Source organism: Pinus tabuliformis, chromosome 8 (assembly GCF_031772625.1).
Source record: "Pinus tabuliformis cultivar Carrire ecotype Pingquan chromosome 8, CPIR1, whole genome shotgun sequence".
In the NCBI taxonomy this organism is placed as follows: Eukaryota; Viridiplantae; Streptophyta; class Pinopsida; order Pinales; family Pinaceae; genus Pinus; species Pinus tabuliformis.
In genome coordinates, this window is record NC_142294.1 from 773,727,985 (window position 1) to 773,800,073 (window position 72,089).

Below are 72,089 nucleotides of genomic sequence, written 5' to 3' on the forward strand. Positions count from 1 at the left end.
AAATGGGCTAGCGAGCTAAGTGGGCTTGATTGTGGGGAAAACTCCATAGTTAAGCACGCTTGAGCCAGAGGCGATTTGGGATGGGTGACCTCCTAGGAATTCCTGGTTACCGGGTGCAAGCCCTAGAAGTGATGATTAATGCTATGTGATTTATTTCACTAGTTTCAATCCCACTTCTTCACCCCTGTGAGCATCACTCAATCCAATGACTGCTAAGTGAACTATTCAAAAATCATTGATTAATTAGGGCATTGATTAAAACAAATTAATTAACTAATTTTACAAATTAATTAATTAATTAAACAATTAATTAATTAATTTAAACAAGTATTAATTAATTAAACAATGAATTGATTAATTAAACAAATTAATTAATTAAACATATAAATCAAATAATGGGTTATCTCATAACTAACCATTTGCTTATATTAAAATAAATTAAAATCATAACTTATGAATTATAATAGCATGGTAACACGTGTATTAAAATAAACAATTAGTCCTTATAACTCATAGTAAGCAGTTAGAAATAAACAATAGGAATCATATATAAAATTATAGGGAATTAATTAAACAAGTTAGTAAATTAATTAAACAAATTAATTAATTAGTTAAACAAATTGATTGGTTATTTTGTTTAATTAATTAATTACTGAAACAAATTAATTAATTAATTTTAGAAATTAATTAATTAATTAATTTTAAAAATTGATTAATTAAACAAATTATTTAATTAAGTAAACAAATTAATTTAAAAATAAATAAATAAATAAATCTGAATATTAACAAACTAAGTGGAGGTTGGCAGACCTAATTTCTTAGATTAACTCCTTCATAACCTATATATATAACTTAAAATATAGCTTATGGATACATCATGAATATCTCTAGAATATATATTGTCACATCCCCTGATGATGGACTCACTTTGTAGTCTGAAACATTGGGTTCATAAAACTCTATAACAGGTCATTCCTCCTCTAATTAAAACTACCATCACTTGTATGGATTCATTATTTAACAACATGATAAATTAGTCAGTTATGACTACCTCTCATGGAAATAGTCCTACGTGAATGACTTACTTAACGCAGTTCAATCCCAAAATGATATCTAATATAATGCACTATGTAAACCCCCTATTCTTAAATTCAAAAAGAGTGAAGGGATTTCTACCTGAATGGTTCATAAGGCACAATACTTGCTAAGGTTTTTCAAATGAGGTAGCAAGCTAAGTGGGCTTGATTGTGGGAAAAACTCCACAGTTAAGCGCGCTTGAGCCAGAGACGATCTGGGATGGGTGACCTCCTGGAAATTCCAGGTTACCAGGTGCAAGCCCCGAAAGTGATGATTGATACTATGTGATTCATTTCACTAGTTTCGATCCCACTTCTTCACCCCTGTGAGCATCACCCGATGCAATGAGTGCTAGGTGAACTATTCAAAAATCATGAGAAATTAGTCAGTTATGACTACCTCTCATGGAAATGGTCATATGTGAATGACTTACTTAATGCAGTTGAATCCCAAAATGATATCTAATTGTAATCTACATTTGATAATGGAGAAAAAGAAATTTTTAAAGTACAAATATGATCTAATACTAATGAAAACAACTTTGCAAATATGAACCGAAAGCAACTTGAAAATGGTATCCTGATCATAGTAAAACTCTTAAATGGATACAATCAATCTGACAAATACAAGCCAAGTGATGAGTGAAGGGTGAATTAGACCTAGAAACCCTAAAAGACAACCTAAATTCAATCACACAGCAACAGAATAAAAGAGACGAATACAACCCTGAAAGGGCAACAATTAAGGAAATCACAACAAGATCACACTGGAAAAACACTCACAGAGGTTGAGACACACTGAAATTGAGAGGAAACCCTAATTTTCTCTACCTCCTAGGATTAGCAGGCCTGTGAAAGGAAAAATGGCACTCAAAGGCAAAGCATCATGATTGTTAATAAAAAATCAGTGTTGATAGCACTTATGTAAGACCAAAAAACACTCTGAGCAAGGAAAGGAAGGAAAAAATCAAAAGTTTCAAAAATCAGGGCACACTCAACACTCTCAAGAAAAACCTAGTGATTGTATAAACCTACAGTTATGCATTGAAGCTAAGAAATTGAGAGTTGGTCAAACTAATCAAAGGATCTGATTAAAGAAAGTGATAGAAAGGTTACGTCTTCCCTAGTGGATTCGCCATTTTGTTGTCTAGGTAAATCTTCTCTGCGGATGGAGACGATCCCTCTAGCACAATGAGAGGGCCTAGCAACAAACGAGGTAATATATAAGACACTTTCCTAGATTACAATCGAAATGAGAGAAGAGGAAGGAGACCTACCTCGCTCTGATGCTATCATGCACTCCTTTGTTGAAGATATTGATCACTTTCTCCTAAGGCTCAGTCCTTGTTGCTCATAGCATTTAAATACCTCCACAAGAGGCCACAGACACAACAAAGCATAAAATTGCAACAAGAATAATCGAATGTAATCCACTTAACAAATCAAGGAGCATTAATATAAATGAAGCATTGGGATAAGTATTTATGGAAAGTGAACCAACAATTGTATATATTAATAAAGAAAAGAGGAATCATACATCCCAAGCCTTGATGTTAGTAGCCCTCCTTAACTGAATGTCCAAGTCCAAGCTCAAGCTCTCCAAGCACTCCTTCTCCATACCAAAATGAATAGCATGTAGAAACTATCTCAGCGTAACGGTGCAAATAATTAGAGACCAAATGTTGGGTAATAGAAGAGGATGAATATATAGGCAAGGAGAGGAAGTTAAGATCTGACCAAAGATAGGGGAATGTTCTCATCTTAAGGAGGAATCTCATAGGGATAAGATCAAAGGGTAATATTGGGAGAAATCGGCCACATCCACAACAAACATCATCTAGCTCTTGCTATGTTAGCCTCTAAATAATGAAGCTTCTCATCCTCTTTAGGAAAACTTAATTTTATGGATAAGCATGAGTATCCAGGTCAAATATGTGCTGGCAGTGCAAGGGTCATAGGTGCAACCTGCCATCAGGATGAGTGGGTTGTGTCATAGTCACGTCGATCCATAAATTATGGCTTTGAGCTCATTTTATTAGGAAAGGCTCAAGGAAACTTCTCATTAGTTCTTTAGGGAGGATCTGGACTACATATTAGGATGGGTACACTACATAGTTGTTAAGTTTTTGACACTTCAGGGTATGACACAAGGAAGTGCAGGAGGTGTGACAAAATACTCTGTAATAGTCTTGCACCTAGAGAAAATGTTTATAGAAATTTAGTACCCTCAAATTGATAATATCCTTTACAAACCAATATTCCTTGATTCCTTACTACTTTTCCATCCTAATTCAACTTGTTTTTGATGCCCTAGTTGGTGACAATCACATTATTTTTATTTTTTCTAGTCACAATTTCTCATGTCTCATTCTTCTCAAAATGATTTAGATAATATTCCATAGCACTAACCCAATGCTTACCTTCAAGGATTGTTTAAATATATCTTTATTATATTTTGGATAGCAAAGCAAAGTTTTCTTGCTTTGGCATACTTTATTTTCTTCGATTCTAAATTCCTCAATATGTGTTACCAAAGATTTGATTTTCTAGATGCTCCTTTTAGACGTATGTAGGGATTCTTGCAATTTTGATGTTATATTTCTTTTTCCCCTTATTCTTGTTCTTTTCATTCATCCTCTTCCTCTTGTTATTCCCTTTTTCGCTATTTTTTATTTTATCCTCTCAATATCCACTTGTTTGTGAATTTTCCTTTTGAGGTATTACTTTATCCACTACTACATCAATACTTTCTACCACCTTACATATTGTTTCTTCGTAACATATGTAAGCCTTGATTTGAATAGCATACCCAAGGATGATACATTCATTTTTTCTACAATCAAATTTTCCAAAATTTTCTTCATTTATATTTTTATAGCACTTTCTTCCAAATAATTTGAAGTATTTGATTGTAGCTAGCATTCCTTCCATCACTCGTAAGGTGTCTTTTTATTATTCTGTTTAATTTTTGCTTGATTCGAAATGTACAATATTGTGCTAACTACTTCTCCCCAAAAGGTGTTGGGAAGTTTAACCTCATTTATAATTGTTTTATACATTTCATGTACTATTATTTCTTCATTTCTACAACATCATTTTTCTATGGATTCCTTCCAAATGAAAAATGTCCTTCGATCCCATGAATTCCACGAAACTCATTCAATTCATTAGAGGTAAAATCACCTTCTTTGTCTAATCTTAAGCACTTGAATTTTATACCAGTTTCACATTAAACCAATGATTTCAAAGCTCTAAACTTCCCAAATTATTCATAGTTATCTTTAGGAAATGTAGCCTATGTCATTCATTTATAATCATTTATAAGTAGCATAGAATAAATCTCTTCTTCTAATGCTTGTGTTCTTTCTCGCCCACAAAGGCTTGTATCAACATGCTAAAATGGTTTCCATGATGAGTATTCCTTTGTCTTTAACATAAATATGGTCTACTTCTCGTGCTGACATGGTTTTGATAGGTTTCGAGCACATTGGAACATCTTTTATTGCTTGTGTCTTGTTGATTTTTACTAGATTTTCAAAGCTCGTATGACCCATACTACTATGACATAACTAAATTTCATCCAATTATACCATACAACATTTTTTCCTTTAATTTCATCAAGGACAATTACATTACATGAGGTCTCATTCGCATTTTCCACTAATATTCCATATCTTTCTTTCCTTGTCTCACATCCTTTAGAATGAAATGCAATATCATTTCCTTGATCAAACATTTGATTAAAACTTAGGATATTGTGTTTTAAACCTTTGACAAACAAGATATTTTGTGTTCTATTCTTTCCATTATCAATACTAACTACAAATTTTCCAACTATCCTTGATGATGTATTATCCCCAAAAGTAACACTTCCTCCTTTTTATTCTTTTATAGAGACAAATTTTCTTTAATCCCCTATCATGAATTTTTAGCATCGACTACCATTTTATGATTAAATTCCTTTGTTTTGATCATATAGCGCAAGCCCACATTCTTCCTTCTCTTTCTTTTATTTCTTCCTTTTGCATATCTTTGTGTATTCTTATCGATGACCTACACAACATCTTTTTCCTCACTTTCTTAAAAACTTTATTGTGTTGCTTCTATAGTCACGTGTTTTATTCCTATAGTTACTAAACTCATATTATATTAGCATGATTAAGAAGAAGAGAAATTGAATTATAAACTCATGAAGGATACTACGATTTTTTCTTGCATAACTATTCATATAATATCATTTATTTTTATCTATCACATAATATCTTCTTGACATAAGCTCTCCAATTTGTTGTTTTAAGACCAAAACTATTACAACGAAAATAGTATCCATGGATGAGAATTTGTTATTGAGTAGTAAAAGGCTTCCTTGGAGGAATAAATCATAGGAATCCATACTTGTTTTTCTTGTAAGAACAACTAGGTCTGTATTGGTCCTCAACTCCTTTCTTAGTGCTTCTTTCATTGTTAATATATCCTTTCAGAATATTTTCATAACTTTTGTTTCTCGTCTTCATTTTTCTTTTTTTATCACTTTATGGTTGCTACTCCAAGGTTTGGAGATATTATGATTTTTTATGTAGCCAAGACCATTCTTGATAAAAGGGGTATTTGAAAACTAAAAATATCATTTACTATTTCAATTTTCTTTCCAAACTTCAATCTTTGATTCAACTAAATATTCGCTCATCTAGATCCTTTCTTAAGGAAATAATGTATGCTTCTAGAAAAATATTAGTCATTAGAAGGCTAGTGAGTATCCAACAACAAACTACATTCAAGTCCATAGGAACACACGCATTGACATGAGAAGAATAACTTCGAAGGAATTCCAATCATTTTTGTATTAAGTCTTCATCTGCATTTATATATTAGGGAAATGGTTGGAGTGATTGGACCTAATTCGACTAACCATTCGTTTGCATTGTTATTCTTTATTACATACATATTCATGTATTCACTTATTATTTAGTATATAATATACGAAGAATTTTACAGTCCTAAGAGGCCCTTGAACATCTCCCTCAACTTCAAATCTTTCTTGGTCTTGGAGCAACTTTGCAGAAAGAATATTATAACCTCTTTCTATTTACATTTTCCTTAAAAATTGTTGGTGCCCGTGTCATCAATTTTTCTCCAACACACTTTTTCTAACTCCCCTAAGAAGGGCCTCCTGTTCTCATACTATGACTTCATGTATTAATAGTGGTTCTAATCTCATCTTGTGCTCACCTCACCCTTGTGTACACCATATGGTGGATCTCACTCCTCAAACAACCTACCATTTCTCCACTTTCTAGCTTTTGAGGTCATAAGCTAAAGAAAGGTTTTGCAACTTTTATACAAAGGTCACAATCAATTCAAGTGTTTGATTATCATCATCTTATCCATTCATTTATTTGCATTTTTTGATCTTATTGAATTCCTCATTCTTGACTACTTTCTCCGGTACAAATGTTTCTATCAAGGAGTTCCTATTATTCTTCTTAGATGTTGCTAGAAATTATTCTTGATATACTTCACCAATGATGGATGAATCATTGCTACTCGCTGAATACTTTGTCTCTTTACTTTACTACTTCTATTGATGCTCACTTATGTTGTTCGTACTTTACTTTTGTTGATAATAAACATAGTTGTGTTATTTGTCAATTTGTCACTTCTTCTACTACTCTTTCTATTTTCTGAAGATATGTATAGTCTATATTTTATATACCATGAATGAAAAATGTTGACTAACTTGACTAAGATAGATTAAGTATTTTCCATTATCAAGATTTTTCTATCATTTTTTGACTCAATATTTGACTGGAGTCAGAAAATAGTTGATCTCATAAACTAGAAATTGACGTTGTTACAAAGATTGAAAGGATCACTTGCCTTTGTAGGCTCATATTTTACCCCCTTCCAAATTTAACTCAACTTGACATAGCATGATTGAATGAGTTAGTCAACAACTACTTTATTCTTTACATCCTTCATGTGACTCTCTTGTTATACAAGATTTCATTACATAGTGATCCATTTATAAAACATTAATTACAAAATCAACTAATATTGTTGAAAAAATAATAACAAGTATGATGCATTTAGACTGAAAAGGTCATTGTTAATTGGAAGTAAACTCTATCAACTTTCTTGTTTGATCAAAGTTGATTAGAAATTCATAGATGAATTTGTGATAGAAAATAGTCAATTCCTCTTTCTTCTCCATCAATGTTTCATTAATCAAGTAGAAGTCAACTCCACAAATTAGTGGATGTTTACCTGACTAGATTCCATCCAAGTTTATTAAATTATCCATCCCATTCATGCATGACTAACAATGTTTTTTTATTTTTCTTCTTGTTGTGTGCATATTAAATTAGTGAAGTTTCCCATTCTACTAAGGAAAAATTTCGTGTTCATCATGAGGACAAGAAATATCATTAATTGGCCAATCATCCCCATAAAAACTTGCACTTTTCTAAAGTTATCTTCTTGTCGATCCAATTGATTATCTTGGCATTAATTTTGTTGCTACTAATTTTTCAATACTCATGGAGGAGAAATATGCATTATATTCAAGGGAATTCTTTCATCCTTAGAGCTCTCATTCTCAGGTTGCTAGTATCCATTAACTACAATAGAGTACCTTGTTAATTATATTTTCAGTTAGACTAAAACAAGTGAAAAACATATGAAGCATGTAGTTATCCCTAGCTAATGTGCCATGAAATCCCACATAGCTATTGACTTCACACCATCTAGCAAAATCTTTCTAATGATGATCTTCTTTGGCATTACTGGTAAGAAACCACATATGGTTGACTTACCATCTCATTAGTTGAAAAATCACATTGTATTATTTGATATAGTCCTTGTTATGTTTTTATAGTTAGCCATTGAGGCTTGGTTGATGAGCCCATATTGTACTACCATATATAAGGAAAATTAAATAAATGAACAACTCATTCAAATGGGTCCATTTTATTCGAATAGGAGGACTAGTTGAGAAGGTTGACCACAGGTCCATGTGACCAACCAACAAGTTAGTATATTCAACTAACTTGTAAATCAATCGATATTTTTTTCTTTCACAAATCACCACATCTATCACAAATCCATAAAGTAGCTTTGTTATGGTAATGGTTGTGGTGCATCATATTTTTCATTAAAACATTTCGCAAAAGACATCCAACTTCCTTCGTGACAAGTATTTTTTGCAACATTGTGTGTCCATTTCCTTAATATTTTTGCTTATGGACATTAATGTCAACATGCCAATCTATTATTTTGTGGGATAAAGAGGCTTCTCACTCACAAAGATGCATGTTCAATGTGCAAATTATATTACATTCCAAAGGAGGACTCGCTCATTAGGGGAATTTTGAGGTCTAAACTAGGTGTCCTAAGGAAAATAATAAATAATAATTAAAATATTAAAATAAGAATACATTTTTTAAAATAAAAAGAAAAGAAACTACAGTTTTTTTAATTGTATATGTGTCTCATCTCCTTATAGATTTACTCAAATGTAAAGCATAGACACTCATTAAATGCAAAACTAAATTTCACACTTAATGATTATCCACTCTCCATAATTTCGACCATAACATCTATAAATCATGAAAATACATGAAAAACACATGTCTAGGCAATTCCCAAAAAAACAATTTTTACTCTATTCCCTATTAGTTTAAGTATTCTTAAATATTTGACTATTAGTTTAAGTATTCTTAAACATTTGACATGAGAATATCTTACACTTTACTTTTACTTTTTTCTATTCTAAAGTAAAATTGAAAAGAAAATTCCTTATTTTGTCCGAGATACATTTCAATACATTAACCATAAATAACCAAGAGATAAAATGCTTTATGGTACTCATTTTTTCAAGCTAATACATGAAACCTGCGATTGTAATTTTGTATTAAATTTTGTTAATTAATCGAACCTTATAGTCATTATTCTTTAAGAGGAAACATGAATACCATAACTCTTTTCTCAAAAACTGTTAAGCCTGACGATGTCCTTAATGCTGTTATTCACTCACTGGGCTCTAAACTAATAAAATATTGTGAAATGTATATTATTTTTAAATAATCTTAGTAATTTCAAATTTAAAAAGTATAATAAAAATCTTTAATTTTGGGAAGAGAAGATCTCTTTTATCCCATACTTTCAGAAATTTAAATATCTAAAAACGAATAGATCAATGTAAACGTTGGCCTTCTAAGTATGCACTTATATATGAAAAGTGAGGCTCTTATGGATTTATATATATAAGGATTGAGAAAACAACCTAAATTAAAACTTAAATAAAAATAATCATTCGAATAGGCGTGGTGAATAATGTGAATAATATTCCATAGGACTTTTTAATGATATAATTTATAAAAGATAACATTAATTCATAAAAATAGATTAAAAATAATTATAAATCACAAAAATATATTAAAAAACATTAATAATATAAATACTAAATACTTCATGGTATGTCGTAATAATAAAAAAGTTTAAAAATGAAAATATATTTCCAAAGAAATATATGACTCAAAATTCAAATAAATATAAAATAACTATGGCCAATTGATTTTTTTAATGAGTTGTTTTAATGGAGTAATTGATTTATCAAAATTTAAAAATTATAAAATATGTAAATTTATTTATAATTTTTTTAATAAAATTAATAAAGATTCATAATTTTGGTGATCTATAAAGTTTGAAAAGTTAATAATTTTTTTAATAATATTTTTATTTATGTATTTTAGAAAATTTTAACAAAAGTGTGTTTAGTTTTAATTTGTTTTAGGTTGTGATGACCCCGGAAAATGTAAATGTGGAATTTTACTATGGTAAAAGATAGTGTGGTAGTTGTTGTTTTTATTTTACAAAAAAAACAAAACTCTAATATATTATTTTATTGAGAAATTTAAATATATTTCTTGGAATGCTGGCAGCCTCTTAAAGGAGGATTTTAAAGAAAGAAAGTCAGTTATGATAACTGATTGAAACCACCCTCCCAAGGGAAAAGTCCTGGGAGTGGGGGGGGGGGAATTCTGTGCTGTTGGGACAGACAGAAGATTTTTCTAGGAAAAAGGAAAAGAAAAAAAAAACTCAAGAAACTGGTTAAGTCTGGTGAGGACCAAATAACCAGGCACAAGGTGCATATATCTTGTTGAGGGTTGTAGGCCTGCAAGATAGCTCGGGGGGAGAATCCAGTCTTATAGATGGATCTCAAGGTTGGGTGGTAAGAGCGAATTCGGAATGCAGGTGAACTTACTGAAGTGCCTATTTACAACACTGGCGAACCAGGTACGAGTTCATATTGCAGAGAAATTAATTAAGTAGTGAATGCTGACTACACAGTGGGTTTACAGTAGTTGAGAAATAAACTTTGTGACCCATATCTTTCATTGCTGTCATGCTGTTTAATATAGTTAAAACAGGCGGGTAGATCTACTTTAAATGACAGATTATTTATTGATAGACATTACAAAGGAATAACCAGAGTGACAGGGGTAGCCCCAGGTAAAGAAAACACATAATAAGATAAACGGTCCAGAAAACCGTAGTATGTAACCAGCTGTTAATGTGCCGAGAACAAGCGACAGAGACATTTCAAGTCCCTGTGCAAGGAATGCCGGACTGTAAATCTTCCCATTGAACTCCGACAGAAAGGTGATAAGCGAATCTTAAAAACACAAGAGACTGTTGAATCTCAGAATTCAGCACATTATTTAAAAAATACAAACTCTGTGATTGCAAGAAATGGTGAAACCATACGATAGACCAGATACAAACTGTCGCCGTTAAGAATAATGCTCAAGCTTATAACCAACGGAGAAATCAAACAAATGCAGATCATCGAAACACAGCATCAATAAGTAATCATGTTAGGGTTAATACAAACTCGTAAGGTATGCAACCGTGACTGTAAACATGACTGTGTGGGAACCCTCCGGAGTAACCCATAACAACAACAATGTGCATGAGCATGCCTCAAAGTAAAACTTCCTACAATAGTTATAATTCAACTCTACGACTGAAAAAGAAACATTGCGCTACTGCATGTCGGGAACTAACCATGGCATAGTTAAACAGAGCCGATAACCTCATTTAAGCAATATCTATTCTATGGCATAGTTAAACCGTGCCGATAACATCATTTAAACAGAACTGTTAACATAAATATAAGTGAACTCGAAAAGAACCGTGCCGTCACAGATACGGACAAGCCTTAACCATATTTGGAGGGCGAGTAATAACATTAACGAGCAATGACATTAGCGAACAATAACATTAATGTACAATACGCAATTGACCCAGAAGGGGCTCAGATAGAACAACAAAACAGAATGCAAAGATTGGAATGAAGTTCTGAATATATAAACTTTAAACATTTTTATATAATCGAAAACAAAATATGTAGACTTGTCCAGATTGGGGAAACGTTAACCAACAGGTTCGGCATAACGGCCAGCCTATTTTCAGTCGGCACATATATATATACACAGAGGCATTAAAGCCCAAAAATCCCGAAAGGGCAAGATTGCCCGAACCAAATCAACAGCCGAACGAAACTTAAACACAGAAGATCTGCCGTATCTCATATCTCACCAGAGCAGGTCGAGGATATAAACCCTGAGATTAAGAAATACATACAAGCCATGAGGATCCCCTCAGGAAACACCTCAACAGGACCGTAACGAGAGGAAAACAAACATTAGAAAATAGACTGCAATAATCACAAGTTATTGATACATTATGGTCGGAGGAGCCTTAGAGCCCTCGCACCCGGTAACAAGGGTCGACCTCTTACCTGGAAGGTGCCGAGAGAGCCGAGGCGCCAGTGCTAACATTTCGCCGTCGGTAAAGGGGCTCGTAGCAAGCTCCATCTGCATACACTTCCACAGCAAAAGAAAACCCCAATCAGTATGAGCATTCAGACAAGTGAACATCCATAACTCTGAGCGCGAACAACAGAGATAAAAAGCGGAAGAACATACAAGCAAGTGGAAATGCATTACCTGTGCAAGCTCTCGATGGGCAAACCCACGGCCTCGGTGCTGCCAACAGGATTCAAGGCGGTGCTGGTGGAATCGAACCCGTGCCTGAGTAACCAGAGAGAGAGTCGAGCGGCCCTCATGGAACAAATGAACCCCAGGCTCGTTCCCACGGGCTTAAGTATAAACCCAAAACCCTTGAACTTACCCCAGCCCTCTGATCTGAAGAGTAAATCACCGCCGTTGATGCAGCGCGGGAAGCCGGAGCGGGAAGGTCGAGAGGGCGGAACCCGATGTGTCACATGGCCAAGCGGGTGAGCCTTGCCACCTGTCGAAATGTGGACGAAGGACATAAATGCAGCTAATGACTCGACGCCGGCAGAGGCTGCGGGTCAGACCAAAAAATCACCGTTGCCAATTTAATACACGTCATGTACAGACAAGTCGATGAGCCATAGGGTCGAATATCATTATCATAAGTCCAAAACCATAATCAACATATTACTGTGCAGCATATAAATTAACTTGTAGTAAGGTATAAGGGGGGGGTCGTATGTTATTATATAGTTACCGTTTATATCATTTTAATTTTTTTTTAATTTATGTATGTATATATATGTTGGGTGTGACAAATTGGTATCAGAGCCCAGTTTCAACACTGTGGCCTCAGGAACGACATGTTCCACTGTGCAGAAAATTATTCCATACATATGTAAAGAGAGATGATAAACCAACTAACTGCTGTTTCTGCCTATTTTAGGGGTGAGATACAGGAACACAACAGCTGATAACCAACTGAAAAAAAAAAACAGTGAAATGCAGGGAGCCGGCAGTGCCCCTCGAGAAAACCCAAAGCTATGGGTACAGCTTGGAGAGGAAACACGTAGTACAAATATCGCAATACTGGAAACTGTTTAGGAGTTGAAGAATGAGATGGCATGGTTACGAGAGGACAACGCACGTTTGACGGTGGAACAAGAGAGAATTCTGAAGAGTTTGTCGGATAGGTAGAACCCACCCTTAGCTAATCCCAGTGCGGAACAGCAGAGGATGACAGAAGAACAAAACTATCAAACTGGACCTGAAAATTCAGAGGGTAAGGAGGACCATTCTGATAATGTACTGGAACAGCAAACTTCAAAACGTCAGAGGATGGAGCTGCAGGGAGAATTTCGGAAAATTAAACCCCCACATTTCGATGGGGAACAGGAAGAAGCGGTTGAAGCATGGTCAATTAACATGAACAAATATTTCCAGTTGTACGAGTATGACCATAACTTGAAGGCGCGACTGGCTATTTTCCAGTTACAGGGTAAAGCAACCCTGTGGTGGGAGGAAATCAAGATTGTCAAGGGGGTAAGTGAACGGACCATCACATGGGAGAAGTTTCAGAAATACTTCAAAGAGAGATATCTGACCGAGCGCTTTTACGATGAAAAAGCAAGAGAATTCCATGATTTACGGCTGGGACAGCAGACTATGGACGAATTTATTAACCGTTTTACTTCTCTGCTTCGTTATGTACCTTATATTAAGGAGGAAAAAGCCAAGGTGCAAAGGTTTGTGAGCAGCTTACCTCTATATATAAGAGAAAGGATCGAGTTTGACAATCCTAGGACAATGGATGAAGCTATCCGCAAAGCTAGAATCTGTTACCAGCAGAATAAACAGAAGGGTGATGCTCCAAATAAAAGATGGAATGAAAGAAGGGGTAGTCGGATTGTCGGAAATAGTAAAGGAAGTCGCAGCAATGGTGGTAAGGGAGCTGGCAAAGGATTGAACAGCAGAACTGTAGCAAGAGGTGCACCCCGGGCTAGGCCAACAAGTGAGACCAGAGTAAGCGAACAGCCTGTTAGGCCGGAGGGTGAAGGAATGGCCAGACCTCTAGTTCAATGCTGGGGCTGTGGAGGACCCCACTATGTCAAGAACTGCCCACAATGGAAGGGTACGGACCAGATATCCCAGATTCACGAAGCATCGACCGTTGGGGATGTGGCACGTAGTGTACCAAGGATTAACGCAGCCCTGGATGATCGTCAAGTGGAATACCAGCCGACTATGGTGGAATTTGAAGGTAAAATTTCAAATCTTTCTATAGCTGTTCTCATTGATCCAGGAGCTACTTTAAGTTATATTAGCCCAAAGATAGTAGAACAGTGTAAGTTACAATCTGAAAAATTCAGAAATCCATGGCTGGTACAATTAGCTACGGGAGCCAAGAGACGGGTCTTGGCAAAAATAAATAATTGCTCTTTAACCGTAGCAGGACAGCCAATAGTAGTAGATCTGAATGTACTACCGTTGGGTTCATATGACATCCTGATTGGGATGGATTGGCTAGAGAAACACTGGTCATTAGTAAACTGCAAGACTAAAACCATCTACTATAAGGATGACTTTGGGGAGCAGCAAGAACTGCAAGGGATCAAGCACCCCGTGCAGATCCGACCCATTACAGCATCCCAGCTAGCTAAATGCATCAAAAAGAAATGTCAGATTTATGCCATTCAGGTGGGCTACGCCAATCAGAAGGATAAAACAGCTACGCTGGACAACATTCCAGTGGTACAAGAATTCGCAGATGTTTTTCCAGAGGAGATACCGGGGTTGCCACCTAAAAGAGATGTAGACTTTACCATCGAATTGACCCCGGGGGCAGCACCAGTGTCGCGGGCACCTTACCGAATGAGCGTACCGGAATTAACAGAATTAAAAATGCAACTGCAAGAGCTGCTAGACAAAAATTACATTCACCCCAGCGTATCACCATGGGGAGCCCCAGTGTTATTTGTCAAAAAGAAAGATGGAACTCTTCGGATGTGTATCGACTATCGTCAGCTGAATAAGCTCACGATCAAAAATAAATATCCTTTGCCTCGGATTGATGAACTTTTCGATCAAGTGAAGGGGGCAACGGTGTTCTCTAAGATCGATTTGCGATCTGGTTATCACCAGATTAGAATCAAAGAGGAAGATATCGCTAAGACAGCTTTCAGAACACGGTATGGAAATTACGAGTTTGTGGTGCTACCTTTTGGTTTGACCAATGCACCTGCTACCTTTATGTGTTTGATGAACAGTGTGTTTCACAGGTTCTTGGATAAATTTGTGTTGATATTTATTGACGATATTCTGATCTATTCCCGATCGAGGGAGGAGCATGAGGAACATCTTAGAGTGGTACTACAAACTCTGCGGGAGCATCAGTTGTATGCTAAGTTTAGTAAGTGTGATTTCTTCCGGGAAGAGATACAATACTTAGGCCATATAATCACCAAGGACGGGATTGCAGTAGACCCTGAAAAAATAAGGACTATAATGGAATGGCCCATACCAAAGGATGTGGTAGATATTAGGTCCTTTATGGGGCTAGCTGGCTATTATAAAAGGTTCGTGGAGGGTTTTTCAAGGGTAGCATACCCTATCACCTCCTTACAAAAGAAAGGGAAGGTATTCAAATGGACCCCGGAGTGTCAGCGGAGCTTTGAGCAGCTTAAACATTTACTCACCACCGCACCCATTTTGAGTATAGCCGATCCTAATAAGGATTACGTGGTATGTACTGACGCAAGTAAGGAGGGTGTGGGCGGAGTATTGATGCAGGAAGGAAGAGTAATTGCATACGAATCAAGAAAACTAAAGGAACATGAGCAGAAATACTCTGCCTACGACTTGGAGTTGGCAGTCGTTATTCACGCACTGAAGATGTGGCGACATTACCTCTTGGGAAGGAAATTTCTGTTGTTAACAGACCATCATAGCCTAACAAACTATTTCAGCCAACCCACCTTAAACACGAGGCAAGCCTGTTGGGCGGATTTTCTAAGTGGTTTCGACTTTGAAATTAAACACTTAAAAGGGAAGGAGAACCGTGTAGCTGATGCGTTGAGTCGAAAGGTGCAGTGCTTGTGCAAAATTTCGGTCAGTAAATGGCAGAATACCTTATTTGAAAAGATAAAAATAGCAGCTGATCAAGATGCTGATTATCAGCAAATTAAACAGCAGGTACAGCAACTTTCTGGTAGGGAAACACAGCAGGGATATGAATTAGATGATGTCGGAATGTTGTACTTTAATAAGAGGTTGTATGTACCTAACAAAGATGGTCTTAGAAATCTAATTCTGGATGAATTTCACATCAGCCACTATACCGGGCACCCAGGATACCAAAAAATGGTCACTGCACTTCGAAAGGAATACTATTGGCCAGGAATGAAAAATAATGTAGCTGAATACCTGGCACAGTGCTTGGAGTGTCAACAGATTAAGGCAGAGCATTTACATCCAGCCGGGCTGCTACAACCCCTACCCATTCCAGAATGGAAATGGGAAACTATTTCCATGGATTTTATAACCGGGTTACCTCGGACAAAGAAAAACAATGATTCTATTATGGTAGTGGTAGATAAGCTGAGTAAGGCAGCACACTTCATACCTGTGCAGTCCACGTATAAGGCTGTACAAATTGCTCATATTTTCATGCAAAATGTGTTCAAACTGCATGGACTTCCGAAGATAATAATATATGATCGTGATGTTAAGTTCACATCAACTTTTTGGAGAACATTGTTTGCTGAACTGGGAACACAGCTGAACTTCAGCACAGCCTATCATCCCCAGACCGATGGCCAAACGGAACGAGTGAACCAGGTGGTGGAGGACATGTTGAGAGCATGTGTAATGCTGAAACCAACTCAATGGGAGGAATATCTCCACCTGGTTGAATTCGCATATAATAATGGGTATCACACGTCAACACAGCTGAGTCCCTTTGAGGTCTTGTATGGGCGGAAATGCCGCACACCCTCAAGCTGGGGTGGACCTGAGGATAGATTAAGATTTGGCCTAGAAATGCTCAAGGAAATGGAAGACATGCTGAAAAAGGTGAGTACCAATTTAAAGGCTGCCTAGGACAGACAAAAAAGTTTTGCAGACCGGAAGAGAAGATTCAAAGAATTTCAGGTCGGAGACCATGTTTTTGTAAGAATTCAAGCCAGAAGGAGTACCTTGCAGTGGAGTGGGTGTGCCAAACTTGCTCCTCGCTATTTTGGACCTTTTCAAATCTTGGCAAGAGTGGGGCCAGTAGCTTACCAACTCGCCCTGCCAAGTCATATTAAGATCCACAATGTTTTCCACGTTTCTGTACTAAAAAAATATGTCTACGATCCTAAACATGTGATCAAATAGTAGGATGTTCGGGTAAGAATTAATCTGGTTGTTATAGCTAAGCTTTGACCTCAGACAGAAAAGTAACTAGAATTGTTGTTGGTTGTAGGTCGAGCCGGAAGGCGAGGTTCTGGTCGAACCACTGAACATCCTCGACTGGAGAGAAGTGCGGCTGCGGAAGCGGGTTATTACCCAAGCTAAAGTGCAGTGGCAGCACTATGGGCCTGATGAGGCCACTTGGGAGGATGAGGAACTCCTTAAAGAAGCTTACCCGAACTTGTTTAGGGGAAACAGACATCGGGACGATGTCCAATCACAGGGGGGGGAGATGTGATGACCCCGGAAAATGTAAATGTGGAATTTTACTATGGTAAAAGATAGTGTGGTAGTTGTTGTTTTTATTTTACAAAAAAAAAACAAAACTCTAATATATTACTTTATTGAGAAATTTAAATATATTTCTTGGAATGCTGGCAGCCTCTTAAAGGAGGATTTTAAAGAAAGAAAGTCAGTTATGATAACTGATTGAAACCACCCTCCCAAACAGGGAAAAGTCCTGGGAGTGGGGGGGGAATTCTGTGCTGTTGGGACAGACAGAAGATTTTTCCAGGAAAAAGGAAAAGAAGAAAAAACACAAGAAACTGGTTAAGTCTGGTGAGGACCAGATAACCAGGCACAAGGTGCATATATCTTGTTGAGGGTTGTAGGCCTGCAAGATAGCTCGGGGGGAGAATCCAGTCTTATAGATGGATCTCAAGGTTGGGTGGTAAGAGCGAATTCGGAATGCAGGTGAACTTACTGAAGTGCCTATTTACAACACTGGCGAACCAGGTACGAGTTCATATTGCAGAGAAATTAATTAAGTAGTGAATGCTGACTACACAGTGGGTTTACAGTAGTTGAGAAATAAACTTTGTGACCCATATCTTTCATTGCTGTCATGCTGTTTAATATAGTTAAAACAGGCGGGTAGATCTACTTTAAATGATAGATTATTTATTGATAGACATTACAAAGGAATAACCAGAGTGACAGGGGTAGCCCCAGGTAAAGAAAACACATAATAAGATAAACGGTCCAGAATACCGTAGTATGTAACCAGCTGTTAATGTGCCGAGAACAAGCAACAGAGACATTTCAAGTCCCTATGCAAGGAATGCCGGACTGTAAATCTTCCCATTGAACTCCGACAGAAAGGTGATAAGCGAATCTTAAAAACACAAGAGACTGTTGAATCTCAGAATTCAGCACATTATTGTAAAAAAAACAAACTCTGTGATTGCAAGAAATGGTGAAACCATACGATAGACCAGATACAAACTGCCGCCGTTAAGAATAATGCTCAAGCTTATAACCAACGGAGAAATCAAACAAATGCAGATCACCGAAACACAGCATCAATAAGTAATCATGTTAGGGTTAATACAAACTCGGAAGGTATGCAACCGTGACTGTAAACACGGCTGTGTGGGAACCCTCCGGAGTAACCCATAACAACAACAATGTGCATGAGCATGCCTCAAAGTAAAACTTCCTAAAATAGTTATAATTCAACTCTACGACTGAAAAAGAAACATTGCGCTACTGCATGTCGGGAACTAACCATGGCATAGTTAAACAGAGCCGATAACATCATTTAAGCAATATCTGTTCTATGGCATAGTTAAACAGAGCCGATAACATCATTTAAACAAAACTGTTAACATAAATATAAGTGAACTCGAAAAGAACCGTGCCGTCACAGAGACGGACAAGCCTTAACCATATTCGGAGGGCGAGTAATAACATTAACGAGCAATGACATTAGCGAACAATAACATTAATGTACAAAACGCAATCGACCCAGAAGGGGCTCAGATAGAACAACAAAACAGAATGCAAAGATTAGAATGAAGTTCTGATAATATAAACTTTAAACATTTTTATATAATCGAAAACAAAATATGTAGACTTGTCCAGATTGGGGAAACGTTAACCAACAAGTTTGGCATAACGGCCAGCCTATTTACAGTCTGCACATATATATATACACAGAGGCATTAAAGCCCAAAATCCCGAAAGGGCAAGATTGCCCGAACCAAATCAACAGCCGAACGAGACTTAAACACAGAAGATCTGCCGTATCTCATATCTCACCAGAGCAGGTCGAGGATATAAACCCTGAGATTAAGAAATACATACAAGCCGTGAGGATCCCCTCAGGAAATACCTCAACAGGACCGTAACGAGAGGAAAACAAACATTAGAAAATAGACTGCAATAATCACAAGTTATTGATACATTATGGTCGGAGGAGCCTTAGAGCTCTCGCACCCAGTAACAAGGGTCGACCTCTTACCTGGAAGGTGCCGAGAGAGCCGAGGCGCCAGTGCTAACATTCCGTCGTCGGTAAAGGGGCTCGTAGCAAGCTCCATCTGCATACACTTCCACAGCAAAAGAAAACCCCAATCAGTATGAGCATTCAGACAAGTGAACATCCATAACTCTGAGCGCGAACAACAGAGATAAAAAGCGGAAGAACATACAAGCAAGCGGAAATGCATTACCTGTGCAAGCTCTCGATGGGCAAACCCACGGCCTCGGTGCTGTCAACAGGATTCAAGGGCGGCGCTGGTGGAATCGAACCGGTGCCTGAGTAACCAGAGAGGAGTCGAGCGGCCCTCATGGAACAAATGAACCCCAGGCTCGTTCCCACGGGCTTAAGTATAAACCCAAAACCCTTGAACTTACCCCAGCCCTCCGATCTGAAGAGTAAATCACCGCCGTTGATGCAGCGCGGGAAGCCGGAGCAGGAAGGTCGAGAGGGCGGAACCCGATGTGTCACATGGCCAAGCGGGTGAGCCATGCCACCTGCCGAAATGTGGACGAAGGACATAAATGCAGCTAATGACTCGACGCCGGCAGAGGCTGCGGGTCGGACCAAAAATCACCGTTGCCAATTTAATACACGTCATGTACAGACAAGTCGATGAGCCATAGGGTCGAATATCATTATCATAAGTCCAAAACCATAATCAACATATTACTGTGCAGCATATAAATTAACTTGTAGTAAGGTATAGGGGGGGGGTCGTATGTTATTATATAGTTACCGTTTATATCATTTTAATTTTTTTTTAATTTATGTATGTATATATATGTTGGGTGTGACATAGGTATAATAAAGATAACAGATTTCTAAATCCCAATATTTTTTGAGAATCTTTTAATTTCGAATTTTACTAAAAAGTTAAAGTGAGTTGTTTCGTATTTTAGGGAAGTTGATTTTCTTATGTATATTAGTCAAAAACAAATAAAATTATTTTAATTTTTCTAAATAAAGATGGACTATTTTTTTTAGTATTTTTTTATTTTTTTTTTGGAACTCTTCGTTGCATAAAAAAACTTTATTTAAAAATATATGTAATAATACTTCCAATATACTTTATTTAAAAATACATGTAATATTACTTCCAATATTCTAAGTGTATTGCATGGTGACATCTTCATATATTCCCCAAAGATTTAGTCATATATTGGCATCTTTCTCAATCTTCGCTTAAGAAGCCACTCATTATAATTTGAGTTGAAAATATTTTTGTGAGAATTGTCTAATCTCCACTTTCACTAAAAAGTTGAAGGGAGTTGGTTCATATTTTAGGAAAGTTGATTCTCTTATTTATGCTAGTTATAACAAAAAACTAATTATAGTTTCGATTTTCTACTATTTCATTGTAGTGCTTTATCTTCCTTTGATTTTCTAACTCTTTATTGCACCAAAAAAAAATTTCTAAAAACAAATGTAATAATAGTTTTAATATTACCAATGTATTGCAAGATCTAGTCATATCTTAGCATCTTTGTCAACCAACACTTAAGAAGCTAATGATTATAATTTGAATTGAAAATAATTTTTGAAGCCTTTTACCATCCATATTTTTTACCTTATTTTTTATAGTAAATATTTAACCATAACCATATCATCAATGAAAAAACTCAATTTTATGAAAATAGTACTATAAAATATATTTCTTTTAATATATCTCAAAAAATTATAATAAAAATAAATCTAATAACTAAATATTTGACCATAACCATATAATCAATAAAAAAATCAATTTATAAAAATAATACTATAAAATATATTTCTTTTAATATATCTTAAACATTTATAATAAAAATAAATTTAACAACCAACAATTTTATGATATATATACTATAATCAAATATTTAAAAAGTTGTGTTTTCTATCAACATTATATTAACAATAATAAGAGTAAACTTTTTTTAAATAAATTAATATTTAGAATTTAAAATGCTAACAAATAATTAATTAAATATATTTTATTAAATTATTAAATAATTTAATGTTGCATTATAGTAACAATTTAAGCCCAATTTAATATTGCATTATTTAAAATCATTCATCTCTTTAAATAAATTAATATTGAAATATATTTTTTTAATATTAACAAATAATTAATTAAATATATTTTATCAAAATTTTTAAATAAATTAATATTTAAACATTATATTTTTAAAATATTAAAAATAATTAATTAAATATATTTTGCTTTTTCTTATGGTAAGAAATAATGAAGATGTAATTCTTTTCATTAGTTTTATATATTTGTTTTTATAGATAGCGTGATTTAAGATGGAAAATTAATTTCAATTTTTTATAATAATAATGATTATATTTTTCATCAATTTAGTTTTTTTTTTTAATTATGATAATTTTTAAGAAAATGATATAATTAATTATTTATATTAAACATAGTTTTTGTTTTATTGATGTGGTTGTTTTTTGTTGTTTGGGGATTATATCATTATGGTCTAATATTGGAGAATTAAATGAGTTACTTCACCTCAAGAAATGGACAAAAATAGCAATACTTTATAGTTATTTTTAAAAATAAGTTTTAATATTAATTTTTAAATAAAATAATATTTAGAATATCACATTTTTAAATATTAATAAATAAATAATTAAATATACTTTATATTTTTTAGATAAATTAATATTTGAATATTAGATTTTAAAAATATTAAAAAAAAATAATTAAAATATTTTTTGCTTTTTACTGTCAAGTATATTTTTCAAAAATTAATTCTTTGGTAGAAAAAAGCTAATAAAATGATACAATTAATAATTTATATTAAGAATAGTGATTTTTTTTTGTATGTTTGGTGCGACTACATCATCATCATGTTCAATATATCAGGGCAATATATAAGCGAAATTGAACTTGCGTAGGGAATTGAACCTATGACTTCACATCAAGGAGTGCCTTACATCAAGGAGTGTCTTAACAGATCGGCCACATCAATAATTTCACATCAAAAAGTGCCTTAACAAAGTATTGACTATCCAAAACACTGTAGACAAAAATAATTTCACATCAAAAAGTGCCTTAACAAAGTATTGACTATCCAAAACACTGTAGACAAAAATAACGATGTTTTATAATTATATTTTAATAATATTTTAAATTTATTTGTAATAATAATTTTAATAATATCTATATCATTTATATGTTATATTTTTTTTTTAACTTAAAAAATACTCATTTTTATATTAATATTTTGGATGAATTTTTACTAAAATTTGAAAAATATTTAAAAACTTCTAAGAACATAAACTCTCAAATGATTTCAAAAATGACTTTTTATAGGAGCTGTCATTATTGTGATTTTTTGGATTTTTTGGTGTAGCGAACAAAAAAATATGAGGTGAAATCTTGATTTGGGTTATTTAAATTGGTTTTTTTACCTATCAAACTTGTGATTTCAATAAATTCTTAATAAATTTTGCAAAAATTGAACCAAAAAAATCCACCCAAATTATAATTTTACCTGCACATTACCCACATTGGAATATTTGTAGATACGATATTCAATTGCAAATTTCAATTGCAAGGGATAAAGGAAGTTTCAATGGTAGGGCTCGATCAAAATCGAGGTAATCAAGATCAACAGAGAGACTCCAAGTAATAACGTGGCATCCTCCATGTATTGCATGATTGTTTTGGGGAACTGAGTAGTAAGGCGTGTGGGCTTCATGTGGGGTCCACATGGCGCATGAAGTTAGTAATTTATAATTTTGGTTAGACAAAGCACTTTGTGTGAATCCCAGTGACTTTGCAGGGTTGTTTTGGGGAACTGAGTAGTAAGGCGCGTGGCCTTCATGTGGGGTCCACATGGCGCATGAACTTAGTAATTTATAATTTTGGTTAGACAAAGCACTTTGTGTGAATCCCAGGGACTATGTGACTTTAAGCATTCGAACTACTTCCAAAAGTATAACATAAGTTATAACCTTCCCAACTAAGAATTCCGCCACATTATTAACCCTTATGACGTGGCTCACACGAAAAGCACCAAAAGCAAGTTGAACACTCTCAATAATGCGGTCACCCCCATGCTTATTGAACAAAATTCGAGACAAGAAGGCAACATTAACATAAGACACTGTGTTACCAAGGCGACGACAGGCTGCTATATATGTCTTGAACAACAATTCGCAATAAACTCCAGTGGTATCATTGTCCTTATCTGCTTTCACCTAATAACTAGCTCCATTCTAGTATGGAATGCATACCGATAGTAATAATGATTCTAAATCTAGAGGGTTGTCAAGGAACTCCTCCATGGTTAATATAGATTATATTCTTTTAGTTGAAATAATTTTGACATATTCACCAACTCCTAGTACAATGGTCACAACATCTGAATCAAATGACATCTTCTAGGCCATAACTAGGTTACCACCAATACTTGCTTTATTTCTAATGAATCCAAAAGAAACCTTTTTTAGGTGATTGGCAATGCCCTTCAATACTATTTTTTTGTTATAACTCATAGTACCCTGATCCGATACACCAGTATCAATTGTTTTTCTATCCTCTAAAGCTTCGATAAGCTTGGCAATCGTTACTGTTGCTCCAACCTCAATCGCAAAATCCAGTCTGTTGATAACTTGTAGCTCTGGGATATTGCTTATATCAATAAATACTTTAGGTTTCATTCCCTTGTATATTCCAGCATTTGTATTTCCTGCAACCAGCTTATGTTCAAGATCTTCATTGTCAACTTTTTTGAGTTTTAAAGTTGTCCATATCTCCTCCAAGCTGGATGGTCTAGTCCAGAAATTCTCTTCTCCATTAATATCTCTTTATAAGAAAAATTTAATGTTGGCTCTCTTAGTACTACACCATTTTGGCTATCGTCGTTAGGCACAATGCATCCTCTAGCCAGAAACTCCCTCTTCAGAAAATCTGGGAAAGTACAGACTACAGTTGGGTTGTAGCTCAGCAATTTATTTGGATTAGTCACTTCATTATTTTTCCAAAACGCGTTGAGACCTAAGTCCTCCAAATCAACATCTCTCGCAAAGTTTTTGCCGGCATCAACAATGGGCCTGTATCTAGTACATTTGCATACATTACCTGCAATTATGCACAGAAGCAAATACCTTCCGGATCCACCACTTCAATCAGATTTACACAAGCAACCTTCTTTTACCAAGAAATACATCACACCATACCCTTTACTATATGGTTATGGGGTGCCATTAGAAATTGTTGGATGGAATGGCGGGTCATCTTACTTCTTGTTGGATCAAACGAGGGTCAACTGAGATCGAGGTACCTTGCTGGATTGGATGAGGGTCAACTGAGATCGAGGTATTGGAGGCAAGAAATACATTTTCACAAGGGTGGGTCAATCGCTTTGAAGGAACAATTGGGTCATTGGGACCATACTGTGTCGAGAGCCACTCTAGTCACACTATTCTATCATACACCGGCACTGTTTACACTTGCTTTCTACTTATAGCTCTGTTTTCTTGATTATACATAAACAACGAACTCAAGCCCCACTCCCCACTCAAAGCAAGGACTAGCTATTACCCAGCCTCTCTTATTCATATATAAAAACAAAAACATCTAATTATTATTACAAAATAAATATACATCCTTTCGGTTTATATTTTTCCATCTCACATTTTCCAACACTATGTGATAAGAACTTTTTCCAACACTATGTGATAAGAACTTGTAACCTTAAATTAATTGCCGTACAAATTTTTTTAAAATAAATATAAATTTATTTAAAATGTTAAAGTGTATTTAAAGATTATCTTTCTACTTTAACCATAAAACAATATTTATTTCAAAATTCATAAAACATGACATGTTCGTGTTGTGTATGTGACTCTCCAAGGAGCTCTTTTGTGATTTAATCTTATCCATAATCCATAATATTAAGCACGCATGTAAATTCCCAACGATTATGCGATGCAAACATTGATCAACGAAATAATTTGTTAAAATATTTTTTTTAGGTATAACCCTGTTTTATAATAGGTTTGTTGTTGTTGTTTTCGGGTGCATATTTAAAATTTTGTAAATACCAAAGCCACTTGGATTTCAACTTTAATCACATCGACTAAATCACTTATAGATTTGGGCACGCATTCAAAATTATGCAGTGAAGGATATTTTGGCACCACGTAAATAAAATTATCAAAATATATTATTAGTATCAATGGTCTATTGTCAATCAAATCAAAATATACAATAAAAGAATGACTTTTAATCTTGTCAGAAATTAAACCGCGTGACCTGTAAAACACTATCAGTTATACCACATACTCAGAAAAGAAATGACAGTTATGAATTAATGTGAGGATACAAAGGTGCCAAATGCCAAAGTAAAAACGGGTGGACATGTCTAACATGTCAGGGTAAGTTGATAGACTGGATATTTTGTATAACTTGATATATGAGTTAAGACATTGATCCGGAGTTTCGTGGATCTATAGAATTCTACTTAAATTGCCTTAAATTGATCCAAATACATATCTTAAATCTAGACCTTCAATCTGGGAAAAATCCATTGAATTTCTACGTAATTTCATATCTATGTACACCTAAATTGAATACGCCTAGATCTCAGAATTTAAGTGTAGATCTAATGAGAACTCTGCAACCTTAAAATTTCCAAACTACCATATTGTATTTGAGAAAAACAAAAATAACATTCCATAATAATGAGCATAAATGCAGAAAAATTTGAACCCCTATCATAGTATCCCATGAAAGAGCTTTGTATTGAAAATTACATTGCTGCATAGATTGAGATTGAGCTATTAAAACATCTGCCCATATATATATATATATTTATATATTTATATATATTTTAATTAATAAAGACTTTGAAATTTTTATTAATATTTTTATATTATAAATTTATTAATTACAAATGTATTAGGTCAACATTCAAAACCACTTAAAATTTGACAAATTTTCTTAAAATTTTGTAAATATTAAAATCTCTAATAATATTTAGTAATTAACAGTTTCTCATTAAAACTTCACATAATTAAGAATAAAAATTAATTTTAGGTGTAGATTAGTAATTGTTAGTTTTGAGGTGTAGATTATAATTTTTTTTAAATATATATCAATAATATTATCTATCTTAAATTACATATTACATTATTATTATAATTACATGTTTACATATAATTATAATATTTTAAATTTATTTTATTTCAAATTTTAAATTATAAATTTTTTATTATATTTTAAATTCTGAATTATAAAAAAAAAAAAATAAAGTAAAATGTTTAAATTTTGAATTATGAAGATAAACGTTTTGAAATTATACCTTCAAAATTTATTTGAATCAGATTTCAAACAATCTGCTGATGAAAACAATATCTTATATCCTTTTTCTGCAAAATGAATATAAAAGTTTTTAGTTTTAATGAAATTTCTTATCCATCATTGTGATAGTTTAAAATATATTATATGAAAGTGCATAGCTTCGTCTCAAAACACTCATGTAATTGAAAATGAGCAACCACTTGTTATTTATTTAAATAGAAAATGCTCTGTTACAACATTTAATGCTCCCTCATGGCATCTTGGGCGGTATGTTACTGCAGCAAATACCACCATTAGCTGCAAGTTCACATCGAGGTGTGTCATGTGGACAGTCCGTATCCGAATTGCAGTGCGAATTCGTAAGACAATGGTAGTCTAACACACCCGCCGCTGTCACACCCTGACCGCCTGCAAAAATCATGAAATTAAATGTTATTACGCACAAATTAAATGTTATTACATAGTAAATCAACAATACGAACATTACATTACATGGAAAAATCAGAATACAAACAAATGAACATTTATACATTAAACAACACAATGGAGAAGATGAATGTTACCATGGGCACTGAAAATCAAGAAAATGACTGCGATGAACCCCATCAACATTTTAACGTTCATGGACACGCCAATGAGTTTTCCCATTTCTCTCCACACACACAACGCACACAGCAGAGAATAGACAACAAAGGCAAAATAGTGTCCCCGGATTATAGTTTCTCTACACTCCTCAATGAAAAGCAGCACTGCTTATTACATATTTATAACATTCTTGCTCACTAAATGTCGTGTTGAAAAGATAGGTATCTGCAAAAAATCCGCGAGGGTGCTGAAAACATATTGTGGAAACATTACAAAGTTGATAAAAATTGACAAAAATCAGGAAACATTGTGAAAAATCATAAGAAGAAATTGGCAAGAATCTGAGAAATTGACAAAAATCTGACAAAATGAAAAAAGTCCAGCAAAATTGCTATTTTGGGGGCCGAAAAATCAGCTACCCCAAACAATCGCGATTTGCTAAAAATCATTACAGTGCCGTGGTGTCACTACAAAAATATGTTTTTATAATAGAGATGAATATGGACGATCATTTAATTCCAAAATATCTCTGAAAGTATTTCTGAAATTCTGTCATTTCTCTGAATTTCTCTAAAATTTCGCTGAGCTTCTCGAAAACGTTTTCTGGTTTTTTTGTATGTTTGGTGCGACTACATCATCATCATGTTCAATATATCAGGGCAATATATAAGCGAAATTGAACTTGCGTAGGGAATTGAACCTATGACTTCACATCAAGAGTGCCTTACATCAAGGAGTGTCTTTAACAGATCGGCCACATCAATAATTTCACATCAAAAAGTGCCTTAACAAAGTATTGACTATCCAAAACACTATAGACAAAATAACGATGTTTTATAATTATATTTTAATAATATTTTAAATTTATTTGTAATAATAATTTTAATAATATCTATATCATTTATATGTTATATTTTTTTTTTAACTTTAAAAATACTCATTTTTATATTAATATTTTGGATGAATTTTTACTAAAATTTGAAAAATATTTAAAAACTTCTAAGAACATAAACTCTCAAATGATTTCAAAAATGACTTTTTATAGGAGCTGTCATTATTGTGATTTTTTGGATTTTTTGGTGTAGCGAACAGAAAAATATGAGGTGAAATCTTGATTTGGGTTATTTAAATTGGTTTTTTTACCTATCAAACTTGTGATTTCAATAAATTCTTAATAAATTTTGCAAAAATTAAACCAAAAAAATCCACCCAAATTATAATTTTACCTGCACATTACCCACATTGGAAAACAAGCTCACTCAAGCAAAACCAACTTATTTTTATAACCCTACCTGCACGTTACCCACATCGGAAGCTCACTCAAGCAAGAATCTCATATTTAATGGCTTTTATATCTTGCTTCAGGAAATTGCTTGTCGTTTAGTGCTTTATCTAGAAAAAGTCAACATCGATGGTAAAAAGCCCAAAGAATTGAGAATTTAAACTTATCCAAAAAAAATAAATGGTTTTTATAATTAATATATAATATTTATCTACTTCAAGTAAATAAATTTCATTACAAATATTAAATAATTTTTTTTTTTACTCGAATGTATAGACTTTGATATTCATAGAAACAAATAATTTTGCATTAATGGATTCACTCACACCAACGATTACCATAATGCTGCCGGATTCACTCACATAGATAAATCATTGTAATGTTGTTGAAGATGTACATATTTTATTATGATTGTATATGACTTAAAAAGTTATTTTCCATATTATTTTATTTTTGTGAAATTCAGTAAGTTCATCTTCTAGTATGATTGCATGTGACATAAAAAGTTAATTTCCAGATTATTGTTTTTCTTTATATTTAATTTGACTATTTAGTGTACGACTAGCATTGTTTTTCACCTTGGTGAGTCCCGCAACTTTTTGATCTTCAATGGCCTTTCTCTCTTTGAAATGCTCTGTTACCACGAGTTGCTGTAATATAATATTTGAAAGAATCAATACTATTACTTGAGAGTCTCAACAGAAAAGTGATGACTTTATTGTATGCCATCTATTTAATTGAAGTTTTTTTTTGAGATTTTTCACTTTCTTATTAATGGAATTTCACTAGTGATTTTGAAGATGTACATATTTTAATATATTTGCGTGACTTAAAAAAGTTAATTTCTAGCTTACTGTTTTGTGAAATTGAACAAAGCTATTCCTTGTTTTTTATTTGACTGTTCATAACGTGGCATTGTTTTCACCTTGGTGAGTCTTATATGTTCTTGATCTTGAATGGCCTTCTTCTGTTTGAAATGATCTTGAATGGCCTTAATCTCCTTTCCGAGTTTTTCTTTCATTTCTATTTCATCCATGGACCATGATAGAAAATCCTCTTCCATCAATTGTACATTAGCCACTCAGCAACTATAATATTTTACCCTATTTACAAGAACAACATTCCTTAGTTTTTTTTTTCACTTTCTTGTTTTTTTTCAATACGTATTTCTGTGTGGCCCTAAATAAAGAAACAATGCGTTACAAATTTCTTAGAAGAGATGGTATTATTTCCTTTTTTGGTCCACACAACGGGTTCCTTCAAGACTTTTACAAAGTCTTCTTCTTTGCTGACCCTAATGACCTTATTATGACACTCTGCCCTAATCAACATGGCAACTTATATTTGGCAAAATCTGATACAAAAGAACTCTATATGCAATGATTACCATACAGAGAGTGGTGCCTTTAAGTTTTGCTTACTTATCTCCATAGGATGAAGAGCTTGTGGAGTTATAGTTTGCAATAGGGATCATCTAAATGATATTGCTGACGCTGTTATCCATCACACTCCAGCTCTATCCAAAACAGTCTAGAAAAACTACATTTGTTGCATCTTAATCTAAACTGAAATTTCTGAGAACAAAATCTTCATTTTTCAGTCATAAGAAAACTTTTACAACTGAGATTTATATATGCCCAGAAATTCTCTTTATTTCAGCACAAGGGATCTTAGAAATTACAGCTTTTATTCTACACTTAAATCTACTCCTAAGACTGTAAAATTCATTAGATTGATAGCAACACAACCAATTTGATAAATACAAGCACTGCACTTTGATTTTGGCAGTCTATAATAATATTACATCTTTACATTAATTTTGGTTTGAACCTCTGAAGCTCAAGGCCCAAATAACCCTTATAGGATAACTAGCTCCAAGAAAACAGAGAAAAGAAGGAATTAGAAAACCTTGGAAAACAACGGAGAGCGGACAGTCGCCAGAGGGAGTACTGATAAATCAAACAGCAAAGAACTATGCAATGCGCAGACAAACTCAAATATGGGGAGAGCCCAACAAATTAGTTAAAAATCAGTAGAAGTATCTTGGCATTGAATCTTGGAACTAGAAAGGAAGGAACGGAAATCAGTAAAAGTCTCTTGGCATTGAATCTTGGAACTAGAAAGGAAGGAACGGGGACTGTTACAGTCTTGGTATACGCAGAAAGGATAGTTAGACTATGACCTTCTTCTCTGCTATTATAACTATATGAAAAAGTGCAAAAAGATGAGTTGGACGGAGCCTCCTGTTTCAAATATGCATATGCATAAGCAGATATTGTTTCTTTCTCCTGTTCGGTCACAAAGATAATGTAAGTTAGATTCTCTGCCACCCGGTATGGTATTTATAATCAACCATTGACATCAGAAGTATAACAAGCTCCTCGCATGCCTGCTGCAATGATCCCAATGGCTTTGATCTTGGAACGTCCAAATGAGGAAGATACCCTTCATGGCACACACTCTAGCATACTCAAAACACCCATAGGCACCAAAATCCTAACTGCAATTACACCAAACCACTTTAATGAAAGCAAACCGAAGTTACTCCAAACCTTTTGACACATCTCCTCTTGGCATTGAATCTTGGAACTAGAAAGGAAGGAACGGGGACTGTTACAGTCTTGGTATACGCAGAAAGGATAGTTAGACTATCGTGGGGCAAACACGTTACCAGGTCTAACTGACCTGTGAACTTTTCTGAAACAATGAGGCATGCACAAAAGCCGGAATGCCAGACAGTTCCCTGGAATCATTTTCTGATTACCATACAGAGAGTGGTGCCTTTAAGTTTTGCTTACTTATCTCCATAGGATGAAGAGCTTGTGGAGTTATAGTTTGCAATAGGGATCATCTAAATGATATTGCTGACGTTGTTATCCATCACACTCCAGCTCTATCCAAAACAGTCTAGAAAAACTACATTTGTTGCATATTAATCTAAACTGAAATTTCTGAGAACAAAATCTTCATTTCTCAGTCATAAGAAAACTTTTACAACGATCCCCACACAATGGCTAGGGTTTTGAAACGAGGGTTTCGGGCGGAACCGCGCTCAGGTCACGGGTAGGAAGATCGCAGTCAGGTTCCATGAGCAGCTGTAGGCGCAGGGGTTTTCCTCTTTCCGGATGACTGGCAGGTGGAGGTGGACTTTTGCTTTGGCGTAAGGGATTTTTGTTTAAAGAAATACCCACTACAGCAGCTGCAGTTTTCTCCGTTTCATTCCGTTCACAAGAAGACGTGTAAGGGTGTCTATCATTTTGACTGTTGGCTGTCGTTTTTTTCTCGGAACGGCCCTTAACCATGGTTAATCCCTCCGAACTAGTGGACCTGGACCCAGAATTGGAAGATATCCTCTCAATGTGGGGGAAGGATACCACTGCACAAAACGTGGAACAGTATTTTGGAGCTTTCGAACTTTCAAGGTTGGAGTCTTTATCCCAGGAGGCAAAACCATCTTTTCTGCATCAAAGTAAGGGCTCTGGCAGAGAGGCCTTCAGATCCAGTAATCCGGCCCTTCCCAAGCAGGTGGCAAGGGAGAATGCGGCGGATGGGTCGAAAGTAGATGTTTTTTCTTCTGTTACAAAGGGCAAAGCAGAATCAAGCCGGTTCGTGCCATCAAAGGGTTTCGAAGATATAACAAATTTGGGGCTTTCTTCCGGCATCGGTCCAACAAGGGTTTCTGGAGGTTTCCCCACGCTCTCTAGGGTTTCTCTGCTAAGAGATTTCCCTTTACCAAAAGAAGGTTCTGTAGGAGGTTACGGTGACAGTTTAGTAGGGGAGCGGGAAGGCTTCGATGGAACGGCGGCCGGTCTTTTACTGTCAGGGAACCCCGATCCCGGTCTCTCCGCCCAGTTTCAGTCACAGCCGGAGATAGAACCCCCTGTGGACTTGGCACAGGAGGACCCAGAACGGACTGATGGACGCGGGGAAACTAGGGCCTCTGTGGACGAGTTAAGGAGCAAAGGAGCGAAAAGGAAAACTCAAAGGCCAATTGGATCTCAGGAGATTGAAGGAAACCTTGTCCTAGGGATGGAGGTCTCCATAGAAGAAACCCTAGCCGTTGCAGACTGTACCCTAGTCGGAAGGGCAAGAGGTAAGAAATTTACATCGGAATTTCTTCAAGCATGGGGTGAAAATTGTTTCGTATCTGATAGACCAGTTCAGTTTGAGGCTCAATGTTTAGCGAAAGGGTGGTTTAAGCTCAGTTTCGAAGACAAGGAGTCGGCAGAATGGGTGCTTCAACGAAACTGGAATATAGGGAACATTCCAGTACTGCTGAAAAAATGGACACCTCTTTTTGACGCTATCAAAGAGAGAACCGATGAGTTTCCAGTTTGGGTGAGAGCTCCGGGTCTACCATCGTTTCTTTGGACAGAAGCTGTATTCAAATCCATCGGGAACAGGTTGGGTGTCTTCTTGGAAGCAGATATGTCCTTCCTGGAGACGAAGAACAGAGCGATGGCCCGCATTCTGGTATACCTCAACCCGAGCAGAGGTTTGGCACAAAAAATCAATTTACAATACAAAGACTATGTGTTCGAACAGCTATTGGATTATGAACACTTGCCGTTTAGGTGCCATCGCTGCCATGAGTATGGGCATCTGGCAAAAGACTGTCCGCTGCTTAGAAGAAGGAGACGCTTTCGGAGGACTACAGTTTTCAGAGAAACTGTTCCAAACCATTCTCAGACGCCTAAGGAGAAAGAAATTCCGGCGAAGCAAGGCACAGAGGAAATGGAGATCGAGGAGACACCAAATGAGCCTCTGGCTGAAGACTTCCAAACCCAAGAGGCTGCACAGACCACCGACTCTCATCCGGCGGAAGCTGTGGAGGAGAACGCAAAGAATGCATCTGCAGAACAAAATCCTCTCTGCGAAGATGAAAAGGGTATGTGCTCAGGGCTCCCTTTATCCTCTCTTAATTCACCTGAGCATGTTTCTGTTTCAATGCATGTTTCGCCTTCAAACTTTCCATCTCATATAAATAACATAAACGAAAACTTGGAACATGCAAAGACTTCCCCGGATGTAGACTCTATTTCGGCGGCCATGCCGTCTCTTGATTTGAACTGTGAAGATATATGGCCCCCCCTTGCTCACCCAGCTTCTCGTACCCCATGTCCATACAACCTTAGATCTTTGGGAGGGAAGCCTGGTATGTCGGGGGTTATTGGAGGCTTAGGACAGTCGCCCTCTCAGAGCTGTGCCAAAAACAAGAGAGGTAGGAAATCGGACATGTCCAAGGCAAAACTTAAAGCCAAGCTGGATGTAGCAGATGGAAAACAATATTCTATCCCCGGGGTTCTTAGAGCTGTGCAGCCCCCTGTTCCTGTTATTAAATGATTCTGTCATCTTGGAATTGTAGAGGTTTGGCCAGCAAACCTAAAAAACTGGCCTTGAAAGAGTGGATCCTTAATTCAAATGTTGATATTATCTTTTTGCAAGAAACCTTGGGGAAGGCTTCTGAGATAGAATCAATGCTAAAAGCCCTTCTGCCAGGATGGACCTTTTCTGCAATAGATTCATCTGGACACTCGGGGGGCCTTGCAATTGGGTTCAAAGAAGGGCGCATTAAGGTCATTAACCAGTGGGGGATGAAACAAGTTATGGGTATGGAGGTTTTTTCTCCTGATTTCACCTTCCCCATCTCTTTAGTAAATATTTATGGCCCCTGTCAAGGAAGGGAGTCTTTTTGGGATGATTTGATGACAAAATCTGTGTTGAAGTCCTCTTTGTTGATTATGGGGGGTGATTTAAATTTCTCTATAGGCAGAGCTGAAGCATGGGGTCCATCAGCTAGAGAAGATCCCCTATCGGCTTTCTTCCTTAATCTTCTATCGGAAAACAACCTCATAGATCCCTCCCCGATCAAACTAAAGCCTACCTGGAGGAACAGAAGGATAGGGGAGGATCGGATCGCCAAAAGATTAGATCGCTTCCTGTTATCTGAGGACCTAACTTCCAAAGCTCCTATTCTCAGGCAGTGGGTTGAGGAAATAGGCAACTCAGATCACTTCCCTGTTTTTTTGGACCTTTCTTCTCCTCCCCCAAAACCTCCTGCCCCCTTTAAATTCAATTCTTCTTGGCTCCAAGACCCTTCTTACAATAACCTTTTTAAGGAAACTTGGATCCATCCTGACAGAAATGCAAGAGAGGATAAGAGCTACCTGTTCATGGAGAATCTCAAAAGATTGAAGAAAGCAACAATCTCCTGGGCAAAGGACAGGAAGTTGAAACAGAATGAAGAACTGAATAGAATCAGGGAGGAGCTGAAGCTTATGGAAAGCACTGAGGAAGATGGATATTTCTCGCAGGCTTCAAAGGACAGAATCCTTCATCTGGAGAAGCTTCAAAACAAAATCCTCTTGGATAAGGAAGAAGAATGGAGGCTCAAGAGTAGGGCAATTTGGCTAAAATCAGGGGATGAAAATACTAGTTTTTTTCATAACTATGCCAAAGGCAGGAAATCTGTTAATACTATTTGGAGCCTTAAAGATGAAGAAGGGAGGGAAGTCAACTCTTTTTCAGATCTCTCTGGTTTAGGACAGAGACATTTCCAGAATATTTTCTCTGATCCGGGAGAGGCTACCATAGCAGAAGTCATAAGAACAGCACAATGTTTTCCAAGATTCATTGAGGAGGATGAAGCAGAAGAGCTTACAATTCCTGTTTCCAAGGAGGAGGTGGAAGCAGCCATGAAACTTATGGCCAAGGATAAAAGTCCAGGCCCTGATGGCTGGACCATAGAACTTTTTCTCTCCTTTTTCGACCAAATAGGCTCTGAAATCACTGAGGTAGTAGAAGAGTCAAGACAGAAAGGAGAAGTCTACAGACCTTTCAATTCAACTTTTATTGCTCTCATACCAAAGAAGGATGATCCGGAGAGCTTTGAAGATTTCAGACCAATCTCCTTGTGCAATTGTATTTACAAGATCATTGCAAAGGTTATTGCTATCAGAATTGTTCCTATCTTGTCAAGAAATATCTCAATGGAACAATTTGGTTTTCTGGATGGAAGACAAATTCATGAAGCCATTGGAGTAGCCCAGGAGGTTATTCATAGTGTCAGACTGAAGAAAAAGAAGGGAGCGGTCCTCAAAATAGATCTTTCTAAAGCATATGACCGAATAAACTGGCTCTACCTCCGGATGCTGCTTACTCATGTGGGTTTCAACTATACTTTTATTAGTTGGATTATGGGCTGCATCTCAAATGTCAGTTTTGCAGTTCTGATCAATGGAGCAGCATCCCCTTTTTTTAACAGCCAAAGAGGCCTCAGGCAAGGATGTCCGTTATCCCCTCTCCTGTTTCTTCTAGTGGCAGAAGGGCTAAGCAGATTGATTCACAAAGCCAGAAGAGAGGAGAAGGTAAAAGGTATTGAGGTAGCAATTAATCTTTTTATCACTCACCTGCTTTTTGTCGATGATATATTGATTTTCACCAATGGATCTTTCAATGAACTTAAGGAGCTAAAATGTATTTTCGATCTATTTCTGAAAGCTACTGGAATGCAGATAAACTCTAGGAAATCACAAGTTTGTGTGGCAGATTTTGACAGAAGAGAAAGGACTAGGATGGCAAATCTCTTCCCCTTCCCCCATCAGCCACTGGACTCTCCTTTCAAATATCTGGGATTTTGGCTAAAGCCAGCAGCATACAAAAAAGAGGACTGGAATTGGCTTATAGCAAAGATAGAAGCCAGAATTTCACACTGGAGTTTCAGGTGGCTCTCCAGAGCTGGCAGATTGACCCTCATCAAATCAGTACTGTTAGCCATCCCAATATACTGGGCTGCTTTGACTTGGGTCCCTAAAGGAGTGATGGAGAAAATCAGAAGAATTTGTTGCAGATTTCTATGGGCAGGAACAAAAGAGTCCTCCGTCTTACCCTGGGTGGCATGGGATAAGGTGGCTAGACCAAAAGATTGGGGAGGATGGGGAATAAAAAGACTCCCTGAGTTCAGTCTTTCACTAGCAGCTAAATCAGGCTGGAGATTAATCTCCATGGAGAATCTTTGGACAAGGGTGGTGAAAAGGAAGTACATCGATCCAGTTCCTGTGGAAGACTGGATTCGGAGCCAAGATAAGAAAATGAAGAATATTTCAGCTATCTGGAAGGCCACAGTGGAAGCTTTTTCAGTGATTGAACAAGGACTAGCATGGAAAGTGGGAGATGGAAGACAGATCAGAATCGGCAGAGATCCCTGGGTAGGTTGCAATGAAGCTTTTGCCTTGTCACCTGGGTTTCTTAGACATCTTGACAGCAAAGGAATTACAACTCTAAATCAGGTGGAGAAAGTAGGCCAATCTACCTTATGGGGACAGGCTTGGCAGAATGATGAAGACCTAGGAATAAATGTCAGATGGAAGAACGAGTGGATGGCTTACATCAAAGAACTGCAACGCTCAAATGTCAGGCTTAAAGACGAACCAGACCGTTTGATTTGGGCTCAAGGCAAAACAGGGGACTATTCCCCAAAAGATGGATATACTTTCTTAATGGAAAAGAAAGGCTGGGGAATACCAGACTGGTGGGCAAAAAACATATGGAAACTAAAATGCCCTGCCAAGGCCAGGCTCTTCCTATGGTGCATTCTAAAAAGGAAGGTCCCAACCTGGGACATCTTACAAGCCAGATTCCTAGTCGGGCCTGGGAGATGCCCTTTGTGCAAGTCTGAAGAGGAATCTATCAGTCATCTTTTCACAGCCTGTGCAGTCTCAAAAAAAATTTGGGAGGAGGTAACCTTTTTGCTCAAGGTGAAGGCTCAGTGGGGTCATGATCCTCTGGAAGAAGCCTGGAGGAAATGGTGGCAAAGCTATCCGGAGGGAAACATGAGAAACTTGCCTCTTATTTTCTTCTGGGGTGTATGGCTAGCTAGGAACAAAAGTTTGTTTCAAGACAAGGACACCCCCACTTCCGCCATTGCTATCAACTGTGCTGCTATATACTCTACCATTCCGATCCCTGAAGCAAAAAATCCAAAAAATAATCAAAAGCCTGTTAATATTCTGGAGGGCATTCCTTGGGCTTTTTTTGATGGGGCATCCCAAAATAATAAGGCTAGAGCGGGCCTGTGCATCCACTTAAATCCTGAACATACTTTAAAAGCATCTGTAGGGCTTGGAACAGGCACAAATAACTATGCTGAGTTGTCTGCTTTGCGCCTTCTCCTATGCTGGTTACTTCACAGAAATATCTTCACAATTCAAATCTTCGGGGATTCATTGAATGTCATAAAATGGGTCAATGGAAATGCATCTTGTCAAAACCAGATTCTGAAGACTCTTGTTGAAGAAATTACCTTTTTAAAGACATCTTTTAATAAGTTTACCATTTGCCACATTTACAGGGACAAAAATGAGGAAGCAGACCAGCTTTCTAAGGCTGGTCTACAACAAGATTTGGGCAGCTGGACAGTAGAAGAAATCAGACAGGGGCATTCATCCATTACACATCAGCCCCCTTATGCTCCGCCTCAGTGATCAAAGCACATACATTATTTTTGTCAGCAGTTCCTCGGTCATTTTGTTTTTTTGTTCACAGGTTTTTACTTCATATCACTGTTCTTATCTTTTTCATGAGCTGTATAAACAGTAAACAAATCTTCTATTATGCAGTTTTTCGTTTGTAACTCAGACTCTTTATAAATCCTGTAAGGGGTTGTTTTCCTTCTCTGAAGGAGACCCCAGAGTATGAATGTTTCAGCTTGTTTATAAGCCTCCAGCCGGGAGGAAGACTTTACATGGTTTTTTATCAGCAGTATCAGTGCATATGAAGAACAAAACAACAACTAAATGAGCCATCAGATCGGCTCAAGATCTCAACAGAATGTAAACTTTTTATAGTTTCTCAATAAAAAGTTTTGCTTTTTTCTTCGGAAAAAAAAAGAAAACTTTTACAACTGAGATTTATATATGCCCAGAAATTCTCTTTATTTCAGCACAAGGGATCTTAGAAATTACAGCTTTTATTCTACACTTAAATCTACTCCTAAGACTGTAAAATTCATTAGATAATACCTGTAACATCTGACCAGTGATTCTGTCTCATAAATATTCAATCCTTAACAATCTAATAACCCTTAAGTCAGATTCATAATAAGTCCTTAAAACCTTCAATATTCATTATATATTTCAGGACTTAGCGGAGTTAGGGAGGTCACCCTTGTGTTCGCACTACACCATCCTCAAGTGAGGGAAGATGTTGCTCACGTAACAATGATGACTCTTCCATGTTCCACTTGGATTTCTCTTAATGAAGACTTTACACATAAGGGATGGTTTCAGTTATGGGCCCTTCAGCTACATCTCCCCTGCCTTACTGAGATTCCTATTTTACTGATTGGGCATATTGCTACTTGCAGTGGAGGAAAGTACAAGAAATATTCCCAGACAAATTGTTGTGGCAGAGGTTTCTGTATAACAAATTGATCGTTTCCAGTATGAATAAGTACGAGTTGATATACAAGGATTGTTTCCTCTGTAATTTCACGATGAAATGAACAAAAAATAGCACCAATTCAGGCAAATTCTTATAGAGTAGTAAGGCTAAAGCAGCTGTTCAATTGCCATGGCATCTCCTCTGATAAACTGTTGTTATTCAATATCCTGTATATTATCCACTTACAGAGTTATTTTCAGAATAATTGTGAGGGTATTAATAAATTGTAATTTGGGGACAATAAAGAATGTAGTAAATGATATTTATAGACAATATCCACACTAAATAATAGTTAGATAGAAAATGAGATGCTAATATATATGTCACATAAAATGTGTAACAAAAATGAAGGTGGCATTGTTTATTTCGGAAATGCTAATGTATTTACAAGTGTTCCAAGTATTTTTGTTCCAAGCAACCTTTAAGGAAAATCAAAGAGAAAGATGTAAAGATGGGATTATACAATGTGATACAAACCAAGCCATTTGTAGATAAATTGTAGAAGAGAAGATCAATGGTTTATATGTTAAGCTAAATGTGCAACTCTGAGTAGAAGCTATGGGTTCATACTATCACCTCAATGTACTATTATGGGTATTATTCTTCTCTTGAAATTGATGTAATTATTTTATCTCTATTTAATAATCCTCGTTGTTGTTCAGCTATGGAAATCTCTTTTGAAAAAGGGTTCAATAAGATGATAGTGTTGTTCATGGGGCAACTCGGACTGTCAGAACTTAGACCTATGACAACATGGAGAGGAAGAAATACTCAGAGAAAATGCAGGGTTAGATAGCCTAAAAAAATCTCCTCCTATACAGAATCCAGATTGCTGTGGAGACTTGAGGAAGGGATGGAATAACATCAAGAGAAAACTGTCAAGATTGAAAACTAGTTTAGATAGACGAAGAAGGACAATAGTTTTGGTGCTGTATCTCAGGGTACAGCAACCAGAATTACAGGAATTAACAGCAGATGTGTCTGAGCAAGTTGAATTCTGCTATGTGATGAACTAGGATTTGGTGCCTATTATATTGATGAAATTTTTGTATTGAGGGTTACTTTTATTTCAGATCTTCTTTTTCCAGGTTTTTTATTAGGCAAAATGTTTGTTCTTTTAAAGTAGAAATATCATTATACTAAGAGGAATTTAGTCTTAGAAGAATTGTTTAGAATTTAGCTTCAATAACAAAGTTCGAAGTGCTCAGAAACAGGCTTTGCTTTTATCTTTAATGAGTCAATATTTTCTTGGGCAGAATTTGGCAAAAGAAATTGTAAGATCGAGGCAAGCTATTCAGTGCCTTTATGAGAACAGGGCACAGCTGAATTCGATATCTACGCACCTTGGAGAAAGTGGTGGTAATTTTTTCTTTACTACTTGTTCTCGGATCATCTTGCATGTAGTTTAATCTCTGTTCTCTTATTGAATTTCTCCCTACCTTTATCTGACAATATCCATTTTTTACTATATGTGAAGCAGTTGCAAACTAATTTGTAGTTGCTGTTCAACTTTTAGCGTTGAAGGACATTTCTGGACGTTCTCTGTATTGCTTCAACTCCGGTAACAACCTTAATCTCCTTTCCGAGTTTTTGCTTCATTTATATTTCATCCATGGACCATGATAGAAAATCCTCTTCCATCAATTGTACATTAGCCACTCAGCAACTATAGAGTCTTACTTGAAAGCAGAAAGTGTTTTTCATATATTTAACATTATGTATATTATAGAAGTAAAAGATGAGTCTTTTATCATAATGTTCAAGTTCCTTTGGAGACAATGCTTAATAGTAAGTGGGTATTATGGTAAACATTTTTATTCGCTGGGGCACCCACATTTGCCTAGGATTTTATAACATAAGAAAACCTTTAAATCCCTGCAAAACCTTCCTCGTGAGGATTAGATTGTGTGGATTATGTTGGGTTTTCTTCTCGCAAAGACTATTAATTTGCATAGCACTGTGCATCTTATGTTGGTTACTCACACAACAATGTTAAATACAGATACTTTGCCTTGGCCTACTCTGTTTTGTCAGTGGGCAATCCAACTCTGTTTTGTCAGTGGGCAATCCAACTTTCAGCATTGAGGGACATTTCTGGGCGTTTTCTGTATTGCTTCATCTCCGGTAACAACCTTAATCTCCTTTCCGAGTTATTGCTTCATTTCTCTTTCATCCATGGGCCATGATACAAAATCCTCTTCCATCAATTGTACATTAGCCACTGAGCAACTAAAGAGTCTTATAAATTTCATTCAAAATTATTTCCCGATTGAAATGATTCAGTTATATATATGCTTTCTTGGTAATTTAAACTTTATTCCTTTGTGTTAAACTAATGCAAAGTGGTGCCATCGTGGCTGTCTTGTTTTTAGTGAACAGACTCTAGAAAATCTTAGATACAAACTTCAATAGCTTTGCTTATGTCTGTTTGAATTCTGGACTAGTCATATCCCTGTATTGATATTATATTCCACTTGGCATTTTTTTTGTCATTCACACATTAAGAAAGCGGAAAACAAATACATGCATGTACATTTACATTTAGAATGCATGCGGAAATTGATTTAGGACTTTTCGTGTGCTCTCTGCTCTATGTTGAAACAATTTCACTTCTCTTTCTTTAGTAGCTAGGATTTTCACTGCAAAAAAGGAAGTAAACGATTGTTTATCATCTTAGATTGCATATTTAGGAATTGTATATGTACATCACGCGATCAACCTTAAAGGCAAACTTCTTAAGAAAGATCAACTGTAAAATACATTTCAATAAACATAAAAACGCTTTCGAACCTAACGCGCACCATTTAGAAGTCTAGGCTAGAGACGTGTTCCGGCGTCGTAAATCCTGGTAACTATCACTTTCATCGTAGGTTGGGTGATTCCTCCTCTTTGAAATGACAAGTGCCAGTACGGACTTGTGCTCCCACGTACCGTCGAGTATATATTGGGAGACCACAGTAGGCTATATCCTTTATCCTTAGGAAGCCGTGTTTGCTGCCCTATCGATCGCAATGCACTGAACACAGCATTCGGGAAGATTGACTGCCGTACCATAAAAAGTATTCTGCAGTTTTGCGATTGGTTTGGTAATCCCCCTGTCTAGATATCCAGAGTAGTCACTTTCGTTCCTTTTCAGACTCCTTAAGAGAAAAGGACCATCTGAGCACCTGTCACTTCAGGCTCGTTAAAAATCGAAGGCGACTAGAGTCATCTTTAGCTTTTTCTCGACTCTTAAAAAATGAAAAAGCAAATTGTGTCAAAGTGTCATAAAATTTATTTAAATCGGAATAACCTCACTGTTCCCTCGTTGGTTTTAGGGTGGGAAAATGGAGTCCACCAATCAAGGATTTCCCCTTGGAGGAATCCTGCTCCCTTTTCCTCTAGGGTAGATGTTAGTGCACCTCATATGGCTACATTGTCCCTTCTAGGGCTTGCAATTGGCCTGCCAATATGCTTTTTCTCGACCTCTGCCGTTCAAAACACCGTGATTCTTGAACAATCAACTCAGCAACCAGATGATACTAGAGTTACCCAAATCGAAGGCGACTAGAATCATCTTTAGCCTTTTCTCGGCTCTTAAAAATTGAAAAAGCAAGTTGTGTCAAAGTGTCATACAATTTATTCAAATCGGAATAACATCACTGCTCCCTCGTTGGTCTCAGTTTGACAAAATGGAGCCCACCAATCAAGGATTTCCCCTTGGGGGAATCCTACTCCCTTTTCCTCTAGGGGAGATGTTGGTGTACCTCATATGGCTACATTGTCCCTTCCAGGGCTTGCACTTCGCCTGCTGGTATGGCTTTTCTCGACCTCTGTCGTTCAAAACACCATGATTCTTGGGCAATCAAATCAACAACCAGCTGATACTAGAGTTACCCCCAAACCTTCTATTTCGTTTGTTTCTCCCTCTCCTTCCTCTGCGCTTCGTGGAAGTATGCTTAAAAAAAAATGAACGTATAAAAGTTGTTGTAATAAATATCTTTCTTCATTATGTTTACAAGCTTAGATGCCCACTCATTTAGAGAAAAACTGAACATGCTTCTTTCAACATTTTTGTGTTTTGTTTTGTACCAGAAAATGACATCAAACCTCACTGAAAATGCAATTTCCTCAATGTTATCTGGATCAACTCATATTCAACCATACCTACAAATTGCTGAACTTGAGCCAATACAATCAATGCAAAATTCAACTCCACGATATCGTACTGCAATTTCAGACGGAGCACATAAGAAACACATCATGCTTCCAAAAGATTTCAATGATCTCGTAGCAATAGGCTTGCTACAAAAGGGTTCTATTATAAATGTTAAAAGTTGGACTACCTCAGCTATTGGTCCTTCAATGTAAGTTTGTTATAAATTTCTTATTTCAAATTTAACATTTTTTTATTTATAACACAACCGCTTCTAACAGTTATTCCTTTGACTCTCATTTGTCATGTAGGTCTATAAAGCTAATAGACTTTGAAATATCTACTTCATTTGCACCCTTGATTGGCAATCCAAAAACTATGAGTATCCCCATCACACCTAATGAAAACTCTCCATCCTCATCGGATCCACATCCTCCATCAAAAAGGCACTGCCCTCTTCCAACTACTCCAACCCCGCCCGTTCAACCAGTTCAAATTCCCATCAAATCGTTAAATCCTTACCACTCAAACTGGTGCATAAAAGGATATGTCCAAAGGAAAACAGCTCTTCGACAGTTTCAGAATCAATACGGACCCGGTAAAGTGTTTGGTTTTGACCTGTTCGATACAGAGGGTGGAGAAATACATATTACATGTTTCAACAATGTCGCAGATTATTTTTTCGACAAAATCCAAAATGGAAATGTCTACATTGTCTCTAAAGGGAATGTAAAAAAGGCTAATAAGCAATACAACCACTTGAACAATGACTGGGAAATTTTGTTGAATGCAGCATCTACCATAGAACATGTTGCCAATGAAAAAAAACATAATCCAATAGTGCGATTCAATATAAAATCAATTGATGATATCAGAACAACAAACGTCAACTCCATTGTTGATATTCTTGGTGTTGTCACAGACATTTCCAGTGTATGCACTATACATAGAAAAGATGGCTCTGAAGTCAATAAACAAACAGTACAGCTTCGAGACATGTCAGGGTATAGCATAGATGCAATCTTTTGGGGAGATAATTTTAATGCCGTGTCACAGGAAATCTCCTCCCTATGTGCTACAGGAAATAACCCCATCATTGCAATCAAATTTGCACGTGTTGGAGAATTTAATGGAAAAAATATCGGCACTACAACGAGATCCATTGTTCTTGTAGATCCTGACATTGAAGAGGCCCATGTGCTAAAGTCGTGGTTTAAAAAAGAAGGCTCGACTGCAGCTTCTACATCTTTGACAACAAGATCTCCTTTTGGCCACCAACAAAAAAAAATAACAATTGCTGATATCTACAGTATGGACTCCTTAGATAAACCAACATTTTTCCAATTAAAGGGCACAATAACAAAAATTGGTATGGATAGTTTTTACTACATTTCTTGCCCGTCGATTGTTGGTGGGAAAAAATGCATGAAAAAACTTATTCCACAAAATACAGGGATGTGGTTCTGTCCAAAATGCAACGCTGAAGTAAGCGACTGTGATTACAGATACTTATTGAAAATCGACATACAAGATCACACTGGTGAATTGGCTTCAAGTGTTGCTTTCGAAGACACGGGCTCTACAATTCTTGGAAATAATGCCAAAGACTTCTATCTATTATCTTCAGATCCAGAACTAATCAAGGAAATCGTCTCTAGAGCTCTATGGACAGATCATATCTTCACACTATCGGTGAAGACAGAAACTTTTAAAGAAGTCCCACGATTGAAATGCGTTATCATAAAAGAAGAAAAACTGCATTTCACGACAGAATGCAACAACGTCCTCCGAGAAATTCAGACCATCTCGACATTGTAGATAAATATTGCAGAATGTGTTCCTTGCTTTTTGGCAATTCCTATTGTCCAAATTTTATAAATACAACTTTACAAGATATATTGTTGCATGTCTTCTTATGAAATTTTCTTATATACCATTGAAATAAATATTCGTTCTCCATTGTATCTAGCATTATGTTAGTAGACAAAATCACATTTTTTTTTTCCTTTTATCAGCTTTACACATGAAACTACCTACATGTATGTAGAAAAAATACTAATACGTTCTTTCAAAAACATTTCTCAAATAAAAAAATTCACATGGCACTGTTCAGAACTTAGATTTTTTTCCCCTTCTTTCGCTTTCGCTTGCATTTTTTACCCTTCTTTCGCTTTCATACAATAACATGGTTGTTGTCTCCAAATAACATTCTTCTTTTCCCCTCCCTTGCTTATAGGTACCATAAATTTTGCGAATGGCTTCTTCTTCTAATAATGAACGTGCTCGAAGATACTATGCAACAAATAAAGAATGAATAAATGCACGGCGCCGTGAGCTTTACCAAGCAAAAAAAAACAACATAGAATGTCAAAAACACAAAAAACAAAAGGGTGACCAACCTTCCTCGTCTGGAATGGCCCACCCTGAAAACAATCCTCCCTTGCAATTATCAGACTCTTTATCTTCTCAGCAAACCTCTCAAACAAATACATCCATGCCTCATTGCCCTAACCCCTCCTTCGCACATGCTTTCAGAGACGTTTATACTGATCAAGCACATCGAGATTTCCGTTCAAAGCTTGATAAACTTCCACCTAAATGCCCATGCTCCATTTGTCTTGAATCATATCCTGGAATACATATCCGCAATTCCAACCACATGTATTGCTGCTCCAGATGCGTCTCTGAAACAAAGGGTCACCGCTTCTCATTATCAAACAACATGGACCCTGGCCCTCAACCAGCTACCCTTACGTCTCTTTCACAAATAGAAGAAATGCTCATTGCTAGGGTTAACCCTATACTGCAGGTAACACATGCACGTGGTGGCCAGTATAAATACAGTGGCCACACAATTTGCTTTCCTCAAGACATTACAAAAATCGCAAACATGTTGCCATGACGTGTTGAGCACTTGGACATCCTAATTGTCACGCGTCATAGTAATGACCATAAGGCTTATGATTTCATTGTCAGTAGACATCGCGTTCTCGCTGCATTGGAATACAAATTGGCTAATGACCCATACTATAAGAATGTTCGTATTGATTCCAACGCACTGGCATCCTTACCAGCAATCCCCACCGATGTCTCCTCCTCCCTTCACCATTCCAATACTACAGAAACCACTGTTCACCTTCCACTTGAACCACCCCAGGAGCTCACCGAAGATTTCACAGACCCATCTGCTGGCCAAACATCATCGTTCGTACCCATCATACCCAATACAAATACAGAAATCCAATAAATCCGCCATTATTTGCATGCTTACAACCACCAATCTGATACTACAATTGAGTGGCCAACAATTGATTTATCGCTAGTCAATGAATACAACACAGAAGGTCTACTCTCTATGGCTTTCCCCGCCCTTTTCCCGACAGGCGCTGCAATGCCAAATCAGCCAAGAATGAAAGCAGTGCAGTTACATGAATATGCACTTCATCTCATACGTTACTACGATAACAGATTTGGAAGCCACCCACGCTTTCGTTATTACATATATAATCTCATGATGTGGCATCGCAGTCAAGCAACAACGTCGATTTTTGTGAAAAAAAACATCACAAATAACTTTCCAATATCTATTCAAGATCTGAACATTCGATTAGAACAATTTCCAGATGAGCAATTGGTAGAGCAAGTCATGCGATTCGGTAGCTCTTTACGTGGAACAAGGCCATTTTGACACAAAGCTAAAAATGAACTAATGGACATGATATCTCAACTCGGTTGCCCGACGTTCTTCTTCACATTAAGTGCAGCTGATACAAAATGGCCTGATCTTCATGCATTCATGCCCGGATGTCTTCCTATTGATATTGGAAAACAACAAAAGTGGAGAAATGATAACATTATCTCTAACCCACATTTAACATCACTATATATGCACCATAGATTCACAGCATTTCGCAAGATTATCTTAGAGAAACACTTGAATACAAAAGATTACTGGTACAGGTACGCATTCTACCACATTTTTTTTCCTCCAATAACTCTAAACAACATTCCTCACCTATTGCAAAATTATCTTACAAAGACGCATACTTGCTAGGTATGAATGGCAACATAGGGGATCTGCGCACATCCATGGTTTCCTTTGGATAGAAAATGCACCTGATATGGAGAATCTCAACTGGGAAGACACAGAAGCAGTCGATATTGCAAGGCAGTTCTTCGACAAATATATTTCCGCTTGGAACCCTCGTGCTCCTTCGACTTCAAACCAACCAAATGCTTGGACAAATCCCGAAGACCCTTGCCTATTGTCCACACCGCAAATATTCAGAACCAATCCTTTCAGTGACTATGAACAGCTCGTCAATTGTGTTGAACGTCACACAAAATTCTCGGAAAGCACGTGCCTAAGAAAAAATGGATCCTCACTCCAATGTCGTTATAAAGCACCGTGGGAATTACATCCAAAATCGGCCTTATTCATTGATTCCAATGGCCAAAAAACATACACCCCTGCTCGGAACGACGATCGACTCAATAGCCATAACCCTACCATCCTATCTATTTGGCGTGCAAATGTTGACTGCCAACCAGTACTCTCCATACACGCTGTACAAAAATATATCGCCAAATATGCATCCAAAGCAGAAAAAAAATCTGAAAGCTTCCATGACATGCTACGTAGAATTGTCCTGGCTTCACCCAATGCTGACCCAGCAACATCCGCATTTCAAAAATTTCTTGCAGAAACCCTTGTTGATCGTGACATTGGAGCACAAGAAACCTGCCATATGCTGCAAAAATTACCATTAACATTATGTAGTCGGCCATTCATTTCTTTAAATGTAAACCAAAAAATTCTTATGCGCCTTCCACAAACGGACACCACCTCCACTACATCCCCGCACTTCATAGATACATATATCCAGCGCCCTTCTACCCTAGAGTCCACATCACTAATAGAGTTGGCAAGATCCTGGTCATATGATCCTCGTCGCAAAACAAACAAATGGAAACAAAGGCCTACAAAAGCAATTGTTCGGGTCATACCACGTTACTCCTCCATACCATCCACAACAGAACCTTGCTACGCTGACTTTTGCAGGGTTGAACTTATGCTATACAAACCTTTTCGTTGTATCGTACAAGATATAGGAGATTCTGCTGCAGAATTCATCGCAAATTGGCGAACATTTCGCCCATTCTACAATCCTTGGCATCAACACCGCACACTATCTGATATTGAATCTGTCGCTAATGATACCTCAACTATGAATGAAGCCAATACAACAGACACCATGGAAATAAATGAATGGGAATTACTTTCCCAATTACACCCTACAAATGAGCTTCTCATAAACGACCTTGACATGCTTGGTCTTCGTGGCTTTGATGACACCCATAACTGGAATCATACCACTATCCCATTGGATCTACAAAATAATGCAATACAATTCATTGAGAATAGCCGCTCCATCCACCGTATTCTTCAAACACATCAACATACCCTGCCGACCCTTACTACATTATCTCCAATGCAAAGAAAAGCTCTAAATATTATTTTTAATCATTTTGCTAGGAAGGATTATTTACCCTCTCTCAGAATGATAATATAAGGCACTGCTGGTACGGGAAAATCCCTCCTTATTAATTGCATCAAAGATATGCTCATAGCCCTTGCAAGCCTGGAACCTTCACCGATCATGCTCCTCGCCCCTACAGGGGTTGCCGCCTTCAACATACAAGCATCGACAATCCATTCTGCTTTGCACCTTCCTATAAGGGATCTTATGTCGTTAGAAGGTAGTGCTCTTGCAAAATTCCAAGAAGAACTAAGGCATATAAGATACATACTAATCGATGAAATGAGCTTCATTGGGCCAAAGCTTCTCAGCCATATTGATGAACGTCTTCACGAGGCATTTCCCCACCAAAGAAACACTCCTTTCGGTGGTTGTTCCATAATATTGGTTGGTGATCTCGGTCAGCTACCACCCGTCAAAGACATACCTCTATATGCAGGGACGAGCCACGGAAGCGCACTGTGGAACACCTTCAACACAGTCATCACATTAGACACAATATTTCGTCAACAAGGCGACAACATCGCACAGGTTACTTTCAGGAACATTCTCCAGAACATTAGAGATGCAAATCCAACAATCGATGACTACAACGTACTCATGTCGCGCACAGATTCCTTTTTATCAGAAGAATAAATATGTTCATTCCATGATTCCATGCATCTATTTCCAACAAATGCTCAAACAATGGTCCATAATAAGCAAATGATGAAATCTCTAAACACTCCTATCGCACGATCCATTGCTGAAGATGACAACACATATTCCATTCTTTCTCTGAAGATGAGCAACTTGAGAAAATTGTATTGCTATGCAATGGCGAAAAAGTTATGTTGACTTCCAACCTTTGGGTTTCAGCCGGTCTTGTTAATGGTTCCCTTGGAAAAATTGTAACCATCTTTTACAAAGAATCAACTGCACCACCACAAATTCCAACATTTGTTGTCGTAGATTTCCCCAAGTACATTGGGCCTCCTTGGGATGAAAGAAACCCCACTCACTTGCCTATTCCAGCAGTAAAAAGAAATGGTCGTGCACAAATTCCACTGAAGATGGCTTGGGCTTTAACCATACATAAATCTCAAGGTATGACACTTCCAAAAGCAACAATTGACATTGGAAAAACAGAACATCAAGGTCTCACATTCACAGCTATTTCAAGAGTGCCTTCTCTACAAGATCTCCGGATTAACCCTGCATTCAGTTTCGATCGTTACAGTAAAACGAAGGACAACAAAAACATTGCTCACAGAAAAAACGCAGAAGAAATTCTCCGTTCAATGCCGCTTCCAGATAATCTGCTCCAACCCGTACTTTGACATCACCAAAAGGTTTCCTCCATTTATTTACCTCATTCTATTTCATAACATACTTTTCGTATCTTTCAACAACAACAAACTTTAATCAATATTAGTAAATAAGCAAATATTAGAATGTCTTTATATTATCTGTACATCTCATTCTAACCTTTTCTTTCTTTTGCAGCAGGCCACATGGGCTCAGAAATAACATACCTTCACAACTACATGTAGATTGGAAAGTAAAAAAATTGCATCTCCAGCTGTGCATTAACCTCCAATGGTGTTCAATATGCCGTTATTCACCATGCATCTTCCACTAACAATATATGGATCCCCATAGCAAAGGTAACTTCATTACCATTCATTCCAAATTCATTTTAACACAACTCACCTGCAAAATATTGCTTATAAATTTCTGCAGCTGATTTACATATTACTAATTCTAACAAAATATAAATTTTGCAGGTCCATTGCTGCTTCTTCAGGCCTTCGCTACCTCCACCATGTTTTCGTACAACTTCAAATATGGAATGACAAGCACAATGTTCTTTAGACTATTATATTCCTCCTCGAACCTCTTTTGTTACAATTCACTGTTTGTATTTTCCATTTCAAACTTGAAAAAGGATGTTTCAAGATCAAATACCATTTTCATGGTTTGTTTCCTCACAACTATTTGTGTTTTCCATTTCAATCTTTAAAAAGGATGTTACAACACACTATTTGTATTTTCCATTTCAAACTTTAAAAATGATGTTACAATACACTATTTGTATTTTCCATTTCACACTTAAAAAAGGATGTTTCAACATCAAATACCATTTTGATAGTTTATGTCCTCACAACTATTTGTGTTTCCCATTTCAAACTTAAAAAGGGATGTTTCAAGATCAATGCCATTTTTATAGTTTATGTCCTCACAACCATTTCATTGTCAATGGGTTTTAACGTATTTTGTTTACAAAATCAATTGACTTTAATGATTATAATATGAATTTTCCATTTGAGTAATGGTTTCTTAAATAGCCCTTTCCAAATCAATATGGTTGCCCGGTTGTTGTTCGCATATTAATTTAATTTCCCATTTGAATAATGATTTCTTAAATAGCCCTTTCCAAATCAATATGGTTGCTCGGTTGTTGTTCGCATGGATTCATTCATTTATCTTCACCTTTAACTCCACAATTTTTACCAACTACAAACAAAGGTCTCTAAACAGGTTCAATGCATATTTATGGCTACTTGCATTACATTTCAACGGTTTTAGGCATCGCTCCCTCAAATTAAAAATCGAATTCATCGACCCTTGCTTCCAAAAAAGCCCGCAAAAGCCTATTCACGTTTCAATATTCTTCCACGCACTATGCCTTACGACGTTTCCTTTGCAACACTAGGTGCAAATGCTAGTTTAATATATTTGCGTGACTTAAAAAAGTTAATTTCTAGCTTACTGTTTTGTGAAATTGAACAAAGCTGTTCCTTGTTTTTTATTTGACTGTTCATAACGTGGCATTGTTTTCACCTTGGTGAGTCTTATATGTTCTTGATCTTGAATGGCCTTCTTCTGTTTGAAATGATTTGTTAGCACTATGATCGATATGTTTTAAATGACTATTTTGATTCCACATTAATAATAGAAAATTGTTTGTCATAATTTCATATTTGAAGTGTATGTCTTGTAATTAAAGTAATTGGTACAATGATGATGTTGTTGTCACTTGAATGCATATAGAAATATGTGGATACAGTGTGTGTCCGCATAAGGTTAACTCTATGACCCTTTTATCACTTTTTTAACAACTTTTAGGTTAATCTTAATGTTGAATGCAATCTAAATTCAATCAATGCTAAAATTACAAAAACTACCTGAGTTTTGTCAGATTCACTCACATAGGCAGGTCACAAACACACTCACAATGCATGCATTTCTTGCGTGGAGGTTAATTTCTTGAATTCGGCTTTGGTTGCTACTCTGCCTTCACCAACACCAATTGAGACTTCAAACAGATGGTTGTTCCATGTTCAATGAGAGTTTGCAGGGATGATAGACTATCTTTTTTATCCCAAGAACTCTCTTTTCCAATTCAGCACACATACTCATGTTAAACAGAGATAAAGGAATCACATATGGTTGCTAGGACCACAAATATGCATATCTATGAAAAAATATCTGGAACTGATGCTTAGCTTTTCTCGACATCGATATCACTATTATATTAGTGAAAAGATAGGTTACAACAATGTAATGTCATTCACCTAACTATATGATTCTGAAGATCGTAGAAGAATAACTAGTTATAACAGTTAAAATAATTTAAGAGGGATGTGATGGTGGAAGAACTCTCAATCGTCTAACAATTAATATGATGGTACAAAAGAGTGCAAAATAAGAATTGAGAGAATTTTTCTAAAAAATAACACTTAACATAATTAGAATTAATAGAAATTTTTTCAATTAACAAAAACTAATTTAAATATTTATAAACATTAAATTTAAAAAAAAAAAAAAAAAAACTAAAAGAATAAATCTTTAATTAAAAAAAATAATTAAATTATATTTTAATATTATGAAATATGTATTCTGTACCTTACTTTTTAAATTATCTAATTTTATAATCTTCTTAATTATCACCTCGAAGTTTCTATGGTGATTTAAGTTTATAATTTTTTTAGGTTTATAATTTTTTTAAGATTGACTCTGAACATTATACAGATTTTCATTAAACTTTGATATTTATATATAGATGTGTATTTGTATAACATATTTTTTTCAATAAATTTACAAATTTAATATAAAAATATTATTAAATATTTGGTTAATCAATCAAATTATTTTTAAAATTTATATTTTCATTAAAAATAATAGATACCATAAATTAAAATATTAAAATAGCAATAATTTGAAATGCATGTAAGTGATAAAAAATAAAATATAAAATATCACTTCATACAAATTAAAATATTAAATATTACTTCATACAAGTTATAATAATACAATTTGATTTTTTTTTAGTATTTATAAAAAAAAATTTAAAGATGAAAATTAAAAAATTATATGCTAAAAATTTCAAAATTGAAAATAACTTTTAATGGTAGATCTAAGGTTTTTGTAATCTATAATATAAATAGATGTCATTCAAATTAATCATATTATCAGGATTTGGTCGAGGCTTTGAACTAACTAGTGATCGAAGCAACGTGGTCCATCTTCAGAACAAGATGAAGAATCAATTGGCCTTCAAGAATAAATAGTATGGATGCATTAGATGTTGAAAACTAATCATTAGTAAATTAGTTAATAAGGTAAGTAAAATATTATTAATTATTAAAGGAGATGAGTTATTTATTAGATTTTAGTTACTATCTTGTTTCTCCTCTTAACCTTCATTTTTATGAAATTTTTATAAAATTTGAGTCTTCCTCTAAATATCTTTATCCTTTTTATATTTTTTAAAATTTTAAATTTTTAAAACTATTTCTTTAGCTTAAATTCTACTCCTTGATCATAGATATACATTTTATATTTTTAAATTAAGTTAGTTTCGAGATGAATTTTTATAAATGGATAATATCTAATTATTTATTGAAACATTAAATAGAATATTTACTCCAATATGGATTTAAATACTTTGATATAATATTTCATTTATTTTAATGAATATTGAATAAAATGTTTTATGACAATTATTTTTAAATAAATATATATTATTTTAACACTTTAATTAATTATTAAAATTAATATAATATGTATTTATTTCTAGCTACTAGTTTTCAAATAAATATATAATATTTTAATTACTTTATATTTATTTTTAATATTTAATATACATTTCTATTTCTAAGAGCTAGTTTTTAACCTAATAAATAACTCAAATCCTCTAATAATTAATAATATTTTACTTACTTTATTAACTAATTTACCAACTACTAGTTTTCACTAGCTAATTCTAGGTAATAATGCATCCATAGTATTTATTCTTAAAGTCCTTTGATTCTTCACCTTAATCTAAGGATGCACCACATTAGCTATTCGAAAAGTTAACTAAATCCTAATAATGTAATTAATTCGAATATCTTATATATATATATATATATATATATATATATATATATATAATTATATAATTATAATTATAATTATAATTATAATTATAATTATTAAAAATATATATAATTAATACTTTAAACCAAATATTTTATGAATATATAATTTCAATTATAATAAAATAAACAATTAAAAAAAAAAAAAAAACTAATTTTTAATTTTCTATAAAAATATAGAAATAAGGCATCCAAAATAGACGTGCAAATATGAATACAAAATAAATCTTTCAAAGGCATTAACAATTACTTAGAAATATAGAAATAAAACATCCAAAGTAAACTTGCTATTATGAATACAAAATAAATCTTTCAACAATATTAACAATTACTTTAAAATAAAATAAAAAATGATAATAATCACTTTCCAAAACCACCCAAAATAATTATTATTAAATAAATATTACAATTTACATATTAAAAATATAACTAATAAATCAATTATAAAAAGTTAATAAAATAATATTTACATTTTCGACAAAAAAAAATAAATTCTTTCTAGTTTAGAAGTTTATTAAAAAAAAAAAAATTAATAATAATAGTATTGAGAAAATATCACTTATAACAATAGAGATCGATGATCGATATCCACAGTGAAATTATAAAGAAAAAATAAATAAAAACAAAAATATTATTCTATTAACATAGAAGAACATCTAACAACTCAATGAAGCGCGTAATGTAAACTTTCTATATTGAAACATTAATTTATGGTTTTAAAGGCTCTTTGCAATTTCCCACAATAGTTTCTTTTCAAAATTTAAACATCAAAATTGATATGTATTTATATGACAGACTATAATTAGTTGGTACAATTAAGTGGTTTAGGTAATTTTTACTAAATAGTAAAAATTTAATTAATATTATTATCTTATTTAAAAGTTAAATTAAACATTAAATTGGTATGTGACATTTTTTTTATTTTTGAGGTTAGAAATTTGTATGAGATTTCTTTATTTATGAGACTGGAAACTTATTTTTACGTAATTTATGAAAATATACATACTCTACCCTTGATTTTTAACCTATACCCTTGCAAAATTACAAATGTTAATAAAATATAGAGCTATATAGTTTGAGAAAAAGGTCTCCCCTCTGTCCCATTTCTCTCCCTGTAAGTCATCTAGGTGTGCCCCATGCTTGCCTGCCTAGCTTGGCTAGGTTGTCTATCTTATGCCTCTGAGCGCTTCGCTTGATGCGTGAAAGGTGGTTGGCGTAGCTTTCCACACCAGTAAGTCAAAAGCAACACTCCTTTTCAAGGAAGCGTGTGATATCCAATGCTGGTTAAAATATTGTTCAAATCCTTATTTTTTTTCTACTAATACCTATTATTTATTACAATTGAAATAGATTCGTTTTTTCTTTTTTAATGATATTACGGAGAAGGAAAGTTTTAGTGTTTTTTTATATCTTATAAATTGTAATATTTAACGAAGTGTGTCACCTACTTTTATCTAATTTTATACACTATTTTATTGCTCTATACGTATGTATATATATTTTGAAATCAAAATATTTATATTATTTTAAGAAAGATTAGTATACATATAGTTTTAGCTACCGGTTTGTTATTTGGGAACCAATAACATAAACCCAATAATGTATTTATATTTTGAAAGCAAAATATTTATATTATTTTCAAAAAGATTGGTATATAGCTAGTTTTAGCATAAAAATATTGTCAATTTGTATATAAAGTGTGATATGTGATAAATAAAATTTAAAATTGTTTTTAAAATATAATTTTAGCTATTGCTTTATTATTTGGAAACCAATACCATAAATTTTAAAAAAATATTATGAATGTTATTGTGTGAATGTGATAAATATAATTTGAAATTATGTATCTCTTTCATTAATTCATGTGGCACTCATCTCAATTTTAAGTGACTTTCCAACTCTTCAAAGCACAATTTTGGGTAAGTTTCCAACCCTTATACTCTGTACATTCTATTACTATTTATTATAATTAAATTAAATTTTAAAAAAAAAAAATTAAAATTAAATTTTATAAATTGTAATTATTTTCAAGTAAAATTATTTCCTTTCTCTAAGAAAGTATATATCTAAGGGAATTGAACGAATATTTGATGGTCAAGTGAGCTACCTCAGGAAGTTATTTCGAATAAATTGCTTTTTCTTTATTTTTTCTTTTTCTTTTTTCTTATGATTAAGCATTTTATATTAATGTTTTAGAAGAATAAAAAGATTGCATGATTGTTTTTCTTTTTCTATTATTATTTTACTTGGGAAACCAAATAACTAGTAAAGATTCAAAAAGTTTGCAATGTTTACCATTGAAGTAACCAGTCTATCACTTAAACTATAAACACATATAAACCATTTGTGTAATCTATAATCAATTGTCACACACACAACATAGATGACACTGGAATTATAAAAAAAATATGAATTAGGAAGTTGGCTTACTTAATCATGTCATGTAGTGGGAAATTTCACTTAGATCAGTGGAGGAGAGTCAATCTTGTGACCAAAGGGGGTAAAAATGATGGTTTCTTCTTTTTTGGTCAGGACAAATATTTTCACACCCATCCTTTCTGTTCTCTCTAAGTTTTTCTTCCATGTAGACTAATATGTATTGTGTGTCAGATCGTTTTATAAAAATTCAGTCAATGAGTGTTTTAATATGTCATTAAATATTAGGAACTTAAATGTAAGGTGTTTGTCAAGATTTGGTAGATGATCTTACTTCATAAATCCAGTTCCTAGTCTCCCTTTCAATGTGTTGATCAAGGATGAACCTTCACTCTTGTCAAACTTCTTCTTCCACTTCTACAATTGTGCACTTGACTACAATAGGGATGACATTGACATAATGAGCCATATCCAATCTTGCAGATGTTTGGGCTAAAGTATTCAAGAAAACTGTTGGAGAAGAGTTAGGTCTTGAACAAGAGCTTACTATGCTCCTTCTAACTTGTCTACACTTATTGAAAGTCCTCATCTAGCTGTTTAAAATAAATGAGTCGTCGATGGAGTAGAAGAGTAGAATAGAACAAAATAAGAAAGGAGAAGCTTGGGAGAGCTAGAGAGATTTAAGGGGGGGAATAAAAAAAGGCTCAAGGAAGGGACAAATATATACTAGAGAAGGGGACCAAAGATAGATCTGCAAGGTAGGGGTAGATAGTAGAAGACAAAAAGTGATAGATGGCTAAAAGTTGGGCATGGGAAGAACTAGAAATCCCAAAAAAGAACAAAAAATTGATGGAAACTTTAAGAGTTGGTATGCTAGCCAAATTTATATGAAACACAACTTGAAATTTATCACTAAAAAGAAAAATTCACTATAAAACTAACAAATATCAGGGTTAACTTAAGACCATAGCTGAAAATACTTTTCCATCTAGGCCTTGCCTTGGAGGTGTTTAACCCACATGAATTTGTTATAATTTGACCAATTCGAAATATGCTTATTTTTATGGACACACGATTAATAGAAAGTCTTCAAGCTAGTTTCCTAAAATGCAATTATTGCAATCCAAACCATGTGATTTGTAGCTTCGAAAATCATTACTATGAAAAGAAATAAGAAAGCAAAAAAAACAATCCACAGTGATTTTAAGTATGAACCATTAATCTCTCAAGTCACACTTTCCACCAATAATGAATCCAATTTAAACTATAATCCCTTCTCCCTAGCATTTTCACCCTATACTTTATCATAATTTATCCACTTGACGATGAATTCCAATTGTGTAATAGTCAAACTAAGGCTTGAAATTTGTTCCGTACTGGAAACATACATGCATGGCTGAAAAATCATTTCAAATCATCACACAAATTCAATTGCATGATTAAACCTTTCCTTTCACTATCCAAATGTGTTCCCAAATGCATGCAACAATCCGTCTGGGTTGTATCCAATGTCCTCCATAGACTAGCCCTCATTTCCATGCACGAATGCATTATTTCCTTCTAAATGTCCTCTTGAGTGATTTCAAATAAAATTATTAAATAAGAAAAAGCCAATTAATATTATTAAAACATTTCTCACATACATGTTTTTAAATTTTCTTTAAAACTTTCGGTTATAATATATACAAATTTAATTAATTCGTAGTACTTTTCGAAACATATTAAATGTTCTCGAGTTGATTCAATCTTCCTACCTCTTCTAACTCACACTTTTTGAGTTCTCTCTAAAACTTTGGATTATAATACATGCAATTTTAATTAGCTCTTTCTTCTTGCCAAAACCTATCACACGTTCAATTGACACAACCTGCCCCACTATGAAGGTTTTTTCAAGTTGAAAATACAGAATCTAAATCGTAATTTTTTTCTATTAACACTCAAGGTATGCAATTAAAAAGTTTTGAAATTAGGTAATCGATAAGCCTTAACGATCCTCCCTAATAATATAACGATTTTCACGGTTGATTATGAAATCATTTTTCTAGTAAGGAAATGGGAAATTTTTAATTTTTCATAAAATATTTATTTTATATATTTTATTAGGTTGTATAATTAATAAAATTCATTTACAAATATGTTGTTAATTGATTATGTTTGGGTAACCGTTTAAAAAAAATATATTGATTATGTTTGGGAACCATTTAAAAAAAATGGTTTTTATTGTATTTAATCATATAATTCAAAAATTAAGGTATAAATTTAAGGGGAAATTCAGTATAAGGGTTATTAATTTGAAATTTTGTGGAAAAAAATCTATACATATTAAGGGTTAGTGTAATTTAGACAAGGTGCGATTAAATAATGATTTTAACAGTTTGTATACCCCTACTTTATTACAACTCAAGCTATATGTTGGGAGTATTCAATCATGTGACGACTTATATATATATATATATAGATAAAATAAAATAAAAAATTTACATTTAAAACATGATTTCAAATTTCATTCCGCACACTAAATTCGATGTTTCCATGAAAGCACTTCATAATTATCCCCCATATTCTTAGGAATATTGTGTACAAAAAGTTATAGGACTTTTAACTTGTTAAATGAGACATTTCTAAACAATGGAACATTTGGAAATTTGGTTTATGACACATATTTAATATTTGAATTGGTAATTAATGATGTATATATAGAATAATATGGTCCATAAAAATGTTTTAGATTTTGTTTTAGTGATTTGAGGAATTGGAAATTTGGCCAATTTCTTATTCACGTGACATGGAGTTGATTTCAACCACTGCCACTATAATCGCTAGGTACCTACATATGTGTTGCACATAATGTTCACATTCATGAGAAAAATGGCATTAATGTCAAATGAGATGACTGAGACAATGGTAGTATCAATCATGAGTCAAAGGAGGAAGTATGATAATTGTGTATCTTATATTGCCTCAATAGGTAAAGTCAAAGGATGCTTGAAGTGTATTGAGTTTTTTACAAGTTTTTTATGTCCTGATTATATTATGAATAACATGGTTTTATAGGCCTCATTGATAGCTTTCTAATAGTATATCCCACTCTAAAAAGATCCTCCCTTAATTGAAGTTCATCAAAAATTGAGTGACCAAAACTATAGGGAAAAAGGCCCCGAACATTAATTCCTTAAAGAGTGTGCAACTTCTAGAGAATCTATCGTGGATCATTTTCAAGCTAGCATGTAACAAAATTAATTATTATACAACTTTCTTAGATCTGATGGTGGATACATACCATCATGTGCACTAGATAACAATGTGGTCTTTCCATACTAGTCAATAACATTTTGACACGTGGCATAGTCTAATGAGGTAGCATAGAGCCAATCACATTATGACATGTGGTGCTAATTAGTTGATAGGAGATTATGATGTTAGTGAGTGGTGTGGCTTTTCCACGAACTTCCACGTGGGATATTCACACAACATTTTTTGGATGGTCAAATAGCCAAAATAAGCTGACACGTGTCACAGAACATAGGCTGCCACATGGAATGATGATTTCAGGTTGATGTCATCATCGAGAGGACCAATTTCTGAAGTTCATTGTTTATTCTCTATTATATGCTTAATTCTTCTTTTGTAAGGGATAATTGAATATGTCTATGATTATGGAGTTGATGCATGACTTAATTAAATGAACCCTATCATTGTCTAAATTCCCCACACACCATTTGAAAGTCCTGACATGCCTCGGGTGAGGCATTCCTCACTTGCACAGGATTGAAAAGGTTGGCATTGTGCTAGACTATGAATGACTCTTTTTTTGGCACCTTGCGGCCGAACCTTAAGTCCATATAGTAAATTTTTCTGCCAAAAAATAGTTATGTTACTAGGACCTAAAGATCAATTGAGGTTATATATAATGGTGACAAGGATTCTCAATAGTAGCATCCAGGAATTGTGAGAAGAGAATAAGGATTCATTTATTCTATAGCAAGCTCATATGAGATAGGAGAATCCAAATTAGGTCAGAGATGGGATCCTACCTGGAGAACTTGCACATGAGCAGTATGAAATTTTAAGGTGAAAATTCCTTGACAAGCTATATCATTGATTGAGTAGATCTTAGATAAAATAGGGAACTAGAAACCTAAACTGAATATTTAGAACCTTGAGCACAATTAATTTGGCTTCTTTGCATTCATTGGATATTGAATTAACCAAATCCATTAATGTTTTTGTGCAAGCCACATTGGAAGGCTACATTATTGAATTCACTGCAAAGAATCATTTGTCCTTGTCTAAAGTTGAAGCCATATTTAAGTGTGAGTTGTGGGGTAGATTTCCCAAAGAAATTCCCTCTTGGATTAAGGTCCTTAGAGTGGAAGAGATATTATTGCCATTCCAAGACACTAATATGGCACTGTAAAGCCCTTTTGTTAGGGGTAGTGTTCATGGGAGAGATGTTAGTTAGTTGTGGATGATGAGGGGGAGTTGTAATGGATGTAGAAGATTTATAGAAGGATCGAGATTTTAGGGAACTTAGAAAAGCACAGATAGTTGATGAGTGGTAGGAAAATAAGTTTCAAGAGATTACAAAGCAATGAAGAGAACCACAACATATAGGAGAAGCATGGAGCAATCTGAGGTTGTGGATAAGAGGAATGGGCAACCTGAAGTTGTAATATGTTGAAGTAGGTGAAGGATCTAATTCTATTCAAATAGGAGGAGCTATAAGAGATGGTATAGGAGAGTATAATGGATAAAGTGGATCCCACCAAGAGTTAAAAGGAATTTGAGAACTAGAAACACCAAGAAAACTAGTTGTGATGATTGATTAGAGGACTCTTGTAGGTGAAGAGATGTATGAATTTCATGATGAGACAGTTATTTCTTGAATATTATTCCTTCCTTTCAAGTAGTATTCCACAAGGAAGTGGTGCATCTAGTTCTCTCACTAACCTCCCCTTGGTACTTTATCAAAATCCTATCAATTTTAATTCAAAACTAGTGAAAACATTAAAATTTCAGCAAGTTCATAGAGTAAACGCAACTGGTAGCTCTAGTGGTTCCGGTAGTTTTGGTTTTAGTATTCAATCATAATATACTTAACCTTTTCACAACCTTGTTCACAAGGTTTTATTCTAGTTTCACCTGGTCATATACCAATGGTGAGGAATGTGGAAGGATCATTCACCTATTATCTAGGTTTTCTAGCCAAAGATATGAAGGTGCAAAACAACATTAATACTTATTGGAAGCCATTTGGAGGGTTAGGAAAACCCTATATTATTCTAAAATGATAGAGTTTCAAATAGATTTATGGGATAGAGCATTCCAGTTTTCCATCAAGTCGTTAGACATGAATCATAATCCACTTTTCGACATGGTTAGAGAGGAGTTCATTAAGGAGAATAAACTCCCAAGAACAGAGTAGCAAGGCTTAACCGAACTATGGGAAATAAATAAAAGAGAAGGGGAATGGAATGGGAGTATATGCAATGGTTCAAGGATGCAATTGGAAAATTTAATTTTCCAATTCACCCTCATCACCAAAAATATTGGTTTATTGAAGTGTTATTGCCATTAACTATAATTTCTTTAACACAACCAAATATTGATACTCTACAAGACGCATTGGAGTAATCTATGAATATTGAGACAATGTTTGGGTACCCTAATAATTGCAAAGAATATTTTGCATCTATTGATCCTACCATAAGTGCATTACAACATCAAATTTTTTATTTGGCTGAAAGGTTGAAGGATATGAATACCACTAGACCTTTTCATCTAAAAATATGGTGCACTATTTTCCATGTTAAAGGTCATCATGCTATGGAATGCCCATGGTTGTAGAATATAAGACCTTATACTTTACCTATATGGTCAATGCTGCCATAGTTACGACCTTTTGGAGAGGTCACACAAGTTTCACTAATTGTTCCTTATCAGGGACATACTTAGTATCTTCCATTTGCTAATCACCACGTCCATCAGATAATGAATATTATGAAATATGTTGTACTTATTGTCATACACCGTGACTCTATCCTATTTTGCAGAAGTATTTAAATGTTCCCATAACATGTTTTGTGATTTTTGTGGGTCTCTAACTCACCATACCAACTAGTGTAAATCTCTAGATTCTTTGGCTGACCATTTGGATTGTACTGCATTTCAGTTAAATGAGGCTCCTTGAGGATGAGGAGGAGATGAAATAAGAAGGGGGAATAATGCAATAGATAAATGGGGTACTAATCTGATTAATGCAGAACCAAGAGAGCATGAATCAGTTCCACAACCAAATATTAGTAGTATTACTAGAGGGGGTAACTCACTAGAGATGGAAGATAGATGCCTATGTAACCTGACGTAATAAATCCTGCATTTCCAAAGAAATCATACGACCCTAGTTAGAAGTAGTATTACAAAGACATTGTTGAAATTTTTAAGTTTCTGATTTCCTCTTATCGCCCCCAGTCATAATAGCAAGAAAAGGGGAAAATCAGGAGTCCTCAACTTTTGCAAGAGATTTTTTAGCATGTCATGGAATAGTTCAAGATGTCCTTGCAAATTATGAGTTATTAACAACTATCTCAAGAATTATGTAAGAATATTAAAACTATTGTAAAGGATGAAGAATTCTCATAATGGTCCATGTATATTAATTATCCCAAGTGACATTCTAGACATGTCCATTGCAACAAGAGGAGAATAAGAAGGGATTTTTATATTGATTCCCAAATTTCTAGGTACTAAATCACAAACAACATGTTGGATTTAGGATCTAAATGTGAATATGCTTTTGTGGAAAACTTAGTAGGGAATTAGGAAGACCCAAGTCAGTGTTTTCTCCTATTCAATTATGCATGTCCAACCAATATTGTATTCTTCCTATTGTTTATTGGGATAATGTTGAAGTTGATATCACTGAAGTGAAGACAAATGTAGATTTTGAGGTCATCAATATTATGGGTGACAAAGATCCTTATCCATATCTACTAGGAGTATGTTGTGATTTTTAAAACTATGATAATATTGATCATAAGTGGGAAACCATAACCTTTGAAATAGGTGGAGTCATATTTATACAAACATTGAATCCTAATCAAGGTCCCATATTTACAGATCCCATTGACATTCGAGAAGAACATAGTATTTTTGATCAGTTGTGTCAACTAACCACAAGGAAGAGGGAGGATTATATTAATCCTACATCAGGTGCTTCTCTCAGTTGAAGGAGTTTTCAACATACTAAAGTTATTTCAAATGTTACAATGAATGAGTGGTAGCAGGAAAATTATGAGCTATATTCCATATGTTACACAACTATTCATTGTGCTTAATGGATTAATACGGATGTAAGGAATCATCCTACTTTTAATGGAATTTGATTTGTTGCTAGTTTTTATTAAAGAAGTTGAGTCGCATATTGAAGAAAGAAAATAATTCCTTTGATGGATATTTCTTTATGAGAAACCCCTGCAATGGCGGGGATCTCACAACTAGCAATTATAAAAATAGGATTTAGTGAAGTCTACTACATTGTCTTGGCTCATTGTTCTTGAAAAACGTTTGGATGTAGTTCTAGTGTATGAGGGTTATACTATCCCTCAGAAGCATGTTCAAATTTGCATCATTGTTTGGACAAAGTATATGTTCCCTATTTAGCTATGGGTGCATCAATTTATTCATACATTAGGTACATTTCTATAAGATTCGTATTTAAAAGAAGAAATGAAGAGAAATATGGCTAGTTGGGATGCATTGATAACTCAACTCTATCGCGACTTTTCCTTTTGAGAGAGGATGTGAAGATAATTATAGATTTGAAAGTAATTAAGAGGGAACTATTCTCTATTGAAAATCCAATTGTTGAATCCACTTGATATGCTCAACTTTGAAATAAAAGTTGGTGAAAAGTGCTTGCCACTCGGCAAACATTGCTTCTCCAACCTTTCTGATGTCTTTTGTCAAGACTTTCTGTAAAGCTGATGCATCAGTCCTTAGCAAAAATGGTTTATTGATTAGATATACCTCAAACTTACTGATGCAATTCCAGGCTGCTTTAACTTCTTTTTCTATTGTGGACTAATTTTGTTCCGCTGGATTCCATACTCTCGATGCAAACAGAACAATTTTTTCAGTATCTCCATTCTTCTGTTTCAAGATACCTCCCCATCCTATGTCGCTTCTAGTAAAAGAAATAAGGAACCTAAAGAGGATGATTTAGAGGAGTTAAGGTATTTATCTTTCAAAGAATCTGAAGGTGAGAGGAGTATTAAAGATGATCCTTTGACAAATGCTTCATATCTAAAAATTTGAAGTTGCGTAAGAAAAATATTGGAACTGAATAGAATCCAAAGCTAGCTTCTATTGGTGACTATTAGGATTAACATACTACTAGAGAAATATTTGATTTGCTGAAAGAATATGAAGCTATATTTCGTACATTAGTTTCTGAACTTCAAGGTATAAAGGGAGATGTGGGAGAGATGAAGGTTGTGCTGAAACGTAATGTGAGATGATTCAAACATCAACCATGTCATATGAATCCAATAGTTAAAGAGAAGGTTAAAAAGGAAATAGATAAAATGTTGGTTGTTGGTATCATATTCTTAGTTGATGAAGCTAAATGGATTAGCCCCATTATTATCCAGTACAATAAGGATGCATATGAGACTAGATTCTCTATGGACTATCAAAGTCTCAATAATGCCTATGTTCCTGATCGATTTCCCACTCATTTCAGTGATGAACTGTTAGAAAATTTTGCAAGTCATGAATTTTATTCATTCACAAATGGGTTTTCTGGATATCATCAAGTCCGCATTATAAAGGATAAAAAGAAAACCACTTTCACAACTGAATGGAGTTCATATGCTTACCATGTTATGCCATTTTTTTTTAAGAATTCTCCAACTATCTTTTCTAGAATTGATATTGCTACCTTCATGGAGTATATTCATAAATTCCTTGAAGTTTATATTGATGATTGGATAGTCTATAGTATTTTTAAAAAGAATTCTTGTATTTTGTGTGTCATGTTTGATAGATGTAAACAGTTGCAGATCTCCTTGAATTTGAAGATTTGTTTTTTTGTTGTATTGTTCAGTACCTTGTTGGGGCATACTGTTTGCAAAGATGGTTTCTGTGTATGTCCTTGTAAAGTTGTGGTGATCCTATATATGTTTACACGCAAAAATGTCAAACAATTGTGGTCTACACTGGGAGATACATGGTATTATCGAAGATTTATCTGTAGCTATGTTTTGATTACTTCTCCATTAGATCAATTGTTAAAGAAGGCTAAACGATTTATATGTACCACTCAGTTTGATGTTGCTTTTGATACTCTAAAAGAGAAGCTTGAAAGTTCTCCAATATTAGTTTATCCATATTAGAATAAGGAGTTCCATGTACACATTGGCACATTGAGTGTTGCTTTAGGTGCCATTTTGGCATAGCCGTGTGAAGGTAATCTTGATTAGCCTATTTATTTTGCTAGAAAAAATATTTCTAATGATAAAAGAAATTATACAAAAACTAAGTGGGAAGATCTTTCTATGGTATATCCACTCTAAAATTTAGGCATTGTATACTTAGATAACCTTCCAAGTTCTTCACTAACCACTGTACACTGAAATATCTCGTTAAAAAATTATTTTAGAAGAGATAATTTGTAGATGGTTGTAATTGTTCCAAGAATTTTCGTTTTAATTTGTTGTTAGGCCAGGTTGTAGTAATATGAGCCTAGATCACCTTTCAATCCAAAATTCTAAATAAGTAGGGGGGTCAGTTGATGGTCAGTTGCTTGATGTGAATTTGTTTAGAATTGAAGCTATGAAGGATTATCTTGAAGAAATTGTGTTATTCTTAGCAACAGTAGTAATTTCCCAAATGACTATTCCATGACACAAAAGAATCATTTGGTGGTGTGAACGGTAGATTACAAGTCAATTATACGTTATTTATATAAGAAGGGTATTTATCTTATTTTTTCAAATGCATTTAAATCATGAGAGGGATGATTTATTATGGGAATGTCATTGTTGTATTACAAGAGGTCACGTTGGAGGAAAGTCAATCGTAAGAAAAGTTCTATTGGTTGGACTAAGGTGGCTAAATCTCTTCAATGATACAAAAGAGTATGATTAGTATTTTTATGTGTGAAAATATTTGGATAGCCTTCAAAGTGTGATGAAATTTCATTTTATCGTGTGAGAGGTCTTCAAGCCTTTGAAAAATGGGCCATTGATTTTGTTGGGCCCATAAACGCTCCTATGTGACATTCGCGTGCTCATTATGTTACACTACAACTAATTACTTAACATGTTGGAATAAAGAATCCCTTGTCAAAGATTTCACTACTAAAAATGCATTCAGATTCATATTTGAAAATATTATTATAAGATATGGTTTTCTAGGGAGCCTAAAAAGTGATCAGGGGTCACACTTCATCAATGAAACTATTGATACTTTAATGTGGGAGTTCATGATTTAGCATCACAATATAGTCAGTATCATTCACAAGAAAATGGGACTGTTGAAGCTTTCAGTAACATCATGGAGAAGGGACTTATTAAAGTATTCTCTACTAATAGGAATGACTAGGATGAATTATTCCCTACTACTTTATGTGCTCATTAGACTACCATAAATAGATTGAAAAAGTATACCCCTTTTCAAGTTATCTATGGTAGAGAATTTGTGGTACCTGTAGAATTTATTGTTTTGAAATGATTCGTTATGTGAGACACCAAAATGTCTTATGATGCGTCTATTCCAAAGCATCTATTGGAGTTAAAGGAATTGGAAAAACAATGATTTCTAGTTGATTTTCACCATAACATGGATAAATAAAGACACAAATATAAATACGATTGACATATTGAGTCAAAATATTTCTTTGTGGGAGATTGAGTGCTAAAATATGAGAGTAAGTACCTTAAGATCGAGAGAAGTTATAAATGCACTGGCTAGGGAATTACATTATATCTTAAATAAGAGAATATGGATATGTAAGGCTCATTCAACTTGATGGAATTATCCTACATGGTAGGGTGAATGGTGCACGCCTAAAGCCCTAATATGGTCATGATGACGGTGCTAGAAATCCAACAACCAAAGGGGTCTCCTTGATATGAAATCCTAATTATACCTCGCACCATTTGTAGTAGGAGCCCCAACTAGAAATACGGTTGGTTTCCGTTATCCTTAGGAATTTTCCTTAGCTAAAATTATCAACATAAGAGATTATACAAACAATATTTAGGTCAAGCAAGTAAGTTGACACTATGAGGCATACAATTTCAATGCATATAAGGTACTTTCATGAAATGGAAAAGAGAGAGTGGGCCTCTAGAAGAAAATTAATAGTATTACCCTAAAAGAGATACACAAGAGAATGAAATAATCATTTCTTAACCTACAAATTATTTGACAAGATAATAATGACAATTAAAAGAAATAACAATGAACATTCAATGGGGTGCAAACCAAAGGCAACGAAATAGTTCATTTTCATTAGTATGTTTTAACATAAACATACACTGCAAACAATGAAACAATAGTCTTACAAGCATTCATGACATATGCATAAAAGTGTGTCGACTCAAAGAGCTTCATATATTAAGTGAAAGTCACAAGATATACAATTACAATGCTGCCACACTAGCCCCAATAGTGGAACATTAAGTCACCACTTTCTCCTCCAAAGAAAGATCTTCTCTCTTATGCCAAACTAGAGAAGTCAAGGTGAAAAGTCCAAAGTCCAAGAGTCCTCTTCCTTGAGTTATGAGGGTGTATTTATAACAAATGAGGTGACTCTCCACCTCCTATGTGACTCTTGACCTCCCTCATTATTGAAGAATGTAACTAGTGTTGATTATCATAATTTTATTTGAGTCATGATGTAATGTATTTTTCATAAGAAAAAGAAAAGGAAATTTTATTATAAAAGAAAAATATTTTTGGAGCATGGGTTTCATGCTCTTTTATTAATTTTCTAGGTCATAGCCTCCATTGCAGGCTTCTAGGTTTTTTTCTTGAGTCAAAAGAGTACTTTTCACATTCAATAGACCCTTCTTGGGCTTTTGTGTTATGCAAAGAAATTTATTTTTCAGTCGAAATAGTCGTTTTACCCCTCCTCACCAAGTTAGTGTTGGCTTGGAGAAGACGACCTAATTAGAGGGGATTTGATCTTTTGGAAGCAATATATGTTGGGAGGGGGGGGGGAGGCGGGGGGATGGGGGTTGGGGCGGGGGGCGTGGGGGGTGGGGGTGAATTAGTATTTTCATACCATATCAAGTTCATATCCTGATTTCTGGAGGCGACTTTACTGAAGGGACCCGTGTGTGCACGCGACTATTATTCATACAACTAGTGTTTATCCAATAAAACATATTTTTTAGTTAATTCATCTTTTATTTATCACAAGCCAATGCATCAATACTTCATTCAACATTATATAAATAGTAACCATGTGCAATAACAACAAAATAAACCATCATACATAATCAACACATATGAAAACCAGGATTTAAGGTGGAAACCCAATGTGGGAAAAAGCCATCGTTGTTGTTGTATCTGTCTTATTTTTAATATAAATAAAAATGCTTACAATATTTTATTGGCACAAACTCATACCATCACACAAGCACGCACCAGTAGAAGGCTACAACTTTTACTTGTTTTCTAGGTCCTACTAGAAGGGAGCTCCAACCCCATGGTCTCGTTTATCAACATCCTCGAGAAGGGAGCTACAACCCCATAATTTGATTTACTAGCTACCACTGGAAGGAAGATTCAACTCCCTCACTGATGCTCCAACCCTCAATACCTCTGTGCACCAATTTCATAAATTTCATACTATATCTACCTACTACAAAACATCATAACTTGTAGGTCATGTTTCATCGAATTTTTAGACAGGACGCACTACCAACATTTAAGCCCAAAACCAAATATGAAAGCTAAAAATGATTACTACCAAAAACCACTCAATCATCATCTAAAAAACCAATCTCTGACCTGATTGGATCAATTATCAACTCAAACCCAATCACTAAATCAATCGAATCAACTAATCAACTGAAACCCAGAATTAATGAACTCATTCTCAACCAATCAGAAAAGTTAGATCACTATAACTAGAGTACCAAGATGGAACCCAACCATTTCATAAACTCACATAACCAACTAAAAACCCTTTACAATAAATATAACAGTATATATACACTACATTATAGTAGCAAACTTGCATGTGTACATGCTTTCCATGAGGCATACCCATGTACAGATCTTAAACCACTGAATCCTGAAAATTGAACTACTGTCACTCTGAAATATATACTGAATCATACACAGATCCAGTACATCATTCTTAAAAAATCACAGAACCTTCTATGAACTTCAATCACAAACAACAAGTATCTTCATCATTCTTCAATGAATCAATTCATATTTTAAGCATTACGGTTAAGCCCAGATCATCAAGAAGACTTCATTGATAGATTGTAGAAACATAACAAGACTAATTAAATTGATCAGACATCCTTTTCATCAAAACACTAGTTTATGTACGCTCTTTCCTCCAAACAAATCAGTGTGTATACACACTTTTCTAGAAATAAACTCATGTACAGAACAAAATATATACGTGACTTACCATTATCAAACCCACGTGTATATGCACCTTTCATGTAATAAAACCTGTGTGTGTATATATATATATATATATATATATATATATATATATATATATATATAGATATATATATATATATATATATAGATATATATATATATATATATATATATATATATATATATATATATATGAAATTACTGGCACAAAAAAATCGTGCATCACAAAACTTCAGACATACCCAGATCTCGGCATACACAGAAAAATCACACATCAAGACATTATCAACACTGATCATATCAACTCATAATCAAGATTGTCATCTGAGATCTATTGGATCTTATCCATCATCAAATTCTTGGCTGTATGCTTAGTTTTATTAGAAAAACATTAACCTACCATTACATGCATATTTTCTTTAAATGTAATTATTCAAAAAATATTCATCACTTCCACACCTACCACTTTGATATTCATCTCCTTATATAACTTAATCTTTATCCAGTACTATAGGTCAAATCACACTTTGGCTGATGGTTTTCTTAGACTAGATCAAAAAATTCATTGTTGGGCTCAATACCATAGGAAATACCATGGTAAGAACCCTTGGCATTTATAATATAATGGTGTGGAAATTGTACGCTTTTTCTTCTTCATACTCACGTGTGTATGCGGATTTTCTTAACAAAACCAGTGTATACTTCTTGAAATTTCATCTTTGTCATTCCTCTACCTCTAAACTGTTATCCCTTTGTCCAAACTCTCTGTCACATTTTTAGACACATCCCGTTGACATCTGTATCAAGTTGGTTTCCATCAAAGTATAACTCATCAAGTAGTTTTCCATCAAGGACAACACATTAGTGATAATGCCAATAATCTCCCCCTTTGGACTTGATGTCAACCACTTTGGTGTTTGGTCACCATCACCTGTAGATACCTATAAAAACACATCAAGATAAGCACCACGCTCTTCAAACACCAAGTTAATCTCCCCCTTTGACATCAAGGGAAAAGGGATAACGAATACTAAATGAAGTCTTCTCCGTTGAATTGTTGAGTATGAACACTGAAGACTGACCATGCTCCCCTTGAGCACATGCTGAAATTTCTAAAGGATGTACAATGAAGTACATGACTCTATGACTCAACTGAATATGACCTTTCCTTTCACCAAGGACTCAAAATTACATCAATTACCGAACACAGTGGGGTTACATATTTGATTCAATATTACAAGCACCCAATCACAATGGGATTACAAATTACATCACATACCCAAAAGGGCTTGACAACAATCATCCACACATGGCTAAATTTTACAATGAGTACATCATAGTTGTTTACATGACCTTTACATCAAATTATAGATATGACATGTATATCCAATACAAAGAACCTCAATAAGACCATGATATTCATCAAAAACTATCATACACCACATATGATATGCACCATGACCATCTGTCCATAGCAACTCATGCAAGATAGGACAATGTAGCTTCAATATCATCAATCTATGACCAGGTATGCAACAACAACAACATAAGTGGGGACCAAGCATATCATCATAAAGTAAGATAGGGAAGTATAGCATCATTCTTCAACATCATCAAAATATTCCATGTTTCCAAGTATCATCCAACAGATGTAGTAGTAGCATATCAATAACCATGTCTTAGAAACATCATTCTCTTGGCCCAAATTCTTCATACAAGAAGAATTATCACACCAACACCACTTCATTAAGAACTTATTTCACCAATATGAAACTCAAGAAGATATCATAATCAACTACTCATCCATGATAGCA

The 72,089-nt window shown here is 34.9% G+C and overlaps 1 protein-coding gene and 1 long non-coding RNA gene across 2 annotated transcripts; one reads left to right on the plus strand and one right to left on the minus strand.

The window, feature by feature from the left end:
* Positions 1–27,075: 27,075 nt before the first annotated feature.
* LOC149237881 (uncharacterized) lies at positions 27,076–27,649 on the minus strand. The gene is made up of 2 exons (XR_016245319.1): positions 27,441–27,649; positions 27,076–27,285 (listed from the first exon to the last, which is right to left on the minus strand). It is a non-coding gene; the product is annotated as an uncharacterized LOC149237881 (long non-coding RNA).
* Positions 27,650–34,221: 6,572 nt separating this feature from the next.
* LOC149237882 (uncharacterized) lies at positions 34,222–38,226 on the plus strand. Its single transcript, XM_089369420.1, has 3 exons — positions 34,222–35,688; positions 36,009–36,111; positions 36,293–38,226. Exons 1-3 carry the CDS (start codon positions 34,222–34,224, stop codon positions 38,224–38,226), a joined length of 3,504 nt encoding a protein of 1,167 aa, XP_089225546.1.
* The last annotated feature ends 33,863 nt before the right edge of the window (positions 38,227–72,089 follow it).

Bases quoted from the DNA above. Each gene is read 5' to 3' on its own strand.
- LOC149237882 (XM_089369420.1), top strand. From the start codon at position 34,222: ATGCTAAAAGCCCTTCTGCCAGGATGGACCTTTTCTGCAATAGATTCA. The intron at 35,689-36,008 runs GTTATTGCTATC...TTTTTTTAACAG, and splicing joins TTTACAAGATCATTGCAAAG to CCAAAGAGGCCTCAGGCAAG. The intron at 36,112-36,292 runs GTAAAAGGTATT...TTTGTGTGGCAG, and splicing joins AAGCCAGAAGAGAGGAGAAG to ATTTTGACAGAAGAGAAAGG.